This window comes from Glycine max, chromosome 14, assembly GCF_000004515.6.
Source record: "Glycine max cultivar Williams 82 chromosome 14, Glycine_max_v4.0, whole genome shotgun sequence".
Lineage (NCBI taxonomy): Eukaryota > Viridiplantae > Streptophyta > Magnoliopsida > Fabales > Fabaceae > Glycine > Glycine max.
This window is the reverse complement of record NC_038250.2, coordinates 30,085,552-30,157,640: the sequence shown is the minus strand read 5'-3', so window position 1 is coordinate 30,157,640 and position 72,089 is coordinate 30,085,552. Positions and strand designations below refer to the sequence as shown.

At 35.2% G+C, this 72,089-nt stretch overlaps 1 pseudogene; it reads left to right on the top strand.

Moving 5' to 3' along the window:
- The first annotated feature begins 50,264 nt into the window (after positions 1-50,264).
- Positions 50,265-59,993, top strand: LOC100807778 (probable nucleolar protein 5-1; annotated as a pseudogene).
- Positions 59,994-72,089: the final 12,096 nt, after the last annotated feature.

Genomic DNA, 72,089 nt, shown 5'->3' with positions numbered 1-72,089 from the left:
GTTATAATTTTTTAAGAGATGTAACAAAATTAAATCAATTAGTTATAATTTTTTAGTAGAAAGAGTACATTATAAAGATATGAGTGCATAAAATAATTAGGAGAGCGATTATAAAAGATGTGAGTCTATATTTCAGTAATAAATAAAAAAGTGATTCTATAAAATAAATAAGAGAGATTATAAAGATGTGAGTTTGTAAAATAAATAGGCCAGAGATAATTACTTCATTAAAATGCAATTAATTAACTAGTCAAAACTAATTAAAAGTGGATAGTTAATGCTAAAATCGTGCAAACTTGCACACCATAAAAAAAGATAAAATTCAGAATTTTAAAACAAAAGAAAATAGATAAAATTCTGAATTTCATTAGAAAGGCTATTTGTGGTCTATAAAAAGATAAGAAAATATATTTTTTATTGTTAAATACTTATATCATTTCACTAATAATCAATTATTCAATACATGGAATAGAATTATTAAAAGTATAGAGACTCGACAATAATGGTGCAACTCTAGCTCTATGGCGAATCTAAGACTTAGGCATCAATGGGATTAAATTATTTTAAAAAAATTAATATTATTTATTATCATATATATATATATATATATATATATAATAAGGTAAAATATGTTTTATGCTTCTAAAATTTGATTATACTCTTTTTGTAAAATTGGTTGTTTTTCGTTCCTCAATTTTAAAATGCAATACTTTTGGTCTATAAAGTGCCATCTAACCACTTTTCATCCCTCGATAAAGGAATATGTAAAAATTATAAACTATATAAGGGAGTAAAAGTGAAGCATGTCAAACTTAAGAGACAAAAAAAAAACAAATTAAATGGACTAAAATCGAACTTTAAAATTTTAAAAGAACTAAAACATTTTTTCATTTAAAAGATAATGAAATTTCCAATCAAATAACTTAAAAGGAAAAAACATATGAAAAGAACTTATCAATAAAATACAAAAATCAATAACAATTAAAAACTTAAAAGCAGTGGGTGAAATTATAAAAATAAGGGTGTAAGAATATAATAATGCTAGGTATATCCTTATGTTTTTCACAAAGTTCTAGGGGTGCAAATGCAACCCCTCAATTGTAGTTGGGTCCACCCTTGCTAGCTAATTCTTGAGCAATAACATTAGCTTATCTCTTGATGTTCCGTACAACAACGGTTGGATCATAAGCTACAATTTTCCCTCACTCATCAACTAGTGAGCCAAACTAAGATTGATCAATCACCAAGTTCATAACCTTGACAACTATAAACTTTCTTACCACTTTGAACCTAACATTCTAAGGTCCCAAAGCCTCTACACAAACTGTAACACTACCAATAAGCCCCAAGCTTCTCCTTCATTTACCTTCAAACATGGTTGCTTCCGTATTATTCTTGCAATAACAAGTCTACCATGAAAATTACGAATACAAATCCTAGTCCCAATCTAGTTTTGTTGTTGAAAAAAAAATCCAATATCAACTTTACATTTCAAAACTCCTCGGGCAAGCAAACACCATTGCTCCACAAAGATACTGGAAGCCATAGAGATATCAACCTTTCTTTGCAACTTGAGCACGAACCTAATCTTGAAAAATTGATCTCCACGTTGAATCACTAGGGAATCTGAAAACCCCTTATCATCCCATAATTTATGATTCCTTCTACTCCATAAGATCCACATAAGCATTTGATAATTGTTTTTCGCATCTTATTTTGTGAGCAATTATCTTAGTTTTTTTTTTTTATAATTTTGTTGTACATAGTTATTGTTTTTGTTAATAAATTGTATAGATTGGTTTTAGAAACTAAAAAAGATAATTTTTTATTTTTTTATTTATAAATTTGGATGTTATAAGAGCAGATTCATCAAAGAATAAAGAGAAGCAAACATAATCTCGCCATAGTGAGATGTGCTTTCACCATAGCAAAACAAGACTATTGATCAACTGAAATTGACAAACATTTGCCTAAGAGTGCGTTTGGATAAAGAATTTTAATTAAGGAAAGTAATTTATCAGAGAATTTGAATTTCTGTAATTTAGAATTCATTGTTTGGATGTTTTTTATGAAGAATTTAAAATTTTGGAATTTTAAAACAGAATTTTAAACAACTAAAAATCTGGAATTTCAATTTCCTTCTAAAAGGTGAGAAATTGAAATTCTCTTCTTACAGTCTTCTTCAAGAAACACCATCTGAGCTCCTAAAATATCGATCGGGTGTGTAAGCATAGAGGAACACGTATAACTAGCACACCAATCACATCTTCTCTTTTTTTCATTCATTTTTTTTCATCCTCATAATTTTAATTTTTTTATCCAAACACAAAATTTTGAAAATAAAAGAATTTCAATAGAAGTATTTGAAATTCTTAGAATTTAAAATTTCTCCATCCAAACACGCTCAGCGAATTTGCAATTTGCCACAATAAATCAACAAAGTTGAAGACCTTGGAGTTGAGAGAAACTTGCCATAGAGATTCATCCATTCACCCCATTGAACAAGGTTCAGAAGCATGAAGAACAAGTGTAGAAATCCTTAGTGTTAAATTTAATTTCGTTGTAGCAAATTATGCTTTTGCTACAGGGAAAATCATCTGAGGCACAAAAAATAATGTAATCTCAACTCTATTTAAAGACATCACTTGTAAGAACTTTTGGTTTATTTGTGAATTTTAGAAATAGGATCTCCAATTGATGCAATCCTACCCCCAAGGGCATTGGATAGAAGACTCCAAGAAGATTGGGCCAGAGATGTAGAAGAAGACCCTAGGATTCTCATGAGCCTTAGGATAGATTTTGGGTCCATGGACTAAGTATGAGTTCACTTATCTTTGTAAATTTTAGAATATGTTTTCCTTCTTTTGGGCCTAGTATTTTGGCCATTTTAGGTTTGTAGGGTACCCTACAAATTAAGGGCACCTATCCTACAAGTTAAGGGTACCCTAGTAGTATAAGATTTTAGCCTTGTATTTCAGGACATTTTGAGTAGTCTTTATAGTATGAACTTTCTTGTATTTTAATGTATTTTGGCATGGGGGTGAGCTTAGCTATTGGAGGGGTGTGTGTCCCCCCCCCCCCCCTCTTTCTAGCTTCTCAAGGAAGCCTACTTCCTTGCTTCCCAAGGAAGCTACCCTCTAGCTTCTTAAGGAAGCTTTCTTCCTAGCTTCCCAAGGAAGCTACCTTCCTTGCTTCTCAAGGAAGCTTCCCATGTGCTAGTGACCTAGGCTATAAATAAAAACATGTGTAACACTTGTCATAACTTTGATGAATGGGAAAAGTTCAACTTCTCTCCCTATTCTCCTTCAAATCCCACGCCCCCCTCCTCTTTCTCTCTCTCTCTCTCTCTCTCATTCTCTTCCTCCATTGAAGCTTCCTCTATAAGCTTCTTATCCAAAGCATCCTTTTGGTGGTGAAGCTTTTCCTTCCATGGCTTATTCTTTAGTGGATGACGCTTCTTCTCACATGTTCTCCTTTATCTTCCGTTGCAACTCCATGGATGAAAATCACCATTGAAGGACCTTATTGAAACTCAAAGATCCAGTCTGCATAGAAGCTTCTCAAGCAAGCTTGCATCAAGTGGTAATCAAAGCACAAGAGCTTCAAGTAGGTGCTCCTTAAACCTCCATTAATTTTCAACTTTACCTTCTCCTCCATTGTTGTTTCTTCATTTTTCTCCATGTATCTCCTCACATGTCTTGTGCTAAATGTTGTTAACATGATTTTTTAGAATTTCCACTAATTAAACTTGCTATAGAAGCTAGATTTGATTTTCTATGGTTCAAATTTCTTGTTCTTGTTCAAGAACCATGAATTGTGTTGAGTTTAGGTTCCTTTGAGTTTTGTATTGCTATTTTTTGTGGCTGAAACCTAAACCATAAAGTTCTTAGAAAAACATTAAAGTAGAAGAAAACCTCAAAAATCTAGAGTGACATGTTCACCTATTGTAGTTTTGTCATAGAAATCATGTCTAGTCATGAAACTTGTCACATAAGATTCCTTATGTTGTGCAAAATTTTATTTTTCTTGTTTCTTTGTCTAACTCATTTGTTCATGAGTGTATGAAATTTTTTTAGCCTATTATTTGATTTAAGTAAAATCTTGTATGTTAATTAGTCCTTAACATGTTCATGCATAATTCTTAGAGAATCTTTGATTGTGAACCTTTTCTTGAACTTTTAGGTTTCCTTATGATTGTGTCTATTGTGAATTTGAGTTTTGATGATTGAATTGTGATGCAATCCTACCCCGCAAGGGCATTGGATAGAAGAGTCCAAGTAGATTGGGCCAGAGAAGCAAGAGAAAGCCCTAGGGTTCTCATGAGCCTTAGGGTAGATTTCGGGCCCATGGGCTAAGTATGAGTCCACTTATCTTTGTACATACTAGATCAAGGTTTCATTATTTTTGGGCCTTGTATTTAGGGCTCCATAATGTAGGTATGGTACCCTAGAAATGTAGGATTTTTCAGCCCTTGTATTTTAGGGCACCTAGACTAGTTTTTGTATTAGGGGTAGTTTTGTAATTTCACATGCATTAAGTGAATATTTGAAGTGTGTGGTGGGAAATAAATTTAATTGAATTGGGAGAAGCCCAATCCAATTAAATTTTAGAGGGGGAGGTGAGCATTTGCTTGCTACACCCCATTGTCACATCATATAGTCACACTTTGTGCATGTCCTTCATGCTTTACATGCCTCATGACACCTAAGCACACTTAGTGGAGAATCTTGGACTTGATCTTGAATTTTTGGGCTGAACCATAGCTAAAATTAACAAATCATAATTAGTGAAATTTTGGCTCCACAAATTCAATTTCAAATTCAAGTGAAATTTGAATAGAAATTCAAATTTCCCTCCAATTTTGTGTGACACTTAGGCTATAAATAGAGGTTATGTGTGTGCATTTTTTCAACTTTGAACATTTGAAAATTAAACATCAGATTTCAGAGCTCTTTTAGAGCATAAAATTTCGTGTTCTTCTCTTCCTCTCCCTTCATTCATCTTCTTCTTCCTCAAAGCTCTTATCCATGCCCTCCTATGGTGGTGAGCTTCTTCTAGACTCATCTTCTCCTTGAAGTGGCATCTCCTCTCTCTCTCTTCCTTCTCCATTCCGCTTCCATTCATCTTCCAGGAAGCAAAGGAATCCATTGATGAAGAAGATCCTAGGCCTACAAGCTCCAATGGAGCTTACATCATGTGGTATCAAGAACATCTTCATCTAGGTTATGTTTTTTTGCTTCCTCTATCTTTTTGTTCGGTGAATTCTCTTCAATTCCTTGTTCTTCATCTTATTCCTCATGTATATCCTCCATTGTCTTGTGGTTTGCTACTGTTTAGAGTAGATTCAAAAAAAAAAAAATAAACCGATTAAATCTTAGATCTACACTTGTTCTTGCATTTCTATGGTTCAAATTTTGTAGATCTACTCTTGAATCATGTTTTTGTGTTGATTTTAGGTTCTATCATTTTTCATTCATAATATTCTTGTGCTGAACCTTAGATCTAAATTTTCTTCCAAAATATTGATTAGAAAAAAACACAAAAATCTAAGTGTAAATCACTTGATCCAGGTTGTCTTAGAGTTATGTTTAGTCATAGTAATTGTCACATTATGTTCTAAGTTTGTGTTGAATTTTTATTTTGTTGATTGAATTCTAGATACATTTGTTCATGTTTTCTTGTCATTCTTAGCCTATCTTTTTAATTTTGAGTCTAATTCATGCATGTTATTTAGTTCATAACATGTTCTAAATCAATTCCTAGAAGTAGTCTTGTTGTTGAACTTTTTTTTTCGGTTTTCTAAGTTTCCTACATGATGCCTATGATGAAGTTGAGTTGTGGTGCTGAGTTGTGGCTGGATTTGTGAATCAAAATAAGTCTTAAGTTCTCTTAAATTGTGTTATTTAAGATAATTGAGCATAAGCAAACACAAATTGTAACTATCCAAGCCTTAAGCAACATAAACACTACTCTTGATTTCTAGGTTGAAATCGCTGGTGCTGGCAACTTGAACATACGAACTTGTATAAATTATTGGGAATTGGTCACTACGTTTTTTAAGCTTAAATTTTTACTGAATTTTCTAGACGTCTGGCCCAAAATTATAAAAAAGGAATCAATTGATTTGGATGAAATCAAAAAATAATAAAAATCACACAAGTTGGCAGAAAAATCAATGTCCAAAAAAAAAAGTGAAAGGGAAGTGTGCTTGTTGTTTTGGCTCGAAATTTGTTCTATAATTGGTGCCTATTTTATACCAATCTTAGTTGTGAAATTTAAATTGAAAATTAGTGTGAAAACAAGTGCCAAAACTAGAGGTTTATTGAGTTTTTTTTTACTCTACTCTAGAGCCATTCTAAGTTTCTCTTTGAGTCCTAACTTGCTTTTATGTGCTTTTCATTGCTTTAATTGTTGAATCATCCTAGGAAATTTGTCTTGTTAAAACTCTATTGGTTTAGCTTTGATCTCATTTTTGGTCTTTGGTTATTGCTTGTCTCTTTGTTTCCTTGTTTGTGAGTTTCCATATAGGAAATTGGAAAGGAGGATTGGTGTCATCCCTTGAAGAATTTGAGTCAAGAAGCAAGGGGCCAACCACCTTAAGAGTTATTAGACTAAGAAGCACTCCAAATTGAGTGAAACACAAAAGAGAGAATAGCTACCAAAATTGAGGACTTTTTTTTTGTAATTTTGTAATTGGCAATTTTCTTTACTTTCAAACTTTGTAACAAAAAGGCCTTTCATTGGAAGTAAGTTAGGAGCCTCCAATAGGTCACCCTACTTCCATTTGTGTGTAATAATTTTAGGCAATTTTCCCTTAGGATAGTGAGTGTTTTGTTGGGAACCTTAAATGAGGTCATCCAAACACTCTTAGGATCCGCCTAGTTTGCATTTCTTGCACTTTAATTTCTTGCTTACTTTCATAGCTTATTTCCTTTACCTTCCATTGTCAAACCACCTTGATAGCTTGCCTTTTACCAATTAGTTTTTACCTTGTCTTTCACACCTCTTTTAGTGTTTATTTTGGCTAGTTTCAACCATAGTTTCTTAGACCTTTTGTTTTCAAACCCCCAACAAGAAAGAACCACAACTTAGGAACCAACATGAGTCTTCATTCTTCATCTAGTGTTAATGGTGAGGGTTCTACTCCTAAGGACCCCTTATGTAAGATATTAGATGAGTTGAGATCCCTTAAGTTATGGAAAGAAAAACAAGAGAGAAAAGAAAAAGGAAAAAAAAGAGTTGAAGAAATAAGTCAAGATGAAAGAGAGAAAATAAGAGAGGAAGAAAAAAGGAAAATACTAAAAGAGTTAAGAAAAGAAAAGCATGCCTCCTATAGTATTCATAACTCTTGCAAGAGCCTAAGTGAAGAACTTTGTGACTATTATGAAGGAAGGCATAGGTCACATCTTAGACCTTACTCCCATAGGAGAGAAAAGGAAAGAAAAGCCTCAAGAGGCTAACATTAACCTCCCATACTTCCATGGGAAGGACAATGTAGAGGCTAACTTAGATTGGGAAATAAGGGTAGAGCAATAACTTAAAAGGAAGTCTACTTCAAAATCTTATGGCTCTCACTCTTATCCAAAGAAAGACCAAGGTCAAGGCATTTTAGGGGTGACTCCTTCTAAGCCCAAAGATGATAAGGGGAAGACAATAGAAAAACAACCCCCTAAGGCTAGTATGCAAGAGAAGACTAGTTCTATAAAGTGTTTTAAATGTCTTGAAAGAGGACACATTGATTCTCAATACCCCACCACGAAAACCAAGATTATGAGGGGCCAAGACAATTATAGTAGCCAAGATGAGGCTACTACTTCACCTTCCTCTAGTGAAAGTGAAGAAGCAAAAAGGGAAGAATCTAGTGAAGAAATCTACCCCCAAGAAGAAGAACAACCTTTAATGGTTAAGGAGGAGTGTAAGGAGGTAAGTGTCTCCTCCAAGAGGTTAGGTAAGAAGGAAATACATTTTGTAATAAAGACAAATATTAATGAAATTTCCCCTCTTAGACAACCTCAATATTTTCTCCTTTGTAAAAAGAAACTTGTTAGCATTGCCACACCTCTTAGGCTTGAGTTTATTCCTCAAGTAAAGGAGTTGTTGGATGAGGGTTAGGTTCGCAAGAGATTAAATCCTTGTGCTTTGTTGGTGCCCAAAGTAGGTATTATTAGGCATCAAATCCCTAAAATAGGAGGTATGATGAATGTTTTGAGTGGTGCAACCCTCTTTTGTAAAATCACTCGTGCACCTAGCATCTTCATGATTTGTGTACATAGGAACTCATTAGGTAGGTTTGTTCTTATTTTTAGTTTCAATACAAACTTAGGTACTATAATGAGACACCGTAGGTTTGTCATACTTTTTGATAGGAATAATCAACATGAAAATACAGAAAAAGGTATGTCTTATTGCATTATTTTTCTTAATTTTTTAAATAGTGATCAAGGGGTTCCCATGAACACTAAGAGAATAAAGGTCATTCCTGAGTGGCCCACTCCACCAAGTATAAGAAAAATTTGGGGCTTCCATGACTTAACAAACTTTTACAAAAGGTTTGTCCCATATTTTTTATACTTGTAGCACCACTCATTGAGTTGGTGAGGAACCATGTTCCTTCATGGGAAGATGCCGAGGAAATGGGTTTTCAGACCTTACCTTACTTCAACATACCAAACACCACTAATACATATGATTTTGTTCTTTTTACAGGTGTTGAGGAAAACAGCCAAGAGTTTCAAAAACCTCGGGATTTGAGGTCAAATCCTTTCCAAGGGGGAGGGAATGATACAATCCTACCCCGCAAGGGCATTGGATAGAAAAGTCCAAGTAGATTGGGCCAGAGATACAAGAGAAAGCCCTAGGGTTCTCATGAGCCTTAGGGTAGATTTCGGGCCCATGGGCTAAGTATGAGCCCACTTATCTTTGCACATATTAGATTAAGGTTTCATTATTTTTGGGCCTTGTATTTAGGGCTCCATAATGTAGGTAGGGTATCCTAGAAATGTAGGATTTTTCAGCCTTTGTATTTTAGGGCACCTAGACTAGTTTTTGTATTAGGGGTAGTTTTGTAATTTCACATGCATTAAGTGAATATTTGATGTGTGTGGTGGGAAATAAATTTAATTGAATTGGGAGAAGCCCAATCCAATTAAATTTTAGAGGGGGAGGTGAGCATTTGCTTGCTACACCCCATTGCCACATTATATAGTCACACTTTGTGCATGTCCTTCATGCTTTACATGCCTCATGACACCTAAGCACACTTAGTGGAGAATCTTGGACTTGATCTTGAATTTATGGGCTGAACCATAGCTAAAATTCACTAATCATAATTAGTGAAATTTTGTCTCCACAAATTCAATTTCAAATTCAAGTGAAATTTGAATAGAAATTCAAATTTTCCTCCAATTTTGTGTGACACTTAGGCTATAAATAGAGGCTATGTGTGTGCATTTTTTCAACTTTGAACATTTGAAAATTAAACATCAGATTTCAGAGGCTATGTGTGTGCATTTTTTCAACTTTGAACATTTGAAAATTAAACATCAGATTTCAGAGCTCTTTTAGAGCATAAAATTTCATGCTCTTCTCTTCCTCTCCCTTCATTCATCTTCTTCTTCCTCCAAGCTCTTATCCATGGCCTCCTATGATGGTGAGCTTCTTCTAGACTCATCTTTTCCTTGAAGTGGCGTCTCCTCTCTCTCTTCCTTCTCCATTCCGCTGCCATTCATCTTCCAAGAAGCAAAGGAATTCATTGATGAAGAAGATCCTAGGCCTACAAGCTCCAATGGAGCTTACATCAAATTGCCTGCTAAAATTTTGATCCTAAGTGAATGTTGAACTCCTATAATTGTGGTAAACAAGCCTAGTGAGTTTAACATACATAGGAAAGCTGAAAGTAAGCCTAAGGCAATCAATATACAATGCTTAACAAAATTCACAGTCTAAAATCGCTGGTGTTGACAACTTGAACATACGAACTTGTAAACATTATTGGCAATTGGTCTCTACAAATTTTGAGCTGAAAATATTACTAAATTTTCTAGACATCTAGAAAAAAATTAGAAAAAAAAGAACCAAGTGATTTGGATAAAAGGAAAAAAATAAGAAAAATCATACAAGTTGGCAGGAAAATCAGTGTCCAAGAAAAATAAAAATAAAAGGTTAAAGGAAAATGTGCTTGTTGTTTTGACTCAAAATTTGTTCTATAATTAGTGTCTATTTTAGACAAATCTTAGTTCTGAAATTTCAATTGAAAAGTAGTGTGAAAACAAGTGCCAAAACTAGAGGTTTCTTAAGTCTTTTTTTTAGTCTACTCTAGAGTCATTCTAGGTTTCTCTTTGAGTCCTTGCTTGCTTTTATGTGATTTTCATTGCCTTAATTTTTGAATAATTCTTGAAAATTTCTCTAGTTAAAACTCTATTGGTTTAGCTTTCATTTCATTATTTTTGGTCTTTGGTTATTGCTTGTCTCTTTGTTTCCTTGTTTGTGAATTGCCATATAGGAAATTGGAAAGGAGGGTTAGTGCCATCAATCGAAGAATTTAAGTCAAAAAGCAAGGGGCCAACCACCTTAAGAGCTATTGGACAATGAAGCACTCCAAATTGAGTGAAACATCAAAGAGAGAACAACCACCAAAATTGATGACTTTTTTTGTAATTTTGTAAATTGCCAATTTACTTGTAATTGGACACTTGTACGTTTACCTTCACTGCTTTCCAATTTTGTAACAAAAAGGTTTTTCATTAGAATTGTGTTGGGAGTCTCCAATAGGTTACCCTACTTCCATTTGTGTGTAATAATTTTAGGCAATTTTCCCTTAGGATAATGAGTGTTTTTTTGGGAACCTTAAATGTGGTCATCCGAGCACTCTTAGGATCCGCCTGGTTTACATTTCTTGCACTTTAATTTCTTACTTACTTTCATAGCTTATTTTCTTTACTAGTCATGCCTAGTTTATCTTGTTATTGCATAATACTTTCTTCTTGCGCTTATCTTGAGTTCTTTTGAACCCTAGCTTTTACCTTTTGCAAACCCCCAACAAGAAAGAACCAACATGAGTTATCATTCATCTAGTGTTAATGGTGAGGGTACTAGTCATAAGGACCCTCTATCTAGAATCTTAGATGAATTAAGTTCCCTCAAGTTATGGAAAGAAAAGAAAAAGGAAAAGAGAGGGTAGAAATAAACCAAGATATGAGGGAACAAATAAGGGAAGAAGAAAGAAGGAAAATACTGAGAGTTAAGGAAAGAAAAACATGTCTGATATAGTAGTCTTGACTCCTACAAGAGCGTAAATGAAGAACTTAGTCACTATTATGGAGGAAGGCATAGGTCACATCCTAGACCTCACTCCCATAGAAGAGAAAAGGAAAGAAAGCCTTAAGAGGCTAACATTAACCTTTCATACTTCCATGGGAAGGACAATGTAGAGGTTTTTTTAGATTGGGAAATGAAGATTGAGAAACTCTTTGCTTGCCATCATCCAAGTGAAGAAAGGAAGGTTCCTTTGGTTACCCTTAGCTTCCAAGGGTATGCCCTCTATTGGTGGACTTCCTTTGTTAGGGAAAGAAGGATTCATGGGGATCCTCCAGTAGAGTATTTGAATGACTTGAAAAGTGCCCTTAGGAAGAGACACATCCCCTCCTACCATGAAAGAGAGCTTATGGACAAGCTCCAAAGGCTTAGACAATGGAGTATGAGTGATGAAGAGTATAGGCAACAAATAGAACTACTCCTTTTGAGAGCTGGGCTTAGGGAGGAGGAAAGAACAAGTATTTCTAGGTTCCTTAGTGGACTTAATATGGAAGTGAGGGACAAGGTTGAGCTCCTTCTATATAGGGAACTAGATGACCTAGTTCAACTTTGCATAAGGGTAGAGCAATAACTTAAAAGGAAGCCTACTTCAAAATCTTATGGCTCTCACTCTTATCCAAAGAAAGACCAAGGTCAAGGCATCTTAGGGGCTGCACCTTCTAAGCCCAAAGATGATAAGGGGAAGACAATAGAAAAGCAACCCCCTAAGGCTAGTATGCAAGAGAAGACTAGTTCTATAAAGTGTTTTAAATGTCTTGGAAGAGGACACATTGATTCTCAATGCCCCACCAAGAAAACCATGATTATGAGGGGCTAAGACATTTATAGTAGCCAAGATGAGGCTACTACTTCACCTTCCTTTAGTGAAAGTGAAGAAGCAAAAGGGGAAGAATCTAGTGAAGAAATCTACCCATGAAGAAAGGGACCTTTTAATGGTCAGAAGGCTTCTAAGAGGCCAATCTTGTGACTTGACCCAATCTCAAAGAGAGAATATTTTTCACACAAGGTTTAAAATTTTTTATAACGCATGCTCTCTCATTGTAGATAGTGATTCATGTTGCAATTGTTGCAGCACAAGATTAGTCTCTAAGTTGAGCCTTGCTATCACTCCCCATCCAAAGCCTTACAAACTTCAATGACTCAATGAGCAAAGGGAGATGATAGTCAATCAATAAGTGAAAGTGCCCTTCTCCACTAGAACATATAAGGATGAAGTGATTTGTGATGTAGCTCCTATGGAGGTAGGACACCTTCTCTTAGGTAGGCCATGTAAATATGATAGGAAAAACATCTATAATGGCATAACTAATGAGATAACCCTCACCCACCTTGGAACAAAGTTTCTGTTACATTCTCAAACACCTTCACAGGTAGCTAAGGAACAAATAGAAATAAAACTCAAATGGGATAAGGAAAAGAATAGAAAGAGAAAAGAAGAATAAACTTTAATGGTTAAGGAGGAGTGTAAGGAGGTAAGTGTCTCCTCCAAGAGATTAGCTAAGAAGGAAAGTCATTTTGCAATAAAGACAAACATTAAAGAAACTCTCATTCTTAGACAACCTCCACATCTTCTCCTTTGTAAAATAACACTTGTTAGCACTACCATACCTCTTGAGCTTGAGGTTATTCCTCAAGTAAAGGAGTTGTTGGATGAGGGTTTGGTTCGTAAGAGCTTAAATCCTTGCGCTTTGTTGGTGCCTAAAATAGGTATTATGAGACACCAAATCCCTATGATAGGTGGTATGATGAATGTGTTGAGAGGTGCAACCCTCTTTTGTAAAATCACCAATGCATCCAACATCCTCATGATTCGCATACATAGAGACTCATTAGGTAGGTTTGTTTTTATTTTTGGTTTCAATACAAACCTAGGTGCTCATATGGGACACCTTAGGTTTGTTGTACTTTTTGGTAGAAGTAATCAACATAAAAATACAAAAAAATGTATGTTTTATTGCATTATTTTTCTTAATTTTTTAAATAGTGAGTTGTTTATAATGTTGATTACATTTTTCTGAAGCTTCCTATACGATCTAAATGCTTTCTAAATAGAAGTAATCAACAATAAACATGTTAGGCTGCAAATAAATTTTGCCCTATACGATCTAAAGCTTCCTAAATGACATGTTTTTGACTTGTAAAAAAAAATGCTGCCTATTTTTTTGTGAATTGTTGTTATGGCCTTGACGTCTAACAATGTTCCATCACTAAACCACTATAGAATTAGAAATATACAAATTAGAGATGTACATGAAATACAAATGAGTAACTGTCGATAGTCAACTAACAATTGAAAATTATTAAAGTAAACATACCATGTTCCATTCATTTTTAAACCCCTGCTGACTATGCTTCACAAGAAATGAATGACATAATATCCACATTCATAGCCTCCGATTTGAACATGACTCTAAATTTAATATCAAATATGGGTACTTATATAGAATTACAAAGTTACAAAATGTCACAAGTCAAAGGGAACATATGATTAAATGATTGACCTTTATTTCAATCCGGTGAGGTGCAGATTGAACAAATTTACCAGTATAACAAGTGTTTAATGTTTTTATTACACTGCTTACCAAAAAACATCAACGTATATGACCATAACTTGATGTGAGTCTACAAATTAAAAATAGACTAAATGGTGTATAATTTAAAACTTAACTTGTTAATTGCAACTTTGATGTGAATGTCAGGCTTCTTATGCAACGAGCAAAGCACACAACAATGTTATCCCCAAGACACACAACAACAAGCTACCAATGTGCCCTAAATTTGAGAATAATTAGGTACATATAATGTAATCATTCTTTTAATAGGTTACATACATTTTACTTACTGATTCAAGTAAGCTCCTAGGTAGACCTCTCATTGTGTTTCCTTCACCCATGTTTGAATGTAATATTGACATTAATCACGTATATCCTTTGCATTGTGTATGGATTGAGGCTCAAAGAATCCATACACCGAACCATGACCCAACCTTGTACTCCAGTCATCCATAAACATATTTTGAACATTTGAAATGAAAATGGTTAATGAGATACATGAAAACCTTGATTAATTATTAGTTAATGAAAGCGGACTATGAAATGGAAATTACTTACATCATCCACAACTGTAGAATAGATATGTTCAAACATTTTTCACCTGATATTATTTCATTTACATCAGAATATGTTATGAAGAACAATTCTTGTACATCCAGAATCCCAACTTTTGTCGCATCCCACACTAACTCAACAAGCTTATGGTAAAGCTCGTACAGGTTCTTAAACAATTCACCGAATGGATCATCTCCAGCAACGATATTTGACCTATGACTAGATTCAACCTATTTCTTTGGACTTTTCTATGAATCCTAAATGGATAATGATGTCATAAAATTAAGGTAATGTTTTAGTTGGAGTTTTAACATAAGAACATTGTCTTATTACTATTAAACAACAATAAATACCTCATGGGATACAAGTTTCACGTGATGTGTTGGCCATGCAACAAAACTGTCAAGGGTCTGCCTCACATATTGAATCTTGGACGTCGGAAATGGAACTTCAGCATTACCGTCATAAACTTTTGTAACACTCACCTTCACCACATCATCTCCATAAGGCACACTGTGTATGGTGGAAGCCCCTTCAAATACTTTTCCCAATGCAACTAGGTGTGCACACTGATCACGTTCAACGTACAACCCCATAGTAGGTCTCATAGCAACACCACCCTCTTCCCTTGATGGATTAGCAGCAACTTTAACACAACTCCCTTTGGTGCTCACATGTGCAACTAATAATTGTATATCTGGCGGCACCTCTACCGGGGTGAGTGTTGCAATGCCATTTGGGATAACTTCATTTTTATGGCCTCCTTTAACTTTTGTTTCACTTTCTCCAAGTTGCGCTTGTTTTCCTCTTTTCCTTCTCTCTACCACGCTTCTTTGAGAGTTTTGTTCTCCTCTTTTACTTCTCTCCTCCACTTTTCCTCTAGGTTGCTGATTATGTCAACCAATTGTTGTGGGCTAATTGATGCAGATGAACTGTTGGAGGCACGAGACGCCTGTCCAAAGTATTGACTGATGGTGACACCAATCCATGCTACACGAACACGACCTGGATTCTCCAGTCGCCCAATAGCAGTATTCAAGATGTCAGTAGGACCATTAGAACAAAATTACCCTAGGTCATCTGTTCCTATAAAGAGTCCTATAACAAGCACAACATGGGATTTTTTTTTCTCGCGCTACAACCCCTAGATAACTATAGAACTTTTTCTTTATGGGGGCCTGATCCTCTCCCAGTGGTAGGATTGACGTTAACTGTTTGCCGTGGATGATCCAAGCTTCTAACAGTCAACCTTCTCAGCCTGGTGGGTTGTCTACTCCTTCTAGATGTAGCCTCGAAGGAGCATCTAAATGTCAAGGGGACCTTGGGGTTGTTGCCATTAGTCACAAATAAAACAAATTTAGTGAACATAAAGCACACAAAACAACATATAAGTATGAAATTGTAAATATCCATATTAAATAAATGTATTACAATTAATTTAATATGATATACATTACTTTGGTATACCACACTTAAGTAGGAATATTTCCCATAAACCTTCATCATGATCATTACGATTTGCATGTATATCATCCTCATGTTCAACATTTATGGAAGGCATTTGTGGGGAGAAAGCAGGCATGTCATTTATATAAAGTGTTGAAGCATCATTTTGGTGACCAATACCACTTGTTCTTCCTTGTAGAACCACTGATTATCTTGACTCACTTGGATCTTGGACGTAAAACACTTGTCTGGCTTGTTCTACCACGATGAAAGGCTCGTCCTTGTAACCCATCTTTTGAAGTTAAACTAATGTAAAGCCCATTTTTTTATGCACACCGATATTTTCATTAACCCATTGGCACTTGAACACGGGCACTCTAAATTCACCGTAATCAAGCTTCCAGATTTCTTCAATCACACCAAAGTAAGGCATTGTCGCTCAAATCGGGTTGTTATCTAATGCACTACAAAAGTGATCGGAATGAGCCTCAACACTCACCCCACTATTATGCATGCTACTTTTATCATCCTGTGACTTTGTGTAGAAGGAATAGTTATTGATATCATATCCCTTTCAAGTGGGGACATTGAGATTGGCCTAATAGCTAACAATCTTAATGTCTTGGAAGCGCTATCATCAGCCAAGATTCTTTTTCTAAACCAGTTGATGAAAGTTCTATTGTGCTCTTGCAACACCCTCATCATGTTCATTTTTAAGTGACTATCTGTGACATTTTGTTTGTGAGCAACTGCGTATGGAATAACCTCTACTGTGTTGTTTAATACATATAGATGTGCTTGTGAGACCTCTTGTCGATCCATTGTTACAACATTGAACCCTTGTGTACCCCTACCATCCCACGTATAGTCATGACGACTTTGAGGAAGCCCAACAAGTGTAGTGATTTCTATATACTCTGAACAAAACTCAATAGCTTCTTCAACAACTTACCTTTCAACAATGCTTATTTCTAATCAGTATTGATTCTTCGTATAACCTTTCAACACCTTCACATATCACATAATCGGATACATCCACCATAAAAGACCGGCCCACATAATCGGATCTCCCATACAATATGAAAAATTAAGTAAATCATTATGTCAAAAACTGAAGGCGGGAAATACATCTCCAACTGACAAGGGATAATGGAAGCCTCATTCTCCAAATCATCCAAATGTGTGGTGTCCTTTTACGGGTGATAAGGTTTCAGAAATCTTCGATTCCTTGTATATATTGTCTTCTTTCCATGTTTCAGTTGGATGTAAATTGTCTCTTTCTCACAAATAGGACATGTGTGGTGTCCTTTGACACTATATCCATTCAAATTCCCATAAGTTGAAAAGTCATTAATGGTGCAAAATATCATTGCACGCAACCTGAAGGTCTGTTGAAGATTCTCATCATACACATCAACCCCGTCCACCCATAATTTTCTCAAGTCTTCAATCAAGGAAGTAAGATACACATCAATATCATTTCCTAGCTATCTTGGACGCGATATCATTATAGACCACATAATGTATTTTCTCTTCATGCACAACCAAGGAGGAAGGTTGTAAATTATCAGCAAAACAGGTCATGAACTATGGCTAGTGCTCAAGTTACCAAGAAGGTTCATTCCATCTAAAGCAAGACCAAGCCTTAGGTTTCTTGGATCCTCTCCAAAATCCGAATACAAGCGATCAATTGTCTTCCATTAGGAAGAATCAACGGGATGTCGAAGCAATCCATCATTTTTTCTGTCATCTGCATGCCATGTAAGGTTTTTTCGTCATCTCTATTGGCAAACAATCGCTTAAACCTTGGTATTATTGGAAGATACCAACACACCTTTGATGGATGATCATTTTTTGTGGCTAAATCATCACTACATTTGTCATACTTCACTTTATAGCGGGATACCCTGCATGTTGGGAAATGGCGCATTTTGGCAAACTGATTTCTATACAGAATACAATCATTAGGACATATATGTATTTTCTGGTATTCCATACCCACATAGCATAATATCTTCTTTGCCTCGTACTGGTTCTTCGGTAACATGTTATCTTTAGGAAGCATATTCTTCAATAACACAAGCAATTCGGTGAAGCTTTTGTCACTCCACCCAATTTTTTCCTTCAAGTTCACCAAACCTAACATCGCTGATAATTGTGCGAAGGTTGTCCATCCCAAATACAAATGGCTTCTTAGAATCAGTTTGTAATTTTTCATAATAAGGTGCATGAGTTTGCCAAAAACCCTCTTGCCCAAGATCGCATATCATGTCTTCTATACGATCTCCAATTTGTACATCAACCGCCTCAGTGTGAGGGATTGTTGACTCGTGTGGCAATTCACCATGCCATATCCATTTTGTATAAGTGCGACTAATCCCCTCACATATAAGATGTGATCTAATGTCATTTAGTGATTGTCATCTCCCATTCACACATTTACCACATGGGCACAAATATTTTCCACCCGTTACTGGTGCATTTTGTTGCGTAAATTGCAAGAAATCTTCAACCCGTTCTCATACACGTCACTTATGCGTGGTGCTTTCATCCAACTTCGATCCATATTTCATGTTCTATGATACCGACTAGATTATCCCATATGCATGAAAATCTTACTTTTTCATTAAAAGGTGTGTCCCTATCCCATTCAGGAAAACATATTTTTACTCGATTCATACGTACAAGTTAAGTAGGTTATGTTAAATTTGATAACATTTTGGCAGCATTTCGCATTGATCTCCAAGTATACGACATGAAAGCGGTGACATGAATTCACCATGATCAAGTATGCACCTGGAGAACAAAGCAATATGCACTAAACCAAAATTTCATCAAATTTAACACAACATACTTAACCTCTAAGTATGAATTAAGTAAAAAAAAATGACTCTTCCCAAACTGTCCAAATGGACAATTCAAGATTCAATACAACGATTAATCCAAATTGTCTTTATTAATCGGTGTATTGAATCTTAAATGGGAAACTCTGGTTCACTTACAATGCAGATAATTTAAACATTAAACATGACTCATATATGAACAATAAATGTAATAACAACATAACTGACAGAATGGCATACATACCTCAAAAGATGCTAGTAACAAAAACTATGAGTGCGGTGACGACAGTGATAATTATACGAGTTTATCTTCAGTCAAAGAACAACATGTTTTTCGGTAGCCTTAACTTCCTATGTTAATCAAATAGTAGTACCTAAAATCAATACAAATTGTTAAAGATAAAAGTAGGAATAGTATTGTCATAAGAAGATTAATTCAGACACAAATTATATATGTATGACACATCATCACTAAACCTACATGTTATATGAAATTATAAGTAGCAAACCATGGCTGACCCGGTTAGTAGGTTGGCCATAACCCATGGTTGATAACAGAGATTGGAGAAAAAAAATCCAACATCGTGTGAAAAGAACATGGTGTTGTTGTGCCTAAAAGCTTTGGTACAATTTCACCAACCAACACATATAGTCTACAACACAACTTAGGATGGAGTTATCTGGTTCCTTGTCCATTATCTTTGGTCTTATTTTGTCAATAATTGAAGAGGCATTAGGCAGATTGTGAAGAGAATTGTTGCCACTGTGGACTATAAGACTGACAATACCAACCACAAACTAAGTGGTCATTTTCATGAGATAGTGGACAAGAGAATGAAAGACAATACATGAAGTTCGAAGGAGTTGTTGTCACTCATACTTAATGCTAAAGAAAAAAAATCTATTTAAGAGAATATGTTCACTACTGACTACATAAGTGTTGTTACTTACGAACACATACTTGTTGGCTCATTATTATTATGTACATTCATAATTATAGTTTTGTAAGGCCAGAGTAGGTACATTCATAATTATAGTTTTCTAAGCTTTAACTTAATTTAATTAATATTATGTATACCTAATTATAATAGTTATTATGTACATTCATTATTATAGTTTTGTAAGGTCTAACTCAATCAAGATGGAAACAAATTCTCCCTACTTTGATCTACACACCTAATTATAATACTTATATTTACCCCTAAGTTATTTGGTTATACTTTTTTGTACAAAGTGTGGTTCTAGGTGACAAATGAGTGGCACCCAATTTCTAATTGTCAATGAATAATAGGATAGTTCCTGTTGGACAAATTAATGGTTGATAGTTAAATAAATGGTGACCAACAAACTGCATTCTTAGATGTTGCAGTCATTCCTAGATGCTTTAGTTTGATAGTTTGGGTCAACAATTCAAGTTTTTAGTCAAAAGACATAATTTGTGTGATAGTCTGGGTTTAGGTGCTTCACCCACCAAACTGGGCACATGACATGGAAAGGAAGTGGTAGATTTCTTTAGAAATTCAAATCAAAGAGGTTAGTTGTTGTACTCATTATAGTTTCAGACTTCACAAATGGTAGCAGCCTTTGCAGGTCATGGTGTTTACAGCCCCTAGGTTCATCCTTAGATCATGGTCCTCATAGGTTCACCTCGGGCTGGAGGCTTTTCAAAGGAGTTGTTGTGGTGGCTAGAGGAACCAAATGCAAGAGAGGAAAAGAAAGGGCTAGTTGTGAATGAGACAAATGGTTATAGTTTTATAACTAGTTTTATATAACTAGTTATATAAAACTAGTTTGTAGTTATATAAAACTAGTTTGTAGTTATTTTCTTAAAACTAGTTTTATATAATTAGTTATATAAAACTAGTTATAGTTATTTTCATAAAACTACTTTTTTTTAGCAGTCCTAATTGGGATAAGGGAAACACAAAATGGAAGAAAAAAAAAGCAATGAAGCCTGTGAAAACAACTCTGTTTTAGGCATTTTTGGGGGGCATATATCTACCCTTCACATACACTACCTAACTTGCTAGACTCATGCTTTTGACCGAGTCTATGTGAATTTGCCCAAATCTAGCCAAGTTTCCAAGCTAGTTGACTCATTTATTCACCATGGAATAATTGAGCATTTGCAGCATAGCTGTAATGGTAATATACTACTATGCTTTTTTTGTAAGCTATTTGGTCATACATTTGAGCATTTATTAGATTTTACTGTTAAGAGTCCTTTGATTTCTATTTTATGCAAACCTTATTGTTATGTAAGTTATGCTAATTTACTGTATACTCATAATGCAGTTTTGTAGAGATAAAACGATCATTCTTGCTACTGTAGAGGAGCCCGAGCACTTGAAGCGGTATCACCATGGGAAAAGATGGAAGACTAAATTTAGACTACTTATAGGGATAATTCATGTGAATTATTTGGAGTATGTGAACGGAGAGAAGAATGGAACCATGCAAGCATTTTTGCTAAAATATTTAAGAAGTTAGGTTGTTAGTATATATTGTCACAAGGAAAGTTATTATATCATCATGGAAAATAGTATTTATGTATTCACAATTCAAATAAATATTACATTGTTTCCACCTAATATATGTGTGTTTGTGTTTGTTTGAATACAATTTGACAGACGGTAAATATTTGTAATTTCCCATCTTTGCATGAGCTTGAGGGATTGATCAATGTGCAATCTATGCATTTGGTTGGAGTGATACATGTATTTTTAGGGAGGTTTATTTTTTTCATAAAATGATTTGAGATAAGCTTTTGGTGATTGACTACTATTTGGTGCAAGTAATGCGGTATTTTTTAAAGTGGTTTATCTAACGAATGCAGAGGGATTGGGTAGTTTCTTTTTTTTTTGTTGACTTCTTTTTCTTTGTTGCTTTATATTTCTTTCTTCTTAAGGATCCCTTATCTTTGTCTTAAAATTTCTTCTTTGACACAAGACAAGAAATGAAGACAACATATTGAGTTGAATTGTTAAATATTCATGGTATCCTACTTTTCATTTATTAATTACTTTTATTTTGAATGAGTAGTTCCAATTCTTTTTATTATGTGTGTGCTCTGGTTAGGTAAACATAATGCACTGATGACATTTCTTAGTGTATTCATGTGTGTGGATGAAAATCTAAGATAATATGAAGTCGTCCTCTAAGGAGCAACTTTACATGATCAACTTAGGTAAATGAATATCATCTTAGTCAGAAATGAGAATGAGACTTCACTTGGATGGTTAGTCGTAAAAATAATATTAATGGTTATCACAATCTTGCAACCATTGCATGCTTACTCTTTTGAAATTGATTACCTGAATATTTGCAGTTAATTACTGCATCTGCTGCCACCCAGGATTACACTGGCTCCATCCTCTATTATAATGTTGATGAAGTTAATCCAAAATTCGTTGAGATTGGCTAGAAAAAAGAGGGAAAAACAACAGAAGGGAGAACATACCTCAATAAGGCAAATAATTTAATTCAAACAACTATGGTGCACAAAACCAGTCCCAAGACAGAAAAGTATGATGCACTCTGAGTCTTGTAGACCTGCACAAAATAATCAAATTTAAACAAGGATAGCAAGACCTGGGCACCTCTAGGATGGGAGAGCTCCACAAATCTCTCAACATCACAAAGAACTTTGGAGCCTACCCTTAAGATTAACAAACCTTTTTAATCAAGACCTAAATTTTAATTTTACAAGTTTTGATGTTACCCTTTACAGAAATACCACGACATTGGTGCTTACCTGTATGACAATGACCGTAGACGATGGACGAAGGCGCGACATGAAGGAGACACACTATCAACAAACGGTGAGTTACAAACAAAGTAAGTAGATGACAAGAGTGACAAAGTGCACAAAAGACGACGAAGAGTAGTTCACGAAGGGCAGGTGTTGGAGGGTGGGTGAGCTCGAGGGAGAGTACACGTTGGAGGGGGGTATGGAATTATTTTGGGATGAAAACGAACACAATTTTAAGCAAAAACCATCATTGTTTTCATTCTCGATAATTACAACATTGTCACATAGACACATTTTAAGACGGTTCCTTATAATCGTCTTAGAATGTGCGTTGTAAAAATCAATTTTTATTCCTCCTCTAATTACAAAATTGTCAACGCGTCATATTCTAAGACAGTTCCGTAGAATCATCTTAGAATCTGCATCGTAAAAAAATGATTTTCTAGTAGTGTAACCTAATATAACTAGGTCTGTAAAAAAAAAAAAATCAAATCAACTTGATAATAACTCATAGGATTGATACAATGATGTAAGGTTTTGTTACGTTCACATATGAAAGAATAATCTATTTAATGAGAGAACTCATATTTAATTCTTTCTGTGCGCAAAATTTCCTTAGACCACCGCAAACTAAATTAATCTCTGACTCAATAAATTAAAAGATACTCATAGTCTTTCCAATAAAAAAACTTAATATCTCAATCCAACTTATTAAAATTTGGCTGAGTTATCTTCGATTGATTAAACTCACATAAATCACGACCCACTTACACTCTAATCTAAAATGATGACATAAATTTAACTGGGTAACTCTCGTAGTCATAGGTAAAGCTTTTTTTTGTCCACCCACACGTGAATACAAATTACTGTAATTAGTACCTATGCAAACACTAACTATTATTTTTAAGACATTGATTAATAAATTAAAAGAAAAAAAATATATTTTTTTGAAATGCATAAAATTGAATTTTTTATGATTTTTTTTACGTTTTCATATGATTTTTATAATAAATATCTTTTCCTTTTAATTCCTTAGTCAATATCCTAAGATGCAAGACCCATAAAACATTTTCTTCATTCCATTATAATTATCATGTAAAAGAAATAAATTTATCTTAAAATAATTGTTATTTTAATTTTTTAATATAAAATTAATTACTTTTTTCTACTTATATTTTTTATATTATTAATAGTGAAAAATAAAATTTATAAATAAATTAATAATAATATAAGATTAATTTTATAATATCACTATTATTTTTATTTATTATTATTATTTTTATGTGTAAAATAATCTAAAAACAACTTTAAGAGTATATTATATTGGGATGGAAGGAATTCTACTGTCTTTAATCGTAAATAACCGTTCAAATTCTCCACCTGAGTTATAAATGCCAGAAATAAAAAAAATAGTGAGTGAGTGAAGACATACTGTAGATTAGAAAGTGGGCTACCATGGAATGTCCATAGATTTTTCTTGTGGTGATTAAATGATGAAACGTCCAATGCACCGATTGATATACAGTTGGCTTATGCGATGTAATAATGCTTGTGGATCCCATCTCACCCGAATAATTGTGTGCTTGAATTTGCACGCAGCCTCCCATTCACTAGACTAGATTGTCTAATAATGCAATAACTTTACAATTTAGGTTTGCTAGATGCCTCTATCTTCCAAATATAACGAAGTTTTCTATTATTTTAAGTTAAATTTTTTAAATGGTATGCATTGAGTATGTGCTGATTTTACTAGCCAAGATTGATAGCTAAAGTGGGACATCGTTGCAGTTTCTTGACAATGCACCAATTACTTTGGATTTTTATGACTTTTTTAATGTGTGGATCATGATTAGAAGTAGAGGTTTGGGTCGGACTATAACTAGTGTTATAGGAAGAGCATTAGGTAGATAAGTAAGTTGTGATACCGATGAAGACCCTAGCGGCGAAGACCCACGACATCTACATGTAGGCAACAGTAAGCTGCACCTGTTGCTAAAAATGTTGAGCATGTGGATCATGCCGCTGAAGAAGTCCATGAACAACCTCAAGAGGCACCTACTGATGATGTAGTTAGTGATGTCGAGGATTTTCAGGTGAACCCCACGACACATCAGTTTTGATGGACTATGTTCATCATGTGGCTGTGAATGTTTGGAATGGAGAGGTAGTTATATTTTGAAATTAATAATATTTTCATAACTATTTGTTATTATTGTTCAAATGATTTATATTTTTATTTTTGGGAACTTTCTGAGTTGAAGTTGTCCTCCCATGGAAGGAAGGTAGATAAATTTGGCAAGCCTGCTCTAGAGATTGAATGTTTAGTGGCTGCCACAGGATTAGATCCTATAATCGCATGTTCGCTAGACACTGGTGATCGAGGACTTATGTCTGCTTTTGTAGAGAGGTGGCATAAGGAAACTAATAGTTTCCATTTGCTTGTAGGAGAGGTGACTATCACCCTGAATGATGTGACATCATTGCTACATCTGCCCATTACAAGTGCCTTCCATAACTTTAAGGCTCTTCATGTGGACGATGTCGTCTTCCTCTTAGTTGAATTGCTAGGAGTGAGCTCTAAAGAGGCAAGAGTTGAGATAATACAATGTCATGGGGCATATGTTCGGCTAACCTGGTTGCGAGACATATATCGGAGCAAATGTGATGCAGCATAGTGGATTGTAGTAGCTCGAGCATATTTGTTGCATATGGTAGGTTGCACATTCTTTGCTAACAAGAGTGCCACACATGTTCATGTGGTATTCTTGGACGTATTTTGTGACCTGACGCAGAGTGAAAGCTACACATGGGAAGCTGTTGCACCGGTCCATATGTATGAGAATTTGAATGATATGTCAAAGAGTAGCGCCAAACAACTTGCAGGATATATCACACTTTTACAGGTAATTTTATTTTATTTTATAATTTATTTTTAGTTCTTTAGTTTATATTGAGAATTGTTTTCATTGTTTTGTTGTTTTTAAAATATGTGCAGTGTTGGATCTATGAACATTTTCCTTCTGTTGCTTCTTTTATTGCTGCTGAAGATTATGATGAGAGGAAACCATGTGCTTGCTGTTGGAAGTCTAGGAAGACATTGTCAGTGTTGACGTATCATAAGCGTCTAGATAGATTGATGTCTAGATAGATTGATGTCAGAGAGTTTAAGCTGATCTCTTTATTTTCCAAACACATCCGTTGAGGTCCATCTATTGTCATACATCGACTAAAGAGGGTTGTGTGACAGTTTGCGTATGTGCACACCATTCCATCACACCTTGTTGCCCCATGTCTATCTATAGAAGATATTGATAATAAATGGATTCAGTTTCTGAATACCTTGCACCGGTGGGTCAGATATGTGTTTCACTCGGATAGTGTGCAATAGACTACATGGAGTGGTTTTACATGATATCATCCCCTCATGACTCCTACAGCCTAGAGATCCTCCTAAACATCCCACTTGTTGTGAATGATGACACATTTGTTGAAGCAGATGTTCCTGAATAGCCAGTGGCGGCAACGGCTATGGACAAAGCACCTGCAGATGCATTTACTGATGTAGAGCAGCCTCGACATGCAGTGGTAAAATTTATTGTCAATTGTCACTGTTACTCATTTTATATGAACCTGTGTTAACCCTAAAATTTTTTCCTTGTTGTTAATGTCCTTGGAGGCTTGCCAAGCAATAGATGAAAGGTTAGAAATGTTGCTTAACCTAAGGATATTGACTAAAGGAACAGAAGCATACACTATCACCGAAGACTACCTAAGGATTGCAAGAGGTGTGACTGAGTAACAAAATGTATTCAATCAAGACGAAGGCGATGAATGGAAGACGCATGAAGAATTTTATGATTTTTCAGGTTTTATATGAATTATGTATGCAATATCACTGAACAATGTTTATTATTTAATGTTATTTGATAAGCTTTTTAATTATTATCATTTATGTTATATACGTATTTTAAAGTAATCACCAATTTACATTATTATGTTAAACCTTTAATAACCCTAATTAGTCAAACCATCATAATTTATCATGTAACACTAAACCACAACTAGTGAACCCTGGGTAGTAAGCTAACCCTAAACCCTAATTAGTTAAGCAATCATAACCCCTACCTAGTAAGGTAGCCCAAAACCCCATTAATCAAGTGACCATAAACCTTAGATGGTCAAGTAAAACTAAACCCTAATTAGTCATGTAATCCTAAATCCTAATTAGTGAAGTAGCCCTAACCCCTTATTAGTCAAATAACTTTGGCATAAAAACACTAAAACATAAATAATTATATACCATTTGAAGCTTAATAAAAGACATAATTATATGAACGTCCAATGAAACACGCATATATTATCGTATTACATAACAACCACATAAGTAACTAAATGTTCAATCTTCACCTAAATCAACAAAGTCTGTTTTCAACCTTGAGAAATTTGTATACTATTGCATTCTCCTAATATATGGTGTAGGCCACTATTTTGCCTACTGATGACAATGTGTAGACCATAACAAAACTACTGGCAGTAAGGGACAATGGTCTTTTAGAAATCCCTGCTACATAGGGACATACACATTCAAATTATTATAACAATTTTTTACAAAAATTACACAACAGGATGATCATACTTTTACCTGAACAAAATTATTTTCATATACATGACTGATACATATAACGTGATGCACATAACAATCTGTTGGTGGTTGGCTTCTAAAGGAAAAAAATTCATGCTTTGTTTAAGAGAAAGAGAAACAAAGATGACATTATACCTTGATGCAATCACATATCCCATGTCGGTTATATTCATCCACTTATCCATGGTAATCGGCATGTAACAATTATAATTACATTTATTTAAAGTAAATTTAATCCATCAAAACGTAACAAAAAACTTATATACCATGGATAATTCATCAACAAGTAGGGACTGCTTTAATTCCCCAAATTTGTCTATGCCACCAAGTAGGTTGATATATTCATCAGACTATTTTGTAAGTTTTTTAAACAAATGGTTACGAGCCAAAGACCATGAATCTTCACCCATATCTAATAAGGCAACAATTGCACAATATCCATAGTTACCATTGGCTTTGACATGAACAATGTTTTCAATGGAATCATGAATGCATGGATGAAATTGATCCAACATCGACATGGTCATTCTTAGTTTTGCTTGGTCAGATGATGATGCACTATATTTGACTGAAGAATTACTATTTTGCACAAAATGTAATGCATCATCATACTCTCAGTAAGATAGATCACGCTTGTTGATCTTTGATGTTTGGTCATCGGTTTCTTTTGAGCACCTTTTGTTTTCACCTTTTTTGGAGGAGCACACATAGAGTTTAGATCAGGGTAGGAAATTTCCTGAAGTTTTCTCTTTAGAGTAACTTTGCCACAAACATCAAGCTCTTAAAACTGCTTGGATATGGTTTCCATCTCTTCAGTTATGTTGACTTCGGACTCAGATAACCCTTGGTCTGAAAAACTTAGCCTTCACCAAAACATATGGATTGTGTCAAGTGGTATGATACCAACAACATATCTAACTAGCTCACATGCACATGGAAAACCGTGAGTAGTTCTCATGATACATTGACAACGAGAATGATTTTTGCCAGCATAATGTACGTGCTCAAACTAAGCAACAATCTGGTTTAAAACATACCTTGATACCATGCCAAGTAGTTTCTTGTATAAGATAACTTTAAAAACATGTTCAACCACATGTGTACTTGTCTCAAAAGATGCCTTAATTTCAGTGTGTTGTAGTGTGATCATGTTGTTCATGGCTTCCCAAACACTACATAGGTCTCCAAGGCTATTCTGTAGTAGTCTCTTTAAGGCTCAATGAGCAACCCTGCATATAAAAGACACAACCAAGTAAACAAACATAGTTATTTTTATCCATTCAATCGTAAACCCTAACAACAACAAAAATTTACAATTTTTATACCTGTTAGTTGTTGTATTTCCTAAGTGTATCACCTTATTCATCCAAGCTTTAACAAATCTTTCTTTGTGGGGAATCAACCATGTTTGGTTGACATAGTCAACAAACATTGGCCATGGTGAGCAAACAATTTCAAACTTCTTGAGACACTCATTGAAATCTTGCTCAAAAGGACAATCTACCAAACTCCCCCAAACTTCCATGACATAATCCTATGCATTTTTTTACCAATCAAGGTTTTACACTTTGCCTTGACATTCTTATCAATATGAAACCAACACAACAAATTGGTAGCCTCAAGGAATACAGTTTTCATTGCATTCTTCAATTCTAGATCTCTATCGATAACAATAACTCCATGGAGTGCATCACATCTAAGGAAAAGACCTCAAAACCGTTGTAGAGCCCAAATAATATTATTTAGACGTTCTCCCTCCAAATATGCAAAAGTAATGGCAGCATGTAGTTGTTTGTTTTGTAGGTACTATCTATCAAAAATATCAAATTATAGGCATTGGTTAATTTGACTGCATCAGGATGACTCCATAGTATGTCACGCATAACATCTTCATCCTTCAATCCATGCCAATGAATATACTGATCCCATTCAAGAAGCTTCATTAGTTGTTGCATTTCAGTTTTACTGCCTCTTATGGAAAAACGGTAAACATTTCTTGCATTGTATATTTGCTTGATTGTTGTATAACTATTGACATTGTGCTCATTCAACGTTAGAAGAATATTTATTAGTTTCACCACTGACTTTGTCATACCAACAACAATGATCTTCTTATCCTTAGTCAGTCGATCAACATATGGATGTCAAACTAATGACTTGGCCAATTCATGATGGTGACTCCCACACATTAACTTCACCATCCATCATTTGCCTCCCAATGCTGGTTTCACGTGCAACTTAAAGGGACACCCACATTTTCTACTACCAGTAACTGTTCTTACCAAATCTTTCTTCTTGGCCTTATGCTGACCATTCCTTTCACAACCAATTAAAACAAATGAGGTCCTTCCTCTAATACCATTATTTGTGTCAGACCTTATTATCACCGCCACAAAACCAATTTCATAAGCAACAGATTGAGCCCAATGCAGAACATCATCACGGGTAACAAACACCTACAATACAATCAATACAAGTTTAGTCTTCAAGGGACATTCATTTACTTTAATAACAATAAATCATATTAATACCTGAGAAGTATTGAACACATCAGAACAATCAACATGTTCTTCATTAACAACAACTTCATTTTCATTCTGTTCATTCATATCAACTTTTTCAGATATTATACTACCATACATCCACTGATCTTCGTTCATCTAAATAAAACATTAAAAAATTTCAATGACAAACAAAAAACCCTTAACCACACCATAATTATACTATCACATAATTTTTGCATTTTTTTACTGCATTAAACAATTTAATACATTGAATTAAAAAGGATAAAAAAAATTATGTTAAAATGACTAAATTAAATTAAAAGTATAAATTATTTTAACATTAATCTCACTCTCAAACTATACAAACTATAAGTTTTGAGTGAATATTGAAACTATATCTATTTAATTTTTTTAATTAACAATTCTAATTTTATTTAATTAAAAAATAAAACAAATTTATAAAAAAAATTAAAAAAATAAAAAGAAACTTACGGATTGGCAATTCGTAAGGTCAACCTTACGGATTGATAATTCGTAAGGTCAATCTTACGGATTGTCAATCCGTATGGTACTTATGGATTGCCCTTCCGTAAGTAACACACGGATTGTGAATCCGTCAGTTTCTTACGGATAACCAATCTGTAAGTTATATATAACTTATGGATTATCAATATGTAAATTTAATATATCTTACGGACAATTGTGCAGAAATGACATTCTATGATGATGGAAATGACGCTTCTATGATGGTTGTCAACCATCTTGGAAGGCGACAAGAAGGTGTTGACTTTCCACAATGGTCCGCTATGAATCGACTTCGAAACAACGTCAATTCAAAGACATGTTTTACTTAAAACCCATCGTATAATTCATGCATTCAAAGACAGTTATTATCTGAAACCCTTCATAGAATGCTTGCATTCTAAGACGTTTTTTAAGTAAAACCCGTCGTAGAATGCTATCATTCAAAGACAGTTTTTAATTAAAACCCGTCTTAGAATTCTGACATTCTAAGATGGTTTTATCTTAAAAGCCATCTTAGAATGCAAGCATTCTACGATGGGTTTCAAATAATAACCGTATTTGAATGCAAACATTCTATGACGGGTTTTACTTAAAAACTGTCTTAGAATGTAAGCATTCTTCGATGAGTTTTAGATAATAACAGTCTTTGAATGAAAGAATTCTACAACAAGTTTTAATTAAAAACCGTCTTGGTATGTTGGCATTCTAAGACAATTTTTACCTTAAAAACCCTTTTAGATGCTGCATTCAAAGGCTAGGGCGCATAAGAATACATTAGTCTCATTTTTAATCCTTATAGCTATCTAGTCAGCTAACAGAAACCCACCCTTAATGGGCATAATCAATTGCAAACCCATTCCCCTGCTTTCTAACATAACCCTTTTATTTGTTTGAATAATTTCTAATTGAACTAAAAATAAGCCCCCTAGCCCCCAACATTCACCTAGCTTAGTCCTAAAGGTGAACAACTTATGGTAGCTAAAATAAAGTCCCTTTTGTGTTCTAGTTGTTTGAAGTAGGATTTCCAAGCCAACCAGACCATTACAGCCCAAAATTAACTTCCAATCCTATTAGGTCAAACACAAATTTATGAATATCTTCATTCTTCTCTATCGCTCTATTTTTTGAGGCATTTTTGGCCATGAAACAGAGCATTGGAGCCTCTAGTTATACTGAAAAGATCTCAACTCTCAAGGTTTTACAGCAAACTAAACTACTGCACCATGTTTGCAATTGAGGAATATCAAAGATCCTCCACCTTATAGTGCTTTTGTGGTGGGTTGACATAAGCCCAAAACCTATATTGTTGCCATTGGATTAGTCCTTGCCTCTCCACTTCTTTATTGCTTTGTTTTGGAGGGAGGAGGGCTATTTTTGGGATTTCAATTTCCAAAAAACAAATATAAAGCTGTAATATTAGTAAAAGTGATAAAGGCTAGGATTTATAATATAATGATTGATGATTCCTATTTAAGAAACCTGTATGACTTTTGTTGGTATTTATTTGTATTTTTTTTAAGACACCATGACTTTTTATTGTTAATTGTGGATGTCATTATTTTCAGCAACTTCTATCACTTTGGAGAATTGATATTATATACACATACATTATATAGACTATATTAAAAATTCAAAATAGCGGCTATCTTGCAACCACTATTACATTTTTGTGGTTGGCTACTATGCACTGTTATCCAGAATTTAAAACACTGACTAGAAAATCACTACTCCATATTTGATTTGAAATGAATGCATGTTTGGTTTAGTCATTTTAAGTTTTTAACTACACAACATAACTACACAAATTACAAGCACTTAAGTATCAACTCTTCAAGTATGAAAGTTAAAAGGAATATTAAGTACCATGGAAAAAAAGATTTAGGATAGCAAGATTGGAGTCTTTGTGTAAAGGCTTAAATATGCTTCTAATCCCTACAAATATACCTATTTATGCTTTTTATCCCTATAATATTTTTATTTTATTTTGGTCCCTGGAATTTTAGATGTAAGCATTATCCACTGAGAAAAAGTTTTTGTGGCTGACAGCCTCCCATCAATGATGACATTATCCATAAAAGGGATTTTTTTAACAAATAAAATGTTATATCGTCAATTGCCTCCTTAATAAAAGTGTTCATCATGGATTAAAAAAGAAAGTCATATTTGTGGGACTAAAATCTTCCATGCGTGTGTGACTGAAAACTTAGCAACTTTCAATATGAAGAAGAGTATTTAGAATAAAGAGAGAACTAGATATTTTCTTCTTATTCCTCCTACAGTGTGATATCCTATATGTAGGCACTTGTAGGGCACCAAAAGATAACCACTACACGGAAATACAAATATTATAATGGGGAACAAGTGCTAATATCAACTCGACAAGCATAAAGAAATATAACTGTCTAATAGCAAACTGCTACCCATCACCCAACAAAGACATGCACTAAATAATAGAATTCTAACAACGTCCAACTACACTTTTGGAACATCAGCACTTAAACGTAATTGCAAAAACATTAAGGAGGTGTGGCCTTCCTCTGAGGTCTTTCGTGCTAGGCTTCACGCATGTTGATTGGTCTATCACTCTCGACCCTTTCAAAAGTCACCTTGTCCTCAAGATGTGTCGTCAACTGGTAAACCGACCCATTGCACTAGCACCTGTAAATGAGGTCCACTGTCTGTGTCTACCCAACGTGTATTGAGGAAAGTTAGAAGGGTGATGAGAGGATGATTGTCAGAGTCCTTTCAAGGTAATGGAAGTGGGCTGGGTTAAACTGCCGCATCATGTCAGAATGGCTTGAGGAGTGAGTAATGAAAGATAGGGTGGATACGCGAGTCCTCTGAAAGAAGGAGCTTGTAAGACATAGTACCTATGCATTCCAAAACCTTAAAGGGGCCATAAAAATGTTTGGCGAGCTCGATCTTGTTGGGGCCCGTTATGGACGACTAATGTTGAGGATGGAGTTTGACCATAACCATGTCATCTTCTGCATAGTGTACTTCTTGATGGTTATTGTCTGCAAAATGTTTCATTCGAGCTTGTGCTTTTAACAATTTATGACATAAGCTATCAAAAACTGCCTCCCGTGTGGTGAGCAATCTATCCACTGCCTCCACTGAAGAAGAGCCTATGATATACTGAAGGATTGTTGATGGTTTCTTGCTGTATGTGACCTCAAATGAGGAGGTGCCGGTACTAGTATTTCTGGAAGTATTATACAACCACTCGACCCAAGGTAAAAACTTACCCCATGACGATGGGCGATGATGAACGAAGGCACACAAAAATTGCTCAATTATGTAGTTCATAACCTCGGTTTAACCATCAGATTGAGGATGATAAGCCGAGCTTAAGCATAACTTCGTGCCAGATGGCTTAAACAGTTCTTTCTAGAACTTACTTATAAATAAGGGGTCTCTGTCGGAGACTAAGCTCCGAGGCATGATGTGAAGCTTGGCAGCTATGTCCAGGAAAAGGGTGGCAACTTGGTAGGCAGCATATTGAGATGGAAGAAGACCCAAATGAATACCTTTGGAGAACCAGTCTACAACCACCAATATTGTGTTATTTCCTTTATATGACGGCAATCCAACAATGAAATCAAGTGATAAGTCCTCCCATGGCCGAGTAGGAAGAGGTAGTGGAGATAACAATCCTGCTGGTTTCCTGGTCACGTATTTGGTGTGTTGACAGTCGAGACACTGTGCAACAAAATTATGAATGTCTTGTCGAATAGAAATCCAAGTGAAGTTGTCCTGTAGTCTGGCCATAGTTTTTGTGACACCCATATGACCGCCTATAGGTGTGGAGTGGAATTCATGCAACAAAATCCCGATGAAGTTCAATTTGTTAGGCAACCAAATGCGACTATTTTGTAAGATCAACTCGTCATTGTAAGTCAAAGTAGGATGATTGGTTGGGTTCTCCTGTAAGTCGCATCATAGAGCACTAAACTCGGGGTTATCAGCTAGCTCTCCTTTCAATTCATCCATAAAAATGGAATTTTTCATTGCCAAAGTAAGGAGCATTCCCTTGGAATGGTCAGAGGTACGGGATAAGGCATCTGCGACCACATTAGAGCATCTAGAACAATATTATATGATAAAATCATATCCCATTAAACACATGAGATACTTTTGTTGCTCCGGTGTTTGAATAGTTTGAGCCATTAGTTCCTTGAGACTCCTATGGTCAGTGAGAATAACAAAGGGATGACCCAATAGGTATTGTCTCCATTTTTTTATGGAAGCTGTGATGGTGCATAGTTCACGGACATAGGTGGAGGCTTGAAGAAGCCTAGGGCAAAATTGTTTACTAAAAAAAGCTATGGGGTGCTTGTTTTGAAAGAGTACTACACCCTTGCTAGACCCTACTATGGGGTGCTTGTTTTGAGAGAGTACTGCACCCATGCCAGACCCTAAGGCATCTATTTCTAGGGTGAAAGGTTTAGAGAAATCGGGTAGGAATAGCACTGGGGCCTCCAGTGACCAGAGGAGCTGTTCCTTGGTCAAAAGATGAAACAGAGGGGCTGTTATGGTAGCATATCCTTTGATGAAGCGTCTATGAAAACCTGTGACACCCAAAAATCCCCGCAGGGCTTTAAAGAAGGTGGGTCATGGCCATTGTTAAATGGAAAGTATCTTGTTGGGAATGGGCAGAACACCGGTAATGGACACCACATGACCTAAGTATTCAATTTGTTGTTGGGCGATACAACATTTAGATAGCTTAAGGAAGAATTGACCGTCTTGTAGGATCTGAAAAAAACAATCCAAATGTTGAAGATGGTCTACGAATGTTTAGTTGTAAATTAAAATATCATCGAAGAAGACGATAACGAATTTATGCAGAAAGGGTTTGAAGGTGGTGTTCATCAATGCTTGGAATGAAAAAGGAGCATTGCAAAGGCCAAAGGGCATTACACGAAATTTGTAATGCCCTTGGTGAGTGCGGAATGTAGTGTTATGTACGTTGTCCTCACGCATAAGTATCTGGTGATACCCTTGCAGCAAATCTAGTTTGTTAAACGAGTTTACGCCACCAAGCTCATCCAACTACTCATCAATAGTTGGAATCAGAAATCTATCTTTAATAGTAATGGCGTTTAATGCTCTGTAATTGATGCAAAAATGCCAGGAACCATCGCACTTCTTGACCAATTAAATCAGCAAGGATAATGCGCTCCGACTGGGTCTGATTATACCACTGCTCAACATGGCTTTGACCTAAGTATCAATCTCATGCTTTTGAAAATGGGGGTATCTGTAGGGTCGGACGTTAACAGGAAAGGAGTTTGGGAGAAGGTTAATGGTGTGGGTACTATCGTGGGGTGGGGGTAAAGTGGTTGGTTGTTGGAAAAGGCTATGTTATCGATGAAGTAGGGAGATGATGGTTGGGTCTTGGGTCAAGGGTTGTGTTTGTTGGTTAGAAGGGAGCTCAAGGTTCATAAGGTGGATGTGGAAAAAAGCATTGACGCCATCTATTTGAACCATCCATTTGAGTTGATGGTGATTGATCCCGCGAATGATGTCATCACGTTCACCGTGTAGTTTGATGATCCTGTTGTGGTGCTTGAATTTCATAGTCAAGTCTGTGTAGTCCGTCAAGATTGGACCCAGTGACTTAATCCATTGCACACCCAACACTAGATCAGCTTCGCATAAGGGTAGAACATGAAGATCAACAATGAATCCATGTCCCTGGAGCTAATGTGAAACGTGCTTGCAAATCTGTAGACATTCGATCTCGATACCACTACCAATCATAACGCGTAATGGTGGAGTAAACTGTGCGTGTAGCCTTAGTGTGGTGACCAAGCATTCCTGAATGAAGTTATGAGTACTACATTTGTCCACCAGAATGAGGACTTTCTGGTCAGAGATAAACCCCATCATGTGTAACATTTCCAATGCCATATGCCTTGAGATGGCATGGAAGCTAATTTGAGCTGGAGGTGGATCATTGGGTTCCTGTGCAACCAGAAAAGCTTCAGTATGTGGCATTTCTTATGGTGAAAGTTTATCATCATTAGCTATCAGTAGAAAATTTTTGGAAAAGCAGTGATGGCTACGACTAAACCGCTCATCACAATTAAAGAAAAGTTCCTTCTCTCTGCGTACGACTATTTCTTCAGGTGAGAGGCATTTGAAAGGTATGAAGGGTTTTGGTGATGTGGGTAATAAGGGTGGAGGTGGGTGTATCGGTGGGGTTGGTGAAATATTCGATTGAGGGGGACAAGGCCACGATGTATTCAGGCCGTTATGTGACATCCAATGATACCATGCGAGCGCAGGTCCGTCCATGTAGAATGAGGCGACCCACCGAGTCAGACCCATCAAAATGTGTAACTTCGAGTTTCATGTGATATGGTTGCACGAGAAGAGAGACGAAAGAAGTGGGGAGTGTGTGGAAGATGAGATCAGAGAATGTGAATGGACTCCATAACCACTAGTTTCTGATGAAGGTCGTCGAGCTTGGTTAACATCGATGCTTAAGTTGTGGTGAGCTTGGATATTGCATCCTCCAAATGATCGAGGTTGGATTTGGAGTGAGTGGATTCCGCCATGATTTAACTCAATGAAAGCACCCGTGTTACATAAAGCTACATGAGCTACAGGAAGAAGAAGGAGAGTATTTAGAATAAACAGAGAGAATTAGATGTTTTCTTCTTATTCCTCCTACGGTGCACTATCCTATATATAGGCACTTGTAGGGCACCAAAAGATAAGCACTACACAAAAATACAAATATTATAATGGGGAACAAGCATTAACACCAACCCGACAAGCATAAAGAAATATAATTGCTTAATATCAGACTGCTACCCATCACCCGACAAAGACATGCACTAAATAACAAAATTCTAACAACGTCCAACTACGCTTTTGGAACATCAGCACTTAAACATAATCACGAAAAACGTTGAGGAGGTGTGACCTTCCTCTCAAGCCTTCCATGCTGGGCTTCATGCATGTTGACTGGTCTATCAACAACACAAGGGTAGAACTTGTCTCAATATTACAAGCAATGTTAGGAAAAATATAGGAAATATGATTTCTTTTCAAACTGTTCCTCATAGAAAATCAATTTAGACACCAACTCACATTATCAAAACCATGGTTATTGAATCAAGATTCAAATTGTGAATGAGAAAAGCTATTTTACGAATCATGAATCAAATCGTATAATGAATCGTAAGATACATATCATTAATAAAATATGACATTTTTAGATAAACATCAATGACAAATGCAAAAAGGAATATATATATATATATATATATATATATATATATATATATATATATATATAAAACCTAATATATGATATATTCAAGTCATTAATAAAAAAGAACAAAAAATAGTAACTGCCCAAAGTGTTCAACCCCTACAAAAGTAAAACCAATAAGAAGAAATAAGTCTTGTACCTCAAAAAAATAACTTATAACAAATAAGTGATGAGAAATTAAAATAATGGAAGCACTAAAGCTGACAAAAAGATAATAAGAGAGAGGAAATTATATGTTACAAAAAATAGGATCATGGGATCACAAGAATAAGTAACCTCCACAAGAAGACAAAAGGCAATTAAAAATTACAAAAAGCATAAGCGGTGAAGCAGCACAGTGACTTGCACAGTTGCATTCGTAATAAAACTGTACAAGTATATATGTCAGGCTTAATGTGTTTGCCATATGTGATACACAATTTCTATTAAGTTAATGTTGAGACAGTTATGAACATATTGCATTGTCTGCATAGCAAAGAATATCTTACAAAAGGTTTTTCAAGCTATAACCATCAATCTCATCCATTACATTTAATATGTATGTGACAATTAGATGGTCTTGAGTTGGGAGCTTGCAGATGATATCAATATTTGTTGGATAACTTTATAATCTTTTCTGAGCCAGACTTCTAAATGTCATATTACTACTTCTTTGTAACTTGATTTTAAACATACGGTGCCATGCATCTAAGTTCCTTGTGAAGTGGATTTTTCAACTATAGTACAAAAATGAGACATTTGTTGGATCAAGTGGCCTCAGAATAATTAAGAAGGGGGGGTTGAATTAATTATTAATGTACCTTAACTAATTAAAAACTTATCCTTCTTAATGTTACTAGATTCAATTAGGCTTTACTACTAAGTTATGAAACTTAAACAAAAGTAAAGCATAAAATTAAAGTACAAAGCGGAAATTAAAAGTGTAGGGAAGAAGAAGACAAACACAAGAATTTTATACTGGTTCGGCAACAACCCATGCCTACATCCAGTCCCCAAGCAAGCACAGTTCTAGAGATTTCTTTCAACCTTGTAAAAACCTTTGCAAGCAAAGATCCACAAGGGATGTACCCTCCCTTGTTCTCTTTGAACAACCAAGTGGATGTACCCTCCACTTGAACTGATCCACAAGAGATGTACCCTCTCATGTTCTCAGTTACAACAACCCAAGTAGATGTACCCTCTACTTGTACCACAAAGGATTTACCCTCCAATGTGTTAAGACAAATAATTCTCAGGCGGTTAGTCCTTTGAATCTTTGTAAGGGGAAACAAAAGATATCTTTTGTTTAAGGGAAAGGGAAGAATCAAAAGAATTCTCAGACTGGGTCCTTTGAATTCTCTTGGAAAGGGAGAAGAGAGACACAAAAGAATTCAGGCGGTTAGTCCCTTGATCTTTAGGAAAAGGGAGAAGAGAGACACAAAAAGAATTCAGGCGATTAGTCCTTGTTGAATTCTTTTTGGCAAAGAGAGAAGAGAATGAAAAGATATAGCACACTTTTGTTTTCTGCAGAATTTTCACTTGCAGAAGAACAAGGTTTGGAAAACAGAAAACTTAGAAAGCTTTTTGGCAAAGGAAGAAGAAGAAAGATGAGTAGCAAAGGTTTCAAGATTTCTCAAAAAGTTATTCAAGAAGTTCTATTCGTTCTTTGAATGCAAGTCAAGGTCTTGCTTTTATAAACTCTTCATGTCTAGTCAAGAAAACCATTGGAAGAGTTATAACCTTGAGAAAATTTTGAGAAAACCATTGGAAGAGTTACATCTCTTGACCTTTTATTCAAAACTTGTCACTGGTAATCGATTACCATAATCATGTAATCGATTACACAATGCATTTTATGAAAAGATGTGACTCTTCACAATTGAATTTAAATTTTAACATTCAGATACACTGGTAATCGATTACCAATATATTGTAATCGATTACACCATTTAAAAATCATTTGAAACGTTGCAAATTCAGTTAAAAACTTTTTGAAATCAAATTTTATCACTGGTAATCGATTACAGGAAACTGGCAATCGATTACCAGAGAGTAAATACTCTGGTAACTTAGAAAAAATTGAGAAATCTCTTTTTGTAAAACAAAACTGTGCTATGTTTGGTTTTTGAAAAATCCTTTTCAATACTTCCCTTGTGAAGTCTTGACTTTTTGCTTCTTGATTTCTTCTCTTGAATCTTGAATTCATCTTCTTTTGAATCTTGATTCTTCTTGATGTCTTTTCTTGAATCTTGAAATCAACTTCTCTTGAATCTTGAATCTTCTTGATTTCTTCTAATGAATCTTGAAATTAATCTTGATCTTGAACTTGTTGACTCAATCTTAACATCATTCTTTTGGGCTTTTTGTCATCATCAAAACTACTTGATTCATACTTGATTAATCATCATGAAGCTTGCTTCTACAACATTGTTTCTGTTTTTCTTTCAGATATATTAAATTATTCATGGTGTTGGGCTTGACGAGTATTCCGTCTATAAAACATATTTTATTGACTTATTTTATGGGAACTGAGCTCTTGATAGGTACTTTGTGCAATGGAGAAGACAAACTTTTATTTTTGTAGCTGAAGGCTTACTTAAGATTAACCTTGTTGCTTCACATAGTTTACATGAACCTGAAGGTGTTTTTATTTCTTTATTATCTGCTATAAATAATTTTGACAAAAAAAATCATCTATATAAAAGGAGAAGATAACACAGAGATTTGAGAAAAAGAGATCCTCTTAAAGAAATAAAGAATAAAGAATGAAAATACAAACAAAAGAGAAATAAAAACATCAATGAAGCAAAGCTACCCAATCTGTACACATATCTATGAGGGAAACCTCTAACAAAACTATCAGCTTTACATCGAGTAGAAGCCAAACACTTTATCCTATCTCAAATAAGTTGCTCACTTAGAGAGCTTTCCTAAAAGATATCATAATTACACTCCAACCAACATATTGCTCGAAATGTTTAGCTTTTCCATAGGTGGTAACCGAAGAATACCATAAGAAATAACTACAACTATTAGTGTCATTCTGACCTAGTAACACACTGTACAAATCAGAGTTGACACAACCTTGTGTGGTTGGGGGACTTGCAACATGTCATTGGTATGGTATTATTTCTATTAAGCCTTTCAAATAAAGGACTTGGCCTTAGAGGGAACTTTAGGCTTCCAAATAGGTTTATCAAGTTGGAGCAAAACTGCATTCCAAGAATGATTTACAAATTGGAAGAATGATTTTCACTATGACAGTATGACACCCTAGAAGGCACAATAGACCAAATCGATTTGTCTGGACCAGATAACAAAATAACAAAGTGAAGAAGACCCAAGATGAACTCACACTCAAAGGATTGTGTATCATTTAAGTGACAAAAAATTTTAAATTCCAAGAAAAATGTCATTAAGCATACAATGTGTATGTTTAAAGTTTGAAAAATTGGTTGTAGCTCTTATAATCTACATTTCTATATTGGAATGACAAGCTAAGTGTTATGCAAAGTATCATAGAAATGATACACAGAAAAATCATAAGTTCTTTCTCAAGATGAGTTTCAAATTACAAAGAGTTTTTCTAGAGAGAATTGAAAAGACTCACTCTTAATCTAAACAGTAGTTAAGCTATTTATACTAGTTTCTATAAATGGATAGCTCACTAATTTCAGTAGTTTGATACAACTGTTTTAACTATCAACTTAATTTTTTAGTTATGTGGACCAACTTATCAACAAATCTCCACCTTGGTTACATAACTAAACAAGGATCAAAGTGGTTGCTCCCTTTTTTTTTACATCAGACTAGTTGTCATTACTTCAAATTTATAAGGTCCAGGCAGTAGAAAAACTTGCTGGTTGGTAGAACTTTAGTGATCATATCAGAGGGAGTATGCTCAGTGGAGACTTTCTTCATAAACACAGCTCCTTTAGCAATAGTCTCTCTCACAAAGTGTAGCTTCACATCTACATGCTTTGTTCTTTCGTGATAAACCTGGTTCTTTGAAAGGTGAACAACACTTTGGTTATCACAATGGACAATGATAACATGATCTTGCAGCTTCAACTCTCGAGCTATTCCCCTTAGCCATAGTGCTTCTTTTATTGCCTCTATCAAAGCAATAAACTGGACAATGCAACCACCTTCAAAAGACTAGCTTTCTAACTAATTGCAGTTCCAAATGCAGTAAATACATAGTATGCGAGGGACTTTCTGGTGTCCAAACAACCAGCAAAATCAGAATCTACAAACCCCTCTATTATAGCAGTGTTTTCTTGGTAACCCTAAACTTCTCCATATATTAGACTCTTTCCAATTGACCCTTTTTATGTACCTTAGGATCCATTTTAGAGCCTATCAGTGTGCCTTTCCAAGATTTGCTACAAATCTGCTTACAAGGCTAACTAAGTATGAAAGGTCAGGTCGGGTGCATACCATGGCATACATGAGTGAACCTACTACATTTGCATAAGGAACTTCAGATATGAACTTCTTATGTTTGCTTTTAGGAGCTTAATCCATAGTAAGTTTGAACTGTTGAAACAAGGGTGTTGAGACAGGTTTAGCATCTAACATACCAAACCGGTTTAGAACTTTCTTTAGGTACATTTCTTGATATAGAAGCAGTAGCTTCTTGTCTCTATCTCTCTTGATCTCTATACCCAATATTCTTTTAGCTTCACCCAAATCTTTCATTTCAAATTCTCTTTTCAAGTCTACCTTAACTTTATTGGATCAAGTGGCCTCGGAATAATTAAGAAGGGGGGGGGGTTGAATTAATTATTAATGTGCCTTGACTAATTAAAAATTATCCTTCTTAATATTACTAGATTCAATTAGGCTTTACTACTAAGTTATGAGAAAGTAAATAACAGAAACAATAACTTAGACAAAAGTAAAGTATAAATAAAAAGTACACAAGAGAAATTAAAGAGTGTAGGGAAGAAGAAGACAAACACAAGATTTATACTGGTTCGGCAACAACCTGTGCCTACATCCAGTCCCCAAGCAACCAACGGTTCTTACGATTTCCAATAACCTTGTAAAATCCTTTACAAGCAAAGATCCACAAGGGATGTACCCTCCCTTGTTCTCTTTGAACAACCAATTGGATGTACGCTCCACTTGAACTGATCCACAAGAGATGTACCTTCTCTTGTTCTCAGTATCACAACCCAAGTAGATGTACGCTCTACTTGTACCACAAAGGATGTACGCTCCAATGTGTTAAGACAAAGAATTCTTAGGCGGTTAGTCCCTTGAATCTTTGTAAGGGGAAACAAAAGATATCTCAGGCGGTTAGTCCTTTGAAATCTTTTGTTTAAGGGAAAGGGAAGAATCAAAAGAATTCTCAGACGGTTAGTCCTTTGAATCTTTTGTCAAGAGGGGGGAATGGAGAATCAAAAGAATTCTCAGGCGGTTAGTCCTTTGAATCTTTTGTCAAGAGAAAGAAGGGATGAAGAAAAAGAATAACACAAGTTTTTGGTCAATCAACTTTTCTTGAAAGAGAAAGTATTGAACAAAAACTTTTAGAAAGATAAAGGCAATCTGTTATGCATAAAAGGAAATCAGTCATTTAAATTCGTGCCATGGTCACATATTTATAATCATTTGATGACTCAAGTTAAAGTTTGTGACTCTTTGCAATTTCTTTAAAACTAGTCACTTTTTAAACGTTGTGACTTTTGAAAAACTCTTCAGAAACAAGTCACTTTAAGAATTGTGACTTTTGGTAATTTATTTTTCGAAATCAGTCACTGGTAATCGATTACCATCATGGTGTAATCGATTACACATCAATAGATGTGACTCTTCATGTTTAAATTTGAAAATCAAAACGTTTAGAAACACTGGTAATCGATTACAAGTATTGTGTAATCGATTACACAAGTTTGAAATGATTTGAAAATGTTTTATCACAAGTTGTGACTCTTGAAATTTGAAATCTAACGTTTTAAAACATTGATAATCGATTACATGATTATGGTAATCGATTACAACTTTGTAAATCAGTTTTGAAAACAATGTTGGCTATTGGTAATCAATCGATTTCTGCCTTCTGGTAATCAATTACCAGAGAGTAAAACTCTTTGAAATTTTTTTTCTTTTGAAAAAAATTGTGCTATTCAACAGTTTTTGAAAAACTCTTTTAATACTTATCTCGATTGAGTCTTCTCTTGATTCTTGAATCTTGAGTCTTGATTCTTTACTTGAATCTTGAATCTTGATCTTGATTATTCTTGAATCTTGAATCTTGATTCTTGATTCTTGAAACTTTCTTGACTCTTGATTCTTTGGCATCATCAAAATAATCTTGGAAGGCATTGCTTCCACAAACTTTGCTTGTTTTATCCTTGTTATTGCTTGCTATTAAGATGTCATCTACATATAGCAATAGAATGACAAAATTATGATGTGAGGCAAACTTGAAATAGACACAGTTATCAAACTTGCTCCTCTTGAACTTGGTGCAAGCCATGAACTCATCAAATCTTTTATTCCACTGCCTTGGAGACTGCTTTAGACCATATATGGACTTGTTTAGTTTACACACAAAGTTTTCCTTTCCTTCCATTATAAATCCCTCAGGTTGCCTCATGTAAATAGTTTCTTACAGTTCTCCATACAAGAAATCAGTTTTAACATCCATTTGCTCCAATTCTTGATCAAACTTGACAACCATTGATAGCAAAATTCTTATGGACCTGTGCTTCACCACTAGAGAGAATACATCATTGTAATCAATTCCCTCCCTCTCAATGAAGCCTCGAGCTACTAGCTTAGCTTTGAATCTTCCTTGTTCAACTTCAGGAATGCATTGTTTCCTCTTGAAAATCCACTTACAGCTGACTAACTTTGACCCTACAGGCCTCTTTACCTGGTCCCAAGTATGGTTATCATGGAGAGACTTCATCTCTTCATCCATGGCCATAAGCCATTTATCCTTCTCTTTGCAATCAATGACAGCTTTGTAATAGTTTGGTTCATCATTCATGACCTCACTAGTTGCAACAAGAGAGAATGCCATCAAATCTGCATAACCATACTTCTCAAGGAGTTTGATCGGGTTCTATCTCGAGCCAACAAATAACCCTCCTCACCTTCTTCCCCTTCATCATCATCATCATCAGTCTGAGGTTGAATATCAAATTCTTCTTTGTGCCAAATTTCAGATTGATCTATTTGGTTTTCTTCATTGAGCTCCACCTTAATGCTATCCTTTTTCTGAGCTTGCATGGACCACCTTATCTTCTACAGTTGCCTTTGTTTCATAAGCCATTTCACACTCATTAAAAACAACATCATGACTTATAATGCATATTCTGTTTCCTAACTCTAGACACCACAATCTGTACCCCTTAACACCTTGAGGATATCCTAAAAACATACACTTGATAGCTCTAGGTTCCAATTTGTCTTGCCTTATGTGAGCATAAGCAACACATCCAAACACCCTGAGTCTATCATAACTTGGAGAATGTCCTGACCATACCTCTTCTGATGTCTTCATGTTTATAGTTGTTGAGGGGCACCTGTTGATTAAGTAACAAGCAGTCATGGCTGCTTCAGCCCAGAAAGATTTTTACAAATTAGCACTCAGCAACATACACCTCATTCTCTCAACAATGGTTATGTTAAATCTCTCAGCCAAACCATTTTGTTGAGGTGTTTTTACTACTGTCTTGTGCCTTGCTATTCCAGCCTTCCTATAGTAGTTAGTGAAAAAATATGAACAAAATTCAAGTCCATTATCTGTCCTAAATCTTTTAATCTTTTTTCCTATTTGGTTTTCTATCAATGTTTTCCAGTTTTTAAAACTATCATGCACCTCATATTTAGTTTTCAAAATGAAGATCCATAACTTCCTAGAATAGTCATCTACCATTGATAGAAAATACCTGGCACCTGAATGAGATGGAGTTCGAGATGGACCCCATAAATCAACATGGATGTAGTACAAAATACCTTTAGTTCTCTATTGTTCAATACCAAACTTGACCCTGTAAGCTTTGCCATAAACACAGTGTTCACAAAAGTCAAGTTTCTCCACCTTATCTCCACAAAGCAGGTTCTGTTTTTCCAGTTCAATCAACCCCCTCTCACTCACATGTCCTAACCTTTTGTGCCATAGTTCAATCTTTGACAACCTTTTGATAGGAACTACAGCAGCTAATTCCATTACCACTTCTCCCATTAGAGAATGCAAGCCATTCTTTTGCATCCCTTTCATGAATATCATGGATCCCTTTAGAACCTTTAGAACTTCATTCTCCCCTTTGAACACATAGCCTTTTTTGTCAAACTCACTCAGAGAAATCAAATTTCTCTTCAAATCTGGGACAAGCCTTACATTATTGATGACTCTCTCAACACCATCATAAAGCTTGAACCTCAGACCTAATTCCGATGATCTTACAGGACTTGTAGTTTCCAAGTAAAACTGAACCACCAACTTGTTCATCAAGCTCCTCAAACCAAGACTTGTTTAAGGTCATATGGAATGAACACCCAGAGTCCAAGATCCATTCTATCTTAGCGTTTTCATGAGACACCATTAAAGCCTCAGCTGACTCATAACCATCTTCAACTAGAGCAACATTTCCAGGTTCTTTAGATCGATCTTTCCTATTTCCTTTCTGTCTATCAGGAAAAAATCTTCGAGTATGGCCTTCTCTTTTACAATGGTAACATCTAATGTTTGGTACATTAGATCCAAATTGAGTTTGTGACTTGAATCTTTTCCCTTCTATCTTATTATCCTTCTTATACTGTCTTCCACGAACTATGAGTCCTTCCCCATGTACAGAAGGCCTTTGTTCATTTCTTTCATTTAATTCCTTAGAGTTCAAGGCTAATTGGACTTCAACAAGAGTGAGAGAATCTATTCCACAGAGAAGTGTTTCTTTGAAATGAGCAAAGGTCTTAGGTAGAGCACACAATAACAGTAATGCTTGATCTTCATCCTCAATAGTAACATCAATGTTTTCAAGATCAAGAATCAATTTATTAAAGACATCTAACTGTCCTTCTGCCATTTTATTTTCTTGCATCTTAAATGAATACAATGCTTGCTTAAGGTAAAGGCGATTTACCAGAGATTTGGTCATATACAAGTCTTCAAGCTTTGACTAAATTCTAGCTGCAGTATTTTCTTTGGAGACTTGTCAAAGCAATTTGTCTCCCAGACTCAAGATGATGCCACTATGTGCTTTTTCGAGCAAGATCTTTTTGTCTTTACCTTCCATCTTCACATCAAGATTGGTTTCACCATTCAAAGCATCTTTGAGACCTTGATGCACAAGAAGAGCCCTCATCTTTAATCTCCAAAGACCGAAATCATTCTGTCCTGTGAATTTCTCAACTTCATACTTTGTAGATGCCATGGCTGATCATCCCACGTTCACCACACCAATTTGTTGTGCAAAGTATCACAGAAATGATACATAGAAAAATCAGAAGTTCTTTCTTAGGATGAGTTTCAAATTACAAAGAGTTTTTCTAGAGAGAATTGAAAATAATCACTCTCAATCTAAATAGTAGTTGAGCTATTTATACTAGTTTTTACAAATGGACAACTCACTAATTTTAGTATTTTGTTACAACTGTTTTAACTACCAGCTTAGTTTGTTAGTTATGTGGACCAACTTATCAACACTAAGTTTGGGGATGCACTGGAAATTCTGTCTGGGAAATTGGGATCACTGTCGTTAGCTTGAAGTTGATAAGCTACAGATGCAGGTTATGTCAATAGTTTTCCTGTTTTGTTATGGTTTAACTTTTGAATTTCATTTTAGTTGTTTGGAGTATAAATGGCCATCCAGTTAAATTAAAGGGATATTGGTACATGGGTGTTGCTCATTGGTTGATGTGGTGAAACTCATGATCAAGTAATAAAGTAAATTTGTATGTTCCAACTTCTGAGTTTAATGGAAAAGGTTCCATTGAGGGGATATTGGTACATGGGTGTTCCAACTTTTAAGGTGAAAGTCATGATCAAGTAATAAAGTAAATTAATGGGATATTGGTACATGGGTGTTACATGTTTGATTGTAAAATCATCCTGTGGGACAACACAAAACAAGTGGTATAGGACAAGACAAAATGATAAAAACTTGTTACTTGCTAAACCATAGAACAACTTTTTGTCCATAAAAAATACAGTTGAAAAGTGAAACTTATATTATATTTCCTCTTCAACTGCATAGTGCTACCCTCTTCCCAAAATGTAACCACTCTTTGATAGTTACTTTCTTCATGCGTGCACAGACGTAATCACATGTTATATATAGGATTAAAAGTTGTTTCTGTAATTTGCAAAATTGTCCTGTACTATTCTCATTGTGCTGTACCTTGGTATGTATCAAATGCACCCTATCGTTCACTATTGAAAGTGCATATTTTTGAAGGAGTGTAGAAAAAAATGTGCAGCTGTTAATTAAACAGACACATTGCATACATATCAGGGCTTAAAGAAAGCTTTGGTATATGTACAAAACTGCAAAATGTCATTAGAATTAATCCTATAAAGTAGTAGTGTCCAATGGAATATTTGACTGTAGAGGCAGCTTTGAACTTCCAAATCACATAAAATATAGAAGTGTGCTCTACTAGAAAACACATCATAAGAATTAGTCTATCATACCCATTTGGGTGTGTTAAAAGATAAATTAATTAAATCAAGCAAAAGGAAGATTTAATTTTCTGAGGTAGAATTCTTTTTGTGGTTTCATGTGGTGGTCTTCACATAATTTGTTTCATGTTTTTCCCCTGTTTAACCTGCATGACCTGCAGAGGAATTGGAAAACTCATGTTTTTCTGTGTGATTCTACTTCTCTCTTATCCTCTTCTTTCCTTCTAATTCCAATATTGTTATTGTTTGATTAAATATAAAAAATAACAGGAATTCAGATCATTATTCATATTTTCTTATTTGACTTTTCATATCAACCTTTATACTTTGACTTTAAGTGGACAGGGGAGACTTCTGGCTCAGGCAGGTGACTACACTGCTGCTGCTGATATCTTTAACAAAATTCTAGAGTAATGGTTTGCCTGGGATATGCCAACTTCTTGTTTGGACAAAAAAATTCCAAATGTTAGATGTGTGGAAATGTGCTAAAAATTGAATTTTGGAATTAAGCTTTTTATGATTATAGATATTCCTGCTACCTTTTGTTTTTGGTAATTCTGTGCTTTTGTATAGGTAAATGTTTAACTTCAGCCAGGTCTTTACGATTAAACTTACGGACTACTAGGAAGGCAGGGTCTGAATTGCTTGATGCATATGGTACCTAGGCTATAGAAGTCCCAAAGCTTGAATGTTGTCCACGATTAAACTTATTATATCACTATTTGTGAAGCACACTTTATTTACGATTAAACTTATTATATCACTATTTGTGAAGCACACTTTATTACTATTTTTTCTATTTCCATTATCTTAATTTTCCATTATAGTACAAATAAATCAGAAACTGTGATGCACATAAATGTGCTAACTGATGTTTTTGTCCTTCAATCTCAATTGCTTTTTGTTTTTTTTTTTTTCTGGCTTTCTAATTGTTCTTTACGCTTCTTTCTTTATCTGGTTTTATTAACCATGCTATGCTGTACTATACGATCTAACTTATAAACTGGCAGTTTATAAATTAAGTTGTACCCTTCTCTATATATTTCCCTATTGAGTTATGAAGTGATTTTTGACTTGTTTGTTTTCTGAATTAAACTCATTCATAGTTTTCTTTTTGCATGTCTTATACTTTTGTTCCCCAACTTTTTCTACCATTGATATTGTTTCATCATTTGGCAGTCCAGATGACTGGGAGAGTTTCCTTCATTACCTAGGTTGTTTGCTAGAAGATGACAGCATTTGGTGTGATGAGGTTGTTAATGATCCAGTTCATCCCCCAAAGCTTGTCAATTTGAAAGTCACACACTTGACACGTGAACACGTGAACGTTTAGTGTATGGCAGCCTTTATTTATGACAGTTATTTATGCATAGAGGGACCATTAATTATTTGCACAGAACTTGATTCTTGTATAATTACAAACTACTATATAAATGCAGCTTGACAGTCAAATATCAATTGCAATTGCATGAAATGGAATACACCTGTAATGCCAAGAGAAAAGGAAAACATTACAAATGAGCCATGAACAGTACCTGAGGATGGATAAGGTTTTGAGGATTCTATCTGCTGTCCAGAAGATCCATGAAAAGAGTAGCTCAAAAAAATTTGAATTATTTGTAGATAAGAGAGTCCTCTGTGGTTCCAAGTCCAAGTTCACTATTTCGATTGCGTCCCCAACTTCAATTGTAGGTGAAAAATGATACAACAATAGTTTAAGTAAAAAAGGTACTAAATAATATTAGAACTAAACATTGAGAAATTTTGGAGATGATAGTGTCAGTAGTAATGCAGGACATGACAAGTTTAAAGGAAAGGAACAAAAGTTTTCTGCCACGTAGAGAAGAGACATATACAATGCAATATGCCACATAGGAAATCAGAATGAAAAAAACTTTTTTTGAACTACTGAAACATAAGACCTGTAACCAGAACCTACATCTAACACTATGTTGCAAAGAACTAATGTATAACTACCTTTTAGCCTTCCAGAAGAAACAAAAGATTTTAATATTGCTTTATCTAAAACAGAATGTTAAATTAGAAGGGGTATCCAGGATATATAAGAGTTAAACTATACTACATGCATGAACCATGGCCAAGGTAGCTGAGGCAATCCATAAAAGGAGAACTTGGGTATGAAATGCTTTAACAGTTACTTTAGTAAGAAAAGATTGAACTCAGCAAGGGCGTGTCTCAAAAATGAAATGGACATCATAAAGCTACAAAGATGGGGCCAAACAATCAGCATGAGCTACAAAGTGACTCTCTGCGAATAGCTATTAGGCTATTAGTGCATGAAAAAAAGGTCGAAGTAGACAAAAAGACAAATAACACAAACCTCAGCACGAGGCTGTCCATGGTAACTGCTCTCATATGACTGTCCCCACAGCCAATATGTTGTATCATTAGACCCTGTAATGCTTTAATGGGATGAGGAATGAGGAATGAGGAAGTCACTATGATCACCATTACCCAACCTAAAGTCACCCCTAGAAAGCCATAATAAGATCTGCTTGAGAACATAAAACATATCCGAAGATACATGTACGTGCATAACAATATAAGCATTACCACTTCACCAAGAAGCACCATATTTGGACTGATCTCATTCCATTAATGTAAATCCTGCATCACAGAAGCCTAAGTATTGTTATAAATAATTAAAAAAAACTTATTAAGAATAGATCTTCTATTAAAAGAATCTTCAAGAAGAATGATAAGGTTGTGATGAAGCTTCCTAACCATGTTCCCATTGCATACGCCTGTGTAGGCAAATTGCCCCCTACGGGGCACTTTAAAAACTTTTTCTTCAGATGGGGTTATTTGTAAACATTTTCCGCCAGGGGGCTGTTTTGCACGTAAATTGCATGCAAGCCCCAAGCAAACCGGCAGTCAAACTGGCAAGTTCGCTGGCAGTGAAGAAGCCGCCATCCCCATTGGCGATTTCGCCATGCATGGGGGAACCGCCAGTCAAACTGGCGGTGGCAGGAGAGGGCAGCTAGTTGCAGGGCTACGTGCAGGAGTGCAGGTTAACGTTGCAGGGACGCAGGAATCGCCATTGGTGCTGGCGAGATGCAGGAAGAACTCGCCAGTTTGACTGGCGAGTTGAAGTTCAATTTTTTTTTTTATAAAACGCAACATATGTGGCTCCCGTATGCATGCATTCCTTTCTTCTGTTTGTATCTCCCTCACTGCATTCGTTTCTTCTCATATTCCTGCTTCCATTGCATTCTTTCTTCTCTTGGTACTACATGTTCTTGTAAGTATTGTGTTAACTGAAAATTTTAAATTTTTGTGTTATATATATGTTAAGTTAAGTTTAATTGATATTTCAATTTTAATTGAGAAATTTTTTATGTGTTCTAGGTGAAGTTTTGAATCCTATTTGCGCTGTCCTACACTACACTGTGTGGTTGCTATTCTTCATACGTGCTTTGGGTTGCTATTCTTAATACGCGCTTCGGGTAAGTTAATTTTTTTTAATGCTGTTTGCCCTATACTTTTCTGTTATATATACATGGGTTAAAATAATTTCAGTTGACATATTAATATTATTTAGGTTAGGTTAGGTTTATGTTAGGTTAGTTTTAGTTGATTTATTAATATTATTTTAAGAATATTAGTTAGGTTAGTATACATATGTTAAGTTAGTATTAATTGTGCTTTCGGTTAGTTTTTGATAATATTATTTTGTTTAGATTTTATAAATTAGTATGGTATTATTTATTTTATATATGTGTAGATGTTGATTAGTATACAAATGTTACATTTGTTTAGTTTAGGTGGTAATTTCAAAATTTAAGTAGTACCTTAAAATAAGAAAATGATTTGTGTTATATGTGTATTTTATAATTTTAGTTGGTATCTAATTATTTGTGTTATACGGTACATTAGTTGTAGTTAATTTGTTAATATGAATTTGTTGAAGTTTTTTAAATTGGTATGTTATTATAATTGGGTTCAGATTTTTGAGATTTGTATGGTATTATTTATGTTATATATATGATCTGCTAGGTTTAGTTCGAATGTTACTATCATTTAGTTACTTTTTACGATTGGACTATATGATACGTTGTTAATTATATATATTTAAATTTTTGTTTCCATAGTATTTTTGGATTTATTTTAATTTATTTGTGTAATATATGTAATTAATTTAAATTTTATTAATCGGAAAAAAATGGTAATATATTTAAATTTTTGTATGTATTTAAATTTTTAATTTTGTTATTTGTATGGTATTTTAGTTAGTATTTTATGTTTTTTATGTAATATAATTTATAATTTAGTTAGAATATTAACATTATTTAGTTTCCTTATTTTTTTATTGGAATATATGATACGTTGTTAATTATATATATATATATATATATATTAAATTTTTGTTTCCATAGTATTTTTTGTATTTGTTTTAATTTATTTGTGTAATATATGTAATTTAATTTAAAATTTATTAATTGGAAAAAAATTGGTAATTTATTTAAATTTCTGTATGTATTTAAATTTTTAATTTTGTTATTTGTATAGAATTTTAGTTAGTATTTTATGTTTTTTATGTAATATAATTTATAATTTTGTTAGAATATTAATATTATTTAGTTTACTTATTTTTTTTATTCGAATATATGATCCGTTGTTAATTATATATATATTGTTTAAATTTTTGTTTCCATAGTATTTTTTGTATTTATTTTAATTTATTTGTGTAATATATGTAATTTAATTTAAAATTTATTAATTGGAAAAAAGTTGGTAATTTATTTAAATTTCTGTATGTATTTAAACTCGGTGACTTCATTGTCTGTATCAGATATACCGTCAACATTGTCATCTTCGTCTAAAGACTCTTCAACGTATGAGTTAGACACAAGATAATCATCATCATCATCTTCGTCAAGATGTAAATTGCTCATATTTGTTGGCGGTTGTGTCTCATCATTAGATAAATAATTTTCACATGATGTAAGCGAATTTGCATAATGAAACATTGAACCACCAGTCACATCCTTTTCTATGTACAATTCTAGAACTGACATTTCTTGTTGTTGTTTAAAACTTTCCAGCATCGTTTCAACGTCTTCGTCATCACAAATTTGCAAGGCAATATATTTTCCTGACACTAAAAATCTACAACTGATAGCAGAAATAATTTCATTATTTTGTAACTTTACCTTGTCTCCAATTTTTTTTCTTCAAAGCATTGAAACTAATTCCATGTTTAATCTGAATCACTTTTTTACTACCTTCAAATATTACACCATCATTATCTTCATATACCCGTCCATTGAAATACAACACTGTTATAACCGAATTCATCGTGTACCTACAAAAATAATATTTTAATTAATTACTCATAATAAATTCAAAATAGTAAAATGTAATCACAAAAAGTCTCTTTAACACAATTTGACATTAAAACTTTATTCTACAAAAAAATTATTAACTTTAAATATTTTTTATGGTAAACACTTAAAAAAATAAACGATTCCAAGGTAGTAATTTTAAAGCCCAAATAAACCATAAACAAAGTTAGTATTATTTATAAATAATTCATTTTCACAATAATAACTTCAACATACGTGCTTCAAATAAATATAATGGAAAAAAATTATTTTTAAATACTGTTCAAGTTGAATGCTCATAAATTTTTAACACACACCAACAAATCATGAACATCAACCTTATCTAATTAAAAAATTACTATAACTTTATATTAAAATAAATTTCCACACTCAAAATACTTACTTCAAATAATTATGATGTTACAAATTTTTTTACTTTCACACACTTTTGACAATACACGCTTGATCAATTTTTAACACACTAACAAAGTATCAACACCAACCTAATCTAATTAAAAATATACTAAAAATTTCATATTTACCAAATTTTTTCGGGACTCAAATATTTTCTTTAAAAAAATATCATGACAAATTTCTTCTATTTTATACACACAAACAAGCATATAAAATATAAAACTAATTTAATTAAAAAATTATTAAAAACTATAAATTCAAACTGCTCTAAAAAATTACTTAAAAATAATTTATAATACAAATTATTTGACTAAAAATTACGAACCTCATTCAGAACACTCAAGAAGCAAATTTCAAACCGTATGCGGACAAATTTAAATCTCAAGAACACTCACAATTTTTTAAAGCTTAAATCTAGTTTTTAAATCTACTTTTGAACACACACCAACACTGAAGTAATTTAATTAAAAATTTGATGACAAATTTCTTATATTTTATACACAAACAACCATATAAAATATAAAAATAATTTAATTAAAAATTTCATAAAAACTATACATTCAAACTTTTCCAAAAAATTACTTAAAAAAATTATAATACAAAGCACGTATGAAGAATAGCAATCACACAGTATAAAATATAAAACTAATTTAATTAAAATTATAAAACTAATTTAATTAAAAAATTAATAAAAACTATACATTCAAACTGCTATAAAAAATGACTTAAAAAAAATTATACTACAAATTATTCCTACGAACCTGATTTAGATATTGAAGCTTTAAGAAGCAAATTTGAATAAACCCTAAACACTCACAGTTTTGAAAACTCAAACTTACTTGTGAACACACAATAACACTGAAACAATTTTCGCGTATATAAAGGTCCTAAATCGCCATCTGGAATGACTATTCCTTCTGCCCTAACTCGCCAGTGGGAGTTGCAACTTGCCCTTAACTCGCCAATGGCAGTTGCAACTTCCCTTTCTCTGAAAAAGCTACCCTACTTGAGAAAGCACATGAAAAAAGCCTGTACGCGCCTGAAAAAAGCCTGCTTTTCAGCAACTTGGAAATCACCAGTTTGACTGGCGGTTCCCATGGATACCGATATCGCCAATAGTGTTGGCAGTTCCTTCTAAAACACCAAACTCGCCAGTTCCACTGGCGGTTTGCGTGTCACCTGCATGCACTTTATGTAAAAAACAACCCCCTGCCGGAATTAGTTTCAAAACTACCCCAGATGGGGAATTAGTTTATAAAAGTACCCCATCTGGGGAAATTTGCCCGCCTGTGTAAGAGTCAACTTTTTGGATTCAATATGAACAAAACATGCACAAAACTATATGGTTTATAAGTAAAAGGGAACAAGGGCTTAACCATTTTACCAGTAAAAGTGGTCATCTTCCACATTTATCCAGGCATGATTACTCCTATAGTTGTCAAAAGTTCCTAAACAGAATCAAGAACCTAAACAAAATTAAGAACCTACACAACAACCATAGCTATTGTTCCAATAATATCTGAAAACCCTATCGCAGAGAAGAATTTTTGCTTTCTTGTGAATGTGACACAAAATCTAATAATCTCACTTTTGTTTTTTTTTGTACTATACCAGAATATTGTCAAATTTAAGAAAAAACACTTAACCTATACATATGAATCTATCGAATAAATGAGTCTTTCCAAACAAACAATTCAAGATTCAATACATTGATTAATGCAAATTATATATATTAATAGTTGTATTGAATCTCAAACGAGAAACTAAGATTCACCCGCAATGCACATAACTGCTTATATAAAACAATAGTCATATATTAACAACCATGAAATAATCACAGGTGTGGGAGAAACAATTAAAACAATACTTTACTTCCTAAGTTTCAATAAAAAAAAGTCGCACCTACAACTAAAACCAATTGTTAAATATTGAAGACTAATTAAGGTAAAAAAAATGTAAATAAACTTTTGTTTGCCTTTAATTGTGTAAAGCCAAGCCAAAATAGTGACAAAAAAGAAAACAAAACAACAAGCATTTAAGTGAAACAATGCCATATAAACATGTCATGTGACTACAAACTCGATGATTTTGATATCAAGTACAGAGTTAGAGAATGAAATGAGCCAAATCCTTTTATTTTGGGTTTTTCCTAGATCCTTTTATTTTTCAATTTTTGGGAGGGATCAAGTATGCAACACTATTTACAGGTGTGCTTAGTAAACTAGTATCATGTGTAATTGGCTTGGAATTATTTTAATTTTCAATAAGTGCTTCTAATGCAGTTATCGTAACACCGGCTATGGGATAGTTCCTTTGTTTATGTGGGAGAATTGTGTATTGCAAGCTATTATTTAGTATCAAAAGGTTGTCCGGTCATGACAGGGAATGTGCATACAAAAGACACTTGAGCAATAAGTTGTTGTCCAAAGGATAATGCACTTTACAAAGCAAAAATCATACATATCCTCTGAAGTTTGTTTGGTCTTTGTAGGGGGTGTTTGATTGGTGGATTGTGTAACAGACCATACAAACGTTGTCGTTAGCATAGATTGCAACTGGGAATCTTCTTTTATCACCATTGTGCATTGATTATTGATCAATATGTATTTAAGCTTTTATTCATGCATGTTGAACCAGCGTTTTGGTTTGCCTGGCTAGGTTAGCAATCATGATACAAATTGGTTTAGGGGGAACAATGTAAGGGAACTTTTATTGGAAGAAATCATGTGTGACGTGACCAAAGATTCTTTCAACCAACGCAAATCCTACAGTATTCCTTTAAACCCTAACCAGATTCACCAAAACTCATTTCCTAAAAATAGGGGAAAATGAACTAAACAAATTTTAACTTTGAGACCATTTAAGCCACTTGGGAATTTCAACCAATAAAAAAGAGTTTTTTTTACCCTGACTTTAACCTGTTTAACTGAAATTATCCAACTCATGTTATTGGTAAAGAAAAAACTCACATTAGGGTTATGTATGACCAACGTTATATCTCACACCCTAATTTGGACTACAAAATCTTAACATCGGTGTCCGGCTTTTTGAGTTGATTTGGTAGCAATGTTTTACAAAAGACAATTTTGAGCATTATGTAATATAAACCAGTGTTGGCCTTTTACAAACCCTAAAACTACTTCTTATTTTTCCTTGTGTATTTATTTCAATTAGACAGATTCACAAAATTCTTGAAATTGTTTTGTGATTTTTGATGTGTAACTAACGCGTTATAAAGCAACTGCATCTGCCAAGGAGAAGGAAGGATTGGGCTAATTGAAGCATCATAGCTTTTGCTTTAGGCCTTCTTAGCTTAGCCCCATAGATGTCTAACAGAAAGAAGGGTGACAATAACCAAAGCAGAAAGAGGAAAAAGGAAATAGAAAATTAAGAACAATGGAGGCTGACTTGACAGTTGTATGAACAACTCCTCTATAATGTGAGAAGTGATGATTGATTGATATGCATATGTTCAAACATCTACCAAAGTCATTCCAATGGAAGATGTGGCCTTTTATTAATATAATTAAAAAAATTATGGGCAACATACACATACTGTGATTTTTAATGAACCCACTATGCCACTAGGCTTCATGTAGAAAGCCTCTTACCCACCATTAGTGCCCAACCAAATTAAGGCAAAGCCCCAAAGACCGGATGATGTGTGTCCTCTTGAAGCATGCAGTAGTTGTTCTTGCGTAATTCTCCCACAATGTTGTTGTTTTATATATTCATGCGAGTCTTTCACAAGAAACATGCTAATTATGTCTTGTGTCTCCTTCCCACTTCCTAAAGCTTAGTTTAATTTATATGTGCTTCTTTACATAGGACTTGTGGAAGAACTTTTCCTGTGTAGATACTGCTAGACAGGTTCTCTTTTTTGCCATACTTCCCACCCCTTCTTCCCTGTTTATTGTAGGTTTGCTGATATCAGCAATATGATACTGGGGAATTTGAAGTCAATCTATTTTTATTCATCCATTTTCTAGTATTTAGTAAAATTTTATAATTTCTAGTGAAGCTAACCCTGATTTTTGCAAAATAGGTGGTCAAGTTGAAAGCATTTTCTAAATTTGAGAACACTTTAGAAGCTCTAGAGGCAGCTACTTTACTTATTGATGGAAAAGCTAGCAAGGGTCTCCGCAAGTTCCTGCGCGTTTATTGTGAAAATGAAACACTAGGTGTGGCAGATTCAAAGCTTGGTGGGTCACTTAAGTTTCCCTTATAAACCTATGATATGACAGTTTACATTCCACTTATCTAATAGCTAACTTGATTATTTATTTTGTTGATCCTTTCAGAAAATTGACTGTATTCACAACAATGCAATTATGAATTTGATGAGAGGTGTTAGAAATCAGTTAACTGAACTCATATCTGGTCTACCTGTTCAAGACATGGCCCCAATGAGTTTGGGTTTATCTCACAGCTTATCCAGATACAAATTGAAGTTTACTAGAGAGAAGGTGTATTTTCTGTTGACTCCTTGGTATTATAAAGCATTGATGTTATCATAGTACTCTTATTCTAAGTATATTGACGTCACTGTAGATTTTTTTTATGTTGAGGTCTATATTCTACTCTGCTATTCACCAAAGAAATTCTCCCAAAATTTGTTCATTGATTGATATGAATAAAGATATCAAGGTATTATTCCAAAGGTGGTGTAATGAATTTGATTTTTGTAAATCACATCATCTGAGGAAAGTAACATACTTAGAGTAAGAGTAATTGTTTGTTTTAACTTGTTAGTAGTTGTCATTTTTTATCTTGAATGTGAATTCCAATAATTTGGCCTTCTATTTCAATTTAAACTCTTTTAGATCATGCTTTTTATGAGCAAAGTATGTTCCATATGGGACTTTTATCATTGCCACAATAATTATATTGCCATATCAGTTATCTAGATTTCATAGTTTGTCTCATACGTTGTTTCCCATTGAAGACCAGTATTTTTTGTATGTTCATATCTTTAGGAGGTTTATCTGGCTACTTTTTTTTGCATGTCTAAATAATTGATACCAAAGTAGCAGTTTAAGCATTTAACTATACACAATTGTTTAGAGTAGGAATAGGATGAATCTTCGAGCATTCATAGGTGGACCTTACAAGCAAGATTGTATCTATTATTCATATTTATAAATCACTGAATTTGATATGATTTAGTTTTGTAATGGAAATTTTGACCAATGAAATGATTGTTCATTGTTTTTTCTCTCCCAGTTTTCGTTAATATTTTTAATAACTATTTCGTGACTTTAAGATGTTTTTTAGGTGGATACCATGATTGTCCAGGCCATTGATTTACTAGATGATCTTGGTAAAGAGTTGAATACCTATGCCATGAGGGTTCTAGAATGGTATGGTTGGCATTTTCCTGAGCTTACTAAAATAATACAGGATAACATCCTATATGCCAGGGCAGTCAAGTTGATGGGTGATTGTGTTAATGCAGCTAGCATGCTACTCCCAAGTATGGTCTTATATACCATGCTTCCTTGATTGGTCAGGCAGCTCAAAAGTTCAAGGGAAAAATTTCTCGGTCACTTGCAGCAAAGACGGCATTGGCTATTAGGTGTGATGCTCTTGGAGATAGCCAAGATAACACCATTGGATTGGAGAACAGAGCTAAGGTACTTGTTATATTTTGTATAGTTATAATCTTGGCTTCCTTCTTTTTTCTTTCAGACTTTTAACCAGTTTTAGTGCAGCTTGAAGCACGATTGAGGAACCTTGAAGGCAAAGAGTTGGGTCGTTTTGCTGGGTCTGCCAAGGGAAAGCCCAAGATAGAAGCATATGACAAGGACCAAAAGAAAGGAGCTGGATGACTGATAACCCCAGCCAAGGTTTGTTTCTTTCTCCTTTTGGCACTGTTAAATAATTTAATTTTACCTTCTGTCTGTTCTGATTAGTATTTTTCTTGCAGACATATAATCCTTCAACTGATTCAGTTATCAGGCAAATGGTTGATTCTGCTATGGATGAAGAAGCATAAGAGCCATTGTGCTAATAGAAACAAAGAAAAGAAGGAAAAGAAGGACAAAAATGAAGAGGATGCAACTATGCAAGCTGATGGTGAGGAACCAGAACCTGAAGTAGCGAAAAAAGATAAGAAGAAAAGGAAGGAAACTAAGGGTGCTGAGTTGCAGAATGGGAATGACAAAAATGACGATAGTGCCCCAAAGGTTAACAAATGTTAAGTTTATTGTATATATGGTATTGGCTATTCTTTCTTACTATAACTTTCATTTCATTACCTCTTTATTCCAAACACACATATACCAGAGAACCTCCTTCATAACTAACAAGTTTAATTAATAATTTAATACTCAACATTTTAGAGACTAATTGGTTTCAGCTTTCAAAATGGTCACAACGGGTTCAAAAATACAAGCAGTTCTTAACTTCAGCTTACGATTGAGTACAACGACTTTAAACTATACACAATATCAACTCCTGCACAAGTAAATAAATATTACTTAAACAGAAAGGCTTTGTAGTTTGTTCGTGCCAAACCAAACTTAAAATGGGTAGTACTGATGTAAGCTCCATTGGAGCTTGTAGGCCTAGGATCTTCTTCATCAATGGATTCATTTACTTCTTGGAAGATGAATGGCAGCGGGATGGAGAAGGAAGAGAGAGAGAGGAGACCCCACTTCAAGGAGAAGATGATTCTAGAAGAAGCTCACCACCATAGGAGGCCATGGATAAGAACTTGGAGGAAGAAGGAGTGAACGAAGGGAGAGGAAGAGAAGAGCACGAAATTTTATACTCTAAAAGAGCTTTGAAATCTGAAGTTTATTTTTCAAATGATCAAAGTTAAAAAAAAATGCACACACATGACCTCTATTTATAGCCTAAGTGTCACACAAAATTGGAGGGAAATTTGAATTTCAATTCAAATTTCACTTGAATTTGAAATTGAATTTGTGGAGCCAAACTTTGGAGCCAAAATTTCACTAATTATGATTAGTGAATTTTAGTTATGGTTCAGCCCACTAATCCAAGATCAATTCCAAGATTTTCCACTAAGTGTGCATAGGTGTCATGAGGCATGTAAAGCATGAAGGACATGCACAAAGTGTGACTATATGATGTGACAATGGGGTGTAGTAAGTAAATGCTCACCTCCCCCTCCAAAATTTAATTGGATTGGGCTTCTATCAATTCAATTAAATTTATTTCCAACCACACACATCAAATATTCACTTAGTGCATGTGAAATTATAAAACTACCCCTAATACAAAAACTAGTCTAGGTGCCCTAAAATACAAGGGCTGAAAAATCCTATATTTCTAGGGTACCCTACTTACAATATGGAGCCCTAAATACAAGGATCAAATATAATGACATCTTAGTCTAATATGTACAAAGATAATTGGACCCAACCTTGGCCCATGGGCTCAGAAATCTACCTTGAGGTTCATGAGAACCCTAGGGCCTTCTTCAGCAGCTCTAGCCCAATCCTCTTGAAGCCTCTTGCTCATGGCTCTAGTGACTGGTCCCTTCCTAGGGAGGATTGCATCAAGTACTGGTAACAATTTTCACAGTGTCAACTACTTCATAACTATGAAACATTTGGTTTATATGGTAAGCTTATGATCTATCTACCAAACATCAGAGAACCCGAACAAAACGAAAAGAAATTAGAAAATGAAACAAAATAAACTACCCCATCCAGAACACAACCAATTTTCCTTTCAAATTTACACCATTTTTACACCGGTTAATGGTTACTTAGTTATTAATTAATCAATTCTATGGTTAATGCCAATAATGATTCAATTGTTGGTTCAGACAGGGTTACTACATATCAGTACCAGATTTGGTGTTCCTTAACCAATTTATAGTAAGTATAATTTGTCAAACATCTACCATGTATTACACTGAATACCATGAATGACCATTATTCATTTGGGATGAAGCTCAAATAAAACACCATAACGACGAAAATGAAGCGCAAATACTAACAATGACCTAGAGAAGAACCTGGCAAAGGAATAGTATCACCTCGAGCTAGGTGAATAAGCCACCACAAATCCAACTGCACGTTTTCGAAGGGTTAGTGATGAAATACCATCAAATAGTTCAAAATACAAATTAGGTGAACATTCAACAAGGCCAACTAATGGTCTATTCAACCCCCAGTAGTTTCTTTCCCATTGAATCCCATAAAGCATGAAAGTTAGAGGCCAAAATGAGAGCCTGAAAACAAATCTTGAACAATGGCAGTGTTACACCACGACAGCAGCGCACGATGTTCGACGATGGGGCGGTTTTCAAAGACACCTACGACGGCCGGTGAGTCATGGAGGATGTGAGTTGAGTGAGGGGGAAAATGTAAGGTGAGTGACTATTGACTTCAGGAACGAGGGTTAGTTACTTTGACAGCGCATACCACAATGGTGGAAATAAGACTCGTCGTTGTATTGTTCATTTCAAGACGGGTTTAGTAAAACCGTCATCGTTCAACACATCATAATTACAAAAATGCCACCGCTTATTCTTCTAAGACGATTTCCAAGAACTAATGTCGAATGTGCATCATAAAAGTCTGTATTTGTAGTAGTGAGATTATCAATTCGTAAGTTTAACCCAAAAAAAAAATCATATCAAACACCTTACCTCCGCTGTTAATGGTCAAACCAACCACTGTCACAACCGTCATTTGCCGAGGAACCACCATAAACAATGCACCTCCACCAAGAGGATACAATAATGAACGAGCAACTCTCACGAAACACCTCTGATCGAGGCCGTACCCGAATCAAATAAACATGAAAATGCAGTAACTAGGAAATAATCCTAGGTCGTTTCCCAATGAGCAATGATAAACCAAATGTTCATAATATACTTGCAGTAACAGTTACGATTGGGGGGGTTTGTTTGTTTTGTGATTTAAAGAACAGAACAAGTAAACTGGAATACGAAACTAATAATATTAAAAACGGGTTGTTTCCTCTAATTCAGAAGCCATTCTCTTGTCCTGGGTTATGGAGAATTCGTCCCTAACAGTTAACCACTTAATCCAACCATATTTCAATTTACTAAGCGAATATCAACTTAGGGTTGTCAATACGTGATTAGGCAACACATACACCAGTTAACCCTTCATCCATTAAGCATGAACGCAAGTTAGGCTCAGAGGAAATTAATCGAACACGAAGCGTGCACAAATTAATAGTAACGAATGTGGGTTAACTGGTGAAGGGAAAACTGCCAGGAAGCCACATTATAAACAAAACCTCGAAGGGAGTTGAGCTTCGTCCTCAAAAGGAAACAACACTAGAATATTTAGCCTTCCATAGATTCAAACAGAAAACGTAAATGAAACTAAAAGCAGAAACGTAAATGAAAGCAGAAGAAGAAACAAGAACGAAATTGTAATTAGAAGCAGAAAATGGAAAATTGCATTACGTGAACAATAGCATTAGAACAGAAAAACGTTAAACCCTAAACAATGCTCTGAATACTGAATAGCCTAACAGAATGGCTTTGCACGAATCCCAAGACTACTATTTAAAAAGAGTCACTCAAAGTAACTGGGCCCTATTACATTATTCTGGCCCAAAACGAAATAAATACTGAACCACATAAAATAAAATTGCAATCTCCTAATTAGAAATTAACTAAAGTAAGCGCTGCTTTATTTGCCCTCTTCAAGTCCACAACCAAAATCCGGATTAAGCCCAATGTTTCATTAATTCCTGAAATTAGATTAAAAACATCAAATTAGCTTAATGGGCCCAAATAATAAAACTGTCTAATTAATTTGACAATTAAGACTAATCAGTAATTAAAATGGTGCAAAAAGGGTTTAAGAAATAGAAGAAAATGATGGCACATCAAAACCCCCCATACTTAGCCTTTTGCACTCCTGGGCAAAATGAAACAAAGAACAAAATCCAAGGATATCAAAGAGAGACAAACAGCAACATTCACATATTCCTCAATGAACATCAAGGAATGGATAACATTTAACATCTAATATAAGGAGATCCGAAAAGTCAAGACATTCATAAAAATCATCCAAGCAACCCAATCATGGCAAAATAGTTAATCAGCTCAAGAATGAAAAGTGATAAAGCCTCACAAGATATACACTCTATCTCTCAAGTGTCTTGGCTACTATTTACCCTCAAAGCACCCATGAAAACAAAAACCACATAAACTTGGCAAGATTCTAAAATTGACAATCAACCCATAAACACAAGCACATGAGGATCAAAAGGTCTTTTAAGGTTGTAATGGGGCCAAGGACAAGGTATGGAAAAATATGGAATAAGTGGCTAAATCCCAAAGGAATAGAGGAGCAATGGAGACTAAGTGCATATTAAGAAAAAATAAAAAAAAATAAAAAAAGAACTAAAGATAAAATTTAAACATAAAGAGTAGAACCAAGAGTCTCATCATTCTTTTGTCATTTAAGATCTTATTCACTCAACTTTATTGCTTTTCTTTTCTTTTTTGATTTTTTTTTACTCTGTAGCCTTTGAGAAACAACATCTCATTCAGCATGTCCAACATTTAACCAATATACAATGTACATCAAGTATGGCCCAAAATACATCATGAAGCATAGCCAACAAAACATGTTATCCAATGAAACAAAAACCCCCCCACACTTATTCCTAAAACAATTCCAAAGCTCCAAAATTCCTTAAGGATATGATGATATCATGGTTTTTCACTTAAGGCTTGTAGTGAGCTTCAAAACAAGGAAAGGGAAACAAGGCTCAAAAGGGCTATCAAAGGAATTAATTCAAGGTAAGTCCATTTGGCTAGGAGCTTATAAGAACAAAATTGCCTAAATCATTTCCAAATATGCATGTGAATTAGGAAGCATCAACAAGAATCAAGCCAAGGCTGTTGTGCAAGCAATCAATGGGGCAAAACACACCAAATGATTATGATGATGGATGGCTCAAATTCTCACAAAGGTAAACTCATCACTTTCAAATTGAGCTTTCAAAACTATCATGACATGTAGAGGAAAAGCAAGGATTTCAAATCGCAAAATGTCAAGAAGCTTTTTTTTAAAAAAAAAAAACCATTACCCATTTCTTGAACATATCCTCTAATTCAAAGAAAAAACATGCAAATTTGTACATGCACACAGAATTGACCTAAAATATTAAACTAGAAACCCAACAAAACTAACAACATTAACAAATTAACAAAACCAACAGAACTAGCAAAACCAAAGAACACTCCCCCCATACTTAAACAACACATTGTCCTCAAGGTGGCACAATTAAAAGATTAAAAGCAATTAAACCATCAAATAGAATCGGACAAGTGTAATAAAAGCAAAGAAGGAGATAGGAAAAGAAGAACTCCCTAAGTCATGGTGGAGGAAGAGTAGGGTGGATTAAGGAAATCTCTTCCACCACTACGTCCACTAAAGAAGGGTTTGTGAGGAATGACTTAAGTCGATGTTCGTTGACCTTGAAGCTCTTTGTTTGTGGAGTCGCTTTTGATCTCAACTGTACCATAAGGAAAAACATTAGTAACAACAAAAGGACCAATCCACTTATACCTCAACTTACCACTCATGAGTCCAAGCCTATAATTATACAATAACACTTTTTGCCCAACCATGAAGTCCTTCTTAACAATCATGCTATCATGGAACTTCTTGGTCTTTTCTTTGTAGAACTTGGCATTGTCGTAGGCTTCTAGGCGGATTTCATCTAACTCACTCAATTGCAACTTTCTTTCCTCACCAGCATGATCCATAGAGAAGTTGCAAGTCTTCACTGCCCAATATGCTTTGTGCTCAATCTCCACTGGAAGATGACATGCCTTTCCAAAGACAACCCGATAAGGAGACATTCCTATGGGTGCTTTGTAGGCAGTCCGATGTGCCCAAAGAGCATCATCAAGCCTAGTACTCCAATCTTTCCTGCTTGGCTGCACAATCTTCTCTAAAATTCTCTTGATCTCCCTATTAGAAATTTCTGTCTGTCCATTGGTTTGGGGGTGGTATGGTGTGGATACCCTGTGTACAACCCCATACTTTTTAAGCAAGGCATGCATTGTTCTGTTGCAAAAATGGGTTCCTTGATCACTAACAATCGCTTTAGGTACTCCAAACCTGCAAAACAGATTAGATCTGACAAAATCTGCAACAACCTTAGCATCATTAGTTCTAGTAGGCTTGGCTTCCACCCATTTTGAAACATAGTCAACTGCAAGGAGAATGTAAACATAACCAAAAGAGACAGGAAAAGGGCCCATGAAATCTATACCCCAGACATCAAACACCTCACAGAATAGCATAGGTTGCTGAGGCATTTGTTGTCGCCATGTAAGTGTATTTCCTGCTCCCTGACACTGCTCACAAGTGCTGCAGATCTTCCACGCATCTTTGAAGATGGTGGGCCAATAAAAGCCACAATCAAGCACTTTGCGAGTTGTCCTTTGAACACCTAGATGACCTCCCGGTGCGGAAGAATGACAGAACTGCAGGACTGAGTCAGTCTCATGATCTGGAATGCATCGTCTAATGACCTGATCACTGCACAATTTCCACAAGTAGGGGTCATCCCAAATAAAATGCTTAGCATCACTTTTAATTTTATCTTTTTGGGCCTTAGATGCTAAGGGAGGAAAAACAGAAGAACCTAAATAATTGACAATGTTAGCAAACCAGGGAGTAGAAAGAGAGTCAGAAATACTATACAGTATATACAAATGATCATCCGGGAAATCATCCCGAATGGGTGAATCCGCATCAGATACACGTTCGATCCGACTCAAATGATCAGCAACTAAATTTTGTGATCCGCTCCTATCACGGATCTCCAAGTCAAAGTCTTGGAGCCAGAGCATCCATCGAATCAACCTAGGCTTAGAATCAGCCTTCTTCAACAAGTACTTTAGAGCTGCATGGTCAGTATAAACAATAATGCGGGCACCAAGCAAATAAGATCGAAATTTTTCAAGAGCAAAAACTATGGCTAGAAGCTCTTTCTCAGTAGTAGTATAATTCGCTTAGGCAGCATCTAAAGTCCTAGAAGCATAATATATCACCTTGGGCAATTTATCAATTTTCTGAGCAAGGACAGCCCCCGATGCATAATTTGATGCATCACACATAAGCTCAAAAGGGGTTGTCCAGTTGAGTGCCTGGATGATGGGGGTGGTAGTCAGCGCTCTTTTGAGGCAATCAAAAGCCTCTTTGCATTTGTCATTAAAGTCAAACTCCACCTCCTTTTGCAACAAGTTGGACAGTGGAAGGGCTACTTTGCTAAAATCTCTTATAAAGCGCCTGTAGAATCCTGCATGACCAAGAAAAGATCGCACCTCTCGCACACAAGAGGGGTAAGGCAATTGTGAAATAACAGAAATTTTTGCAGGATCTACTTCAATACCCTTATTGGGAATAATGTGGCCTAAAACTATACCTTGCTCAACCATAAAATGACATTTTTCAAAATTTAGAACAAGATTAGTTTCGATGGATCTATTCAAAACTTTTTCCAAACTATCCGAACAACTATCAAAAGAGGATCCATATACAGTGAAATCATCCATAAACACCTCTATGCAATTTTCTAAGAAATCACTAAAAAAACTAATCATGCACCGTTGGAAGGTACCAGGGGCATTGCACAGGCCGAAAGGCATCCTCCTATAGGCAAAAGTGTCGAAGGGGTAGGTGAATATGGTCTTTTCCTGATCCTCAGGAGCAATAGTAATTTGCATATAACCAGAAAAACCATCAAGAAAACAGTAGTGAGATTTACCTACCAGACATTCTAGCATCTGGTCAATGAATGGCAGGGGAAAATGGTCATTTTTGGTAACCTGGTTCAACCTCCTATAGTCGATGCAGACTCTCCAACTATTTTTCACCCGAGTAGGAATCAGCTCCTCCTTCTCATTTTTTATCACTGTGAGGCCGGTTTTCTTCGGGACTACCTGGATGGGACTCACCCATTGGCTGTCGGAGATAGGATAAATGATTCCAGCTTGCAAAAGCTTGGTTATCTCCTTCTTCACTACATCAAGAATCGTCGGGTTAAGTCTTCTCTGTGGCAGTCTTACTGGTTTAGCTCCATCCTCTAAATTTATTCGATGCATACATGTGGATGGGCTAATACCAGGAATGTCTGCCAGGGTCCAGCCTATAGCCTTCTTATGCTTCTTGAGAACGGACAACAACTTCTCCTCTTGCTCATCAGCAAGGGAGGCAGATATAATTACTGGAAAATTGTTGTTATCATCCAAGTAAGCGTATTTTAAATTTGATGGCAGAGGCTTCAATTCTGGTGTGGCCGGCTGGATAGTGGTAGAAGGAGATGATTTCTCAGCCTGTACCTCATAAAGAAAGTCAAAGGTATGTGTACTTCCTGAAACATGGTTAGTCCTATCTGACTCTATAAAATCAATCTCAAGAGATAAAACACCACCACCACCAGACATGCAATCAATATCAATTTTAGATTCATTCTCAGCATCAAATTCAGACATATGATCTAGTACAATTTCAGACTCAATACATGAAGAGTGAGAGGCATGCAGATTAGAATAAAGATCAGTCATGTATTCATCAACAACATGGTCAATTATTTCAGCACGAAATACAGAAAGATCTTCAGATAGGTGTTTCATAGAATCCAGAATATTAAAATGAACAGTTATATCACCAAACTCTATGAATAGTGTGCCTGCATATACATCTATCTTAGTTCTAGCAGTTTTCATAAAAGGTCTGCCTAGAATGATGGGAACTGATCCTTGAGAAAATCCATCCTCCATATTCAAAATATAAAAATCAATAGGGAAAATCAGTTCACCAACTCTAACTAAGACATCTTCTATGAAATCAACAGGATAGGCAACACTTCTATTAGCTAAATGAATTACCACATTAGTTGACTGCAAGGTACCTAAAGATAGAGAATTAAAAATAGACAGAGGCATAACACTAACAGAAGCTCCTAAATCTAGCATGGCATTGTCAAACTTACTATTCCCTATAATACAAGGTATGCTGAATGTACCTGGATCTTTACATTTTTCAGGAATTTGGGGGACAGATTTACCAATCAATGCGAAGACATTTCTGCCCATGCTAATTCATTCACTTCCTTTAAGCTTCCGCTTATTAGTGCACAGCTTCTTCAAGAATTTAGCATATCTTGGAATTTTCTTTATTGCATCCAGCAGAGGTATGTTTACCTCTACTTTTCTCAATGTTTCCAAGATCTCTTTCTCTGCCTCTTCCATTTTTTTGTTGGGAACTGCTCTTGGAGGGAATGGAAGAGGGATGTGATGCTTCTGCAAATCAGAATTAGCAGTGGAAGATTCACCTGCACAGAAATTGTTATGTAAATTTTTGTCATCACCTTTCTCTGGAGTAGAGTGAAGTTGGGCAGGTTCATTTGCAGATGAGAAAGGTGCTACGGGTTGAGGTCCTTGACACTGCTTTCCCGACCTCAATGAAATGGCACTGACATTTTTGGGATTTTGGACAGATTGAGAAGGCAGCTTGTCAGAATTCTGGGACTGTTGTTGATTTAATTGTGTAGCCAATTGTCCCATCTGATTAGTTAAGCTCTGAATGGAGGCTCTGGTCTCTTGTTGAAACTGCATGTTTTGCATAGTCATTTGCCTCACAAGTTCTTCGAGGGAAGGTTGCGGAGGAGCCTCAACTGTTTGTTGTTTCTGGGGCTATTGTTGTTGTTGGATTGGTGGAGGAATGTATGGTCTGCTTGGGCCAGCAGCATTTTGGAAGGAAGGAGCAGGCTGTTGTTGTTGTTGTTGAGGGCTAGACCATCTGAGATTAGGGTGATTCCTCCATCCAGGATTGTATCTGTTGCTGGAGAGGTCATAATTGTTCTGTTGTGGTTGATTTTGTGGCGTCCCCAAAATAATGACTGGTTTAATAGTAATGATTTAAATAACAGAAACCATGGTAAAAAAAATTTTCTTCTTTTTCTTTTTCATTTCTTTCTCTTTTCACAATAATTAGGTTCAGAAGGAAAATCCTCACTATAGAGTCCTGAATGGCCAATTCACAACTCTATTCGGAGTCATTTCTTTCTTACCACTCGTAATCTCTAAACTATCTTGCTATTTCAAAAGGAAGAGTATACCAGCCATTACTTTAGGTCGTCACGTGAAAATAATAAAATAAAATACGGTCGGTAAACTCTTTTGCAAATAAAGTTTGCTAATGCTTTCTTTTCAAATAACAAGATTAAACATAAATACATTCATCATTTAAAGCTGTCCAAAATATGGGAGTTTTACAAAATACATAGTGTCATCCAAAGCAAAAGTGTCCACAGTGGTGGCTTCAGCCACATGTATACAATCATCAAATTCCTATACAATAGGTCTACCCGTACAAAAACAAAAGAGTAAACCTAACAATCAGTCCTAGATGCACCCACCCTCAAAAAGTATATAAAACTAGTCCATAGAACTGCCTACTATGATGAAGAGCCTCCACTGATCGCCATCTCTCCAGGGCCGCTATCCTCTGTAGAGTCTGCCTCGGATGCCGACATGACGTCCTCGGGAGAATCCACCTCAGGGAGTGGGTCCTCATCACCCTCTAGAAAGTCAAGAGCATCCACGGCAGGCTCAGGAGGTAGCTCCTCGAGATCCTTCTCAAGGTCTTCCTCGGATGACGTTACCTCAATCACTTGGACTGGCTCCACTAGACGGTATGGTGTAGGCGTGGGTAGTATCCACTCCACAGTATGCTGAAGTGTGCGCGCGGGTTCATCTGGATGCACCAATGAAGTAGCCGTAAATCGAATCGTGCCTAGAAATCGACACCTCGTGTTGCCTTCGAGGGTCTCCCAAGCTCCCTCTAGGCACTCCATCTCCACTCGATCATGGATTAGCTGCGCCGCCATCACGATCTACAAGAAAGAAAAGAAAGGGGTAAACTCTTTCACGAGAATCTAACTACGCCGCAACATAATGCGTCTCATAACCACTACATGCAAGTAAAAGGGGTATCTTTAGGCTTTTCATCTCTGGTAATCGATTACACAGCCTTGGTAATCGATTACCAGAGGCTAAACTCGAATTACACAGCTTCAAGACCTGAGAACCTGAAAAAGGCACTGTGTAATCGATTACACATACCTGGTAATCGATTACCAGTGACCCATTCCTCTGTGTAATCGATTACACAGACTGGTAATCGATTACCAGAGGCCTCCACAATCTTCCAGTTCCCTTTTTAAGCCTGGTAATCGATTACACCCCTTGGTAATCGATTACCAGAAGCCTTCTTAACTTCCTGATCTCGTTTTCAAGCCTGGTAACCGATTACACCCCTTGGTAATCGATTACCAGAGGCCATCTTAGCCTCCTGTCTTCATTTTTAAGCCTTGTAATCGATTACACCCCTTGGTAATCGATTACCAGAGGCCATATCCCATATATCAATCAAAATTCACAGCTGGCTAGCCACCACACAAGCCTATTTGCTTTGTGGTCTTTGTTCCTTTTATCTGTTGACTGCCAGGAGCTTGCCTGCTTAGGTACATCACAGGTTCTCACTGACTGACTATGGCCGGGTTGGGTCGGGATTGGTCAAGCTTGGTTTTGGGCAATAGTACCCCACCTAACGTCCCCAAGGTCTCCTGACCCCCGCGACATATCTCCAGGTACCACTCTGTGGTCAACGAATAAAAGTAGGAAGTCTCACCCTTCCACACTTCCTCATTTCAAGCTTGTAGGATTATGGGGTATCCATCACATGTGGTACTAGGTGGCGGTCAGGCGATGGTGCAAAACAAGTTCTCCACATCCACAAATCACGTACAAACCCACCATCCCCTGTTGCCCACCTCCAACTGAGCTCACGTACTCCCACGTAGCCCTTATCCTCGTTCCTCTCAACGCCGAGTCCCCATCAATCCTCCCAAGCTTCCACAACATCCAAGTAATTCAACATCCAATCATCATGAACTAACTCAGCCAAGAAAATAGGGCAGAGGCAGAAAACTCTGCTCAAAACACAAACCAACATCACAGCTTTTTCACACTCAAATACCCCAGTAATATTCTCTTCGTTCCAATTCGTTAACCGTTGGATCGATTCGAAAATTTTATTGGAAGTCTCTAGTACATAAGTCTACATTTTGACCGTTGGGATATGCTATCAAATGTCCAGAACCCCATATGTACTACCCTTTTCACAACCAGCCATACACAAGCATTTTTCTGCACATATACAAAATTCTGCTGCACATTTCAACAGCAAAATTCTGCATAAAGTGCAGATTTCGAAAATCACTCTTGCCTTCATCCAATTTTGCCC